Here is a 72,089-nt window from a genome sequence, read left to right as displayed (position 1 = left end):
GGTACACTTTGAGCATTCTTTATAGTTTAATTTCAGTTCCTAACTAGGTTAGCACTGCTACATGCTAATATTAGGTTAATAGTCTTTCATAACATTAGTAGCCATACAAGCACAGGAACTAAATCTACTCTAGAAGTGTGCAGCTAAATGTCAATATTTTACAATGATGGCGAGTTTGTAAACTACTTTAAATTGGTGTACTGAACCACATATGTCTTAAAAGACATTTCTGTCATCCACCTCCAGTAATCTGTCGATCACCTGAGGTGGTACATGGAGTATCTAGTCAGATTGCAGAGATGGCCAGTGCCACCATGACCACAACTCTAGCCCCGCCCCTGGGTTTAGCCATGACTTCACCTGGTTATTATAGTCTGAATTCAGAAGTACTGTATTCAGGTTAGAAAACAAACAAACAAACAAAAAAAGACATCATGGTTAGGACATACCTTTATGCACTCTGTTTCTCCAAATCACATGCAGTTATTATCACAACCACTAGAGACTGCATATCCTTACAACATAATTACATGTCATATGGGCCTACATGAATGTATATCCTATAGGGATGTGTTTTGCTGAAGGGCAGTTTATTCCTTTTCCATGGTTTTACCTAATTAGATTTGGCACAGATTAGTTTTTTCTCAATATGCAAGCCAGATCAATTAGATAAAACTGTGCTTAAAGCATTTGAGGTTTAGATGAAGCTTTTGCAGTACTTTTTTTTACTACTTTCACTTGACATCCACAAAAGAACTGAGATGGTAATATTACATGATGTGACAAAACTACGACTCTAGAAAGATTTTTGCAATAAATATTGCTTGGTGTGCAGTTGAACCTTGCTCTCTCAAACTGTGAAAAATGGTAGCTCTTGAAAAAAGCTGTATGTTAATGTTTTTAGTTAAGTTTATTGACATATAAAATCATGTACTGACACACGCAGAAGGTTGTAATTTAGTAACATTCATAAAAAACTGACTTAGCGTCAGAGCCACAGACTCTTTCTGCATTTCTATAGTCGCACGGAAACTCTCAGGGTACCAGGCCCTGAAGCTTCCTTGTCATCTACACAGAATCCAGCTTCTTGATGTAAACCAAGAGAGGAAAGCAGAAGGGACGAGTGAATGTTTCCACACAGTAATGAAAATCAAATTCACCAGGGCACTTGGAAGCACTACACAGGCTGTAGCCATTAAAAGTCCATCTGGATGTCTGCTCCGTAAACAAATAGCTATGATTATTCCAACCTGCCATCCTCCGACAGCATTAAAACATCCTTCAATTAAGCAGCCTCCAAAACACAACTCAAAGCCTAAACAGAGCTCTCTCTGCACCTCTCTGTCAGTCTCAGGGCTCAGCTTCCCCCACCTCTGTGCACCTTTCACTCATCATGATGTGTCAACTGCTTGCAGGAGAGGGAGCAAAGATTGCTGTCACTTTGACCCACACCAAGATCGTAAACTAATGATGAATAAGGCACACAAGCTTCATTCTTTGTTGGCTGGATCAATCAGAAAACACCTTAGGGCCTTTTCTGAACTTTGGCCACACAAAATACTAGAGTGTCTTCTGGTATTTAGACCTATCTGATGCTTCTGATTATGTTTTGTCTTGCTTTTAGCTCCCATATTAATTTCCTAGGTTAGTGTACCAAACTTTAGTCATGAAGACAGCCATGAAATTATATGTCATTAGACTTTTGAAAAGATTTTTTTCTTTTTACTTCACTAAACTTTTGCGCATTCTCTAAATTATGTTAACCAATGACATTTACTACAGTATTTGGCATGTTATGGATGAAAGCATATGAAAGAGGTATTTTATCCTAATTTAGTCACTAGGAATACCATTAATCAAAATGAAGTCATCTTAATATTTACTTGTTCATCATTCTAATCTCTAAAGGGATTGTATTCTCTTAAAATTCTGCTTTCCCAAAACATTTACTGGAAACCAAACAGAAGCAGTTAACATTTTTCCATCTCATTACCGGAATCATCTGGAAAACTTTAATCAGGACAGCAAAGTCTCAGTTTGTATTGAAGGGCTAACAAATATTGAACTATCCTAATTAAGGCAACATGTGTGCTAATACAAAATATAAACAAATCCACAAAACATTAGAGGTGGAATATAATCGGGATTGGATTGGGTGACATCATGAAGATAATACAATATGGTTAAGTGGATTGGATTGGCACTTCAAGTGGATCTTATATTTGAGATTGAGACACCAAATAACAGCTGCTACATTCAGTCAAAGGAACAGAACAAAATTGCAGCTCTCAGCTCTGATGATACAGGCATTTAATTTGTTTTACTGTCTCTGTCACTGCATAGAGGGTACAAACTCCAAAATGTTGTGTCACAATTGAAGCCTTTCTTTCTCTTATTTCTAATACCTAATTTAATCTTGAACTGATTAAATTATTTAAGTAGATTCATATACTTTGTGAAACATGTGACAGACCCAAGAGCGATGTCAGCCTTGCCTCAAATCAGGTTTCTCAACTTCCTCAAGATCACAGACGAGGCAAATGCTAATTCAATTGATTATCATTAACTTTCCTGCCCATGTGGTTGAATTATAGTTCAAATCCAATATATGTGGTATTTTCTCAAGAAATAAGTCTGTTCAAAGTGAAAACACATCTTTAAGTGCCACCAATTCAGGGAGCAGCAATCCTGAGTTGGAGAAGCTTGTAACTTTATGTAGACCAATTTCATCTGAAGCAGAGTCACTGAGAAAGTTGCAGTCTGCTTTATTTAAGAGACACTTAGAAGGAAAATTCCAAACGCCAAGTCTTAATATGAAGCATACTGATTGAAAAACAAGCTAATTTGCTCAAAGAGGGTATGAATATAAAACGATTCCAGTCACAATTATCATCAAAAGCACCTGTTGTAACAACTAACACTGTTGTTGGCACAATGTAAATGCATTATCTACTATATAGGTTTACTTCGTCTATCTATCTATCTATCTATCTATCTATCTATCTATCTATCTATCCATCTATCCATCTATCTATCTATCTATCTATCTATCCATCTATCCATCTATCTATCTATCTATCTATCTATCTATCTATCTATCTATCTATCTATCTATCTATCTATCTATCTATCTATCCATCTATCCATCCATCCATCTATCTATCTATCTATCTATCTATCTATCTATCTATCTATCTATCTATCTATCTATCTATCTATCTATCTATCTATCTATCTATCTATCTATCTATGAGGCCTGCTTAAGTTGTGTTTGCACCAGAACATTAAGTGGTCTATTCATGGTTAAGACTTTTGTTTTGTTTTTTGTGATCACCTTGTTAGAGAACAGCATATTGTGCAATAAGTACTTAACCATTGAATAGTTGTTCACGTGCATTCAAAGGTTTAGAGAAAGTCAAATTAATTTCACTTGTAAAGGTTATATAGCACTTTAGGTACATTCTGACACCATAAAAAAGCCAATTATCCATAATTTGCTATGTATAGTATATTTAGAGTGTGCGATGGGCTGGCGACCTGTCCAGGGTGTACCCTACCTCTCGCCTGCTAATTGCTGGGATAGGCTCCAGCCTCTCACGACCCTGAATTGAACTAGGCAAGGCAAGGCAAATTTATTTGCATAGCACATTTCATGTACAAGACAAGTCAAAGTGCTTTACATAAAACTGGGAGTTTCAGCAGACCTGCAGATTTCTGGGAGTTTGTTCCACATTTGAGGAGCATAAAAGCTAAACGTTGCCACTCCATGTTGGAACAGAAAGTAGATTTGACCCTGATTACCTGAGGGATCTGGTTGGTTCATAACCAAACAGAAAATCCTGAATGTATGTTGGTCCTAAACCATTCAGTGCTTTGTAAACTAACAGCAGGATTTTGAAGGCAATTCTTTGACAGACAGGAAGCCAGTGTAAAGATCTGAGGATTGGAGTTATATGAGCTACTTTCTTGGACTTAGTGAGGACTCAAGCAGCAGTGTTCAGGACTAACTGCAACTGTCTGATGGACTTTTTAGGGAGACATGTGAACACTACAGTATTCCAGTCTACCAAAGATAAATGCATGGAGTTTTTCTAAATCCTGCTGAGTCATCAGTCCTTTAATCCTTGATATGTTCTTTGAGTGACAATCAGGTAACTTCACAATTGTATTAATATGATTATGCTAAAATTCAGGTCTGAGTACAGGACAACTGCCAGATTTCTGGCTTTGTTTTGAACTTACCTATTGATTCTTGTATTTGTATGTGTTGCTTTGTCCGTTTATGTACAGCACTTTGTTTCAGCTGTGGTTGTTTTAAAGAGCTATATAAATAAAGCTGAGTTGAGTTGAGTTGAGTTAAAGCTGAATACTGACTTTTAATCTTTCTTCCTTGGCTCCAAAAGCTATTATTTCAGTTTTGTCTTCATTTTACTGATATTATATATTTAATATATTATATATTTATGACATACTTAATTTGATCAATGCAGTTGATCAGAGTTTGGATTGGACTGTAGTCTCCTGGTGAGATGGTTATGTAGATTTGTGTGTCATCAGCATAACTGTGGTAACATATTTAGTTGTTTTTCATTTTTTTTGAGCGAGTGGTAGCATGTAGATGTTGAACAGCAGTGGCCCCAGGATGGAGCCTTGGGGAACTCTGCAGGTTATTTTTGTTTGCTCAGATTTACAGTTACCTATAGACACAAAGTAGTCCCTGTCTTTTAAATAGGACTCAAACCAATTAACTGCAGTGCCAGAAAGTCCAACTCAGTTTTTCAGCTGGTCTAGTAAGATGTTATGGTTGACCATATCAAATGCAGCACTGAGATCTAGCAGTACCAGGAAATGTTTCCGCTATCTGTGCTCAGGCAGATGTCATTAAAGACCTTAGCTAGATCAGTCTCAGTGCTGTAGTGTGGCCGAAAACCTGACTGGTAGACAGTTGAAAGAGAGCTTTTTCTATAATCTTACTAAGAAAGGGGAGATTTGATATCAGCCTGTAGCTGCTCATGAGTGACGAGTCTAGTTTTTTTTTTTTGTTTGTTTTTTTTGTTTTTTTTTTTCAGTAGTGGCTTGGTGATGGCTGTTTTTAGGGTCTGTGAGAAGACACCTGAAAACAGAGACATGTTTACAATCTGTAAGATATCTAAGACCATGCATCTGAAACATTCTTTAAAAACCTGGTTGGAAGAGCATCAAGACAGCAAGTGGTGGTTTTTAGATGGCCAGTAATCTCATTCAGGTTTTTAGACCTGACTGAAGAAAAGTGTGTCATGGTGTTCATGTCTCTGAGTGGTATAGAAAATGAATGGATGTATCTAGAACTGCTATTAAAAATAAATAAATAAATAAAAAAATTGTCTACCATACCTTTGAATAGGCAGTTAAAGGGTTTACCGAGGACTGTGAAGGCTCCTGGGACATAATTATTATAATCAATCAACTTGTCTGTATTTGTGTACTTGTGTTGGGGGATACTTCATATGGAAAACCTTCCACTGGTCAGCTGCTGGGCATTGTCCTCCACTATAACAAGAAATCATACAGGTCTACTGTGCCTACAGTTGTCTTTGTTTGCATCTCCTACATAGTATAAGTAGGCTCTTATGGTGGGACTTTGAAGATTTATATTCTCACTACTATTCATTCTATAACCTCATTACCGGCTTCATTCAAGAAAATGTGTTTTTCAATAGAATCCAAAAGCAGCTGTCAACATGAATATAAGTCACAAGAGGACTTCATTCAAACCATTAGGCCAAAGAACAGGAAAACATATATTCTAACCTAATAATAAGTCAGCTGAAATGGAAGAGGTATTTTCAGACATCGAATAAAAGCCATGTGCTTCTCATCTGTAAGCTTTCAGAGCAGATAAATAATTATAGAATAAAGTCAGTGTATATATTTTGTGGGTTATTCAGATACACACACTACTGCACTGAGAGAAATAGCTGGTAAAAACTTGTCTTCCTCTAAAAAAAATGCACCACAAAGATATGCACCAGACCACACACAACTTTGTTTCACACTTGATGCAGTATTCATCTTCAAAGTGTGTTAATCTAAACTCCACATTGACTCTAATGTGTTCACACTCGTTTTGTTTTAAAATACGAAGAAGCCAACCTCTGCCCCCTCGGCCCCCCTGGACTCACGTGCAGCTAAACCTCTTCAGATTCATTGTATCTTCTAAATAAAGTTGAACATATCTCAATAGATTAACAACACTGCCAGAATACTTAATTTAAACAGTCTTTTGGACATCAAATCACCTAGATGATACAAATGTGCAGAGACACCGGTGGTACTCAGACAAGCATACCTGTGGAGATCATGTCAAGTCACACTCTCCTCAGCACTCTCATTTTCTTTGTCTGTGCAGAAATTACAGAGAAGACAATGAAAAATGTTAGGTGTTCAGAGTAATATTAGATTAAGAAAATTATATTTGAAGAAAAATTGCAGAACATCACAGAAAAACATTTCTATTACGGAGACATATTAGCACTTAAGCTGATCAGAGGTTTTGCTCATTGATTTTCTTTCTTCTATTGTCTTAGTCTATATTTTCATCTCTGTGGTCTCAAAGATGCATACCTTAGGCTCTTAAGTTATTTTTTCTGTGCACCACAAAGAGCAGACTCTCTTCATATTCACAGTAATAACCAAAAATATTTGAAAGGTCACAGACTAGGCAGGATTTAAAATTTTACATATCTGTGCATTCTTTGTGCAAAATGGATTTCTTTATAACTCAATAAACTTGTTTTGAGGCAACAAGCCTTAACAGTAATTGAATAACTAAACAGGATGCTTCAGTGCTGCTGCAACAATCCCCACCCAACTGAGGGCAAATGGCTCATTTTGATTGGCAGCTAGGACACTCCCTGTCTATTAGTGCATTCAAGATAAGAAATGGAAAGTTTCTGACTTACAATAAATAAGTATCAACAAAGAGAGGACAGTGTTGTCAGGAATAAAAGTACAGGAAGCCAATAAAATTCACTTTGCTGCACTCCTAGTTTCCAAGACCTTGAACTCATCTTAGATCAGAAACTTTTCATGTCCTTGTTGCAATTAAAGAATCTTAACTTCTGTCAGATTGAAGCATAAGCATGCTATTTCAGGTACTTTGTGAGTGCATCTGTTGTTATGCATGTTATTTACTCAGGTTTAAGTAAGTGAAACTTTTATGCAACAGTCTGTGGTCATATTTTAACAGTGTGCTTACTTTGACATAATACAAAGAAAGGCCTTTTGGGAAATTTCTCAAATGTGAGAAACCTCAGAATAGCTGAGCACTAACACAGCAATATATTTGGAATAACAGGGAAAGTTGACTGCAAATCAGATTTGAAGGCAGGCCTCCATAAAATGGTGGAATGAGATCAAATTCGGACACCTCAGATGTGAAATGTTGCAAAAACTATTCCAAAAGGAAGACGGATGTTTGGGTGGGCAAATACTATGTAGAGATTTGGTTCAAATAGAAAGGAACATTTGTGGAATGAAGCATATTTACATTTCAATTATGGCATGTAAAACTTTTATTTTTTATGTCAGATCAGGAATACAATAAGATAAGTCATATAATTAACTGTATTTACCTTTTCTGTTTACTGTTTATCTCCAGTTACTTGTTGAGCAATTTACAATCACATTTCGCTCTGAATATCTCTTTAAACACATGACTAAGAGAAACAAAACTTCAATGTTCTTTTAACTACCTTTAAGGCAAACTGGTAATTCTTTGATTTATAGTCACTCTATTGCTAACAGGCCTTGTTCATTCAGTTTGCCTGAGCACAGTTTACAAGTGCAAACAGCTGCAGTCCCAGAAGACCATTTCAAACAGAAATTTCGAAGAAACTTGATCAACACATAAGTGGGCTCAACATTTGCAATAACACTGATAATCTATGCAAACTTTCTCCAGCCTTGTTGCAACGTTGAATGCCTGGCCGGCCATGCAAAGGCGTATGCTAAAATATACTCTGTAAAAATGAGACAAAGACTGACTTTTCTTCCGGCCTACAAAGGATTCCAAGTTTCACCATCCTGCCCAGCTGCCTAGAATAGACAACACAGACTCTTTTGTCAGGGTGAGTCAATCTGTGTGGGTGTGAATGCATTAGCCCTTCACAACAGAATTATGCCCCTGGACTCCCCCGCTTTGCTTTCAAATATTCTGTGATAGGTTCCCGCGGTCATGTTTAGATCACTTCCGGATGATGATTTGCCATAAGAGAGAATGAATGGTGACTATTGAAATGCTGAATAATTATACTTAGACCTGCAAGTTGGGGAACACACAACCCTCAGAGGGCAACATGACAAACATGTTTTTCGGGGCCTGGTGACAAAGAGTGTTTTTTAATGTGACCGAGCATTTTCCCTCAAATGAGTCATGCAGCAAGGTTATCACTGTGGTGCATGGGCCTTCAGTTGCTCTGTTTGTCCATCTCTGCACTTTGCTTTGTTCCCCCTGACTAATAGATTCATGCGTGTCTGCCAGTGCATGACCATGTATATGTATGTGTGGGTGGTAATACTGGCATGCATAGGCTCATTTATGACACTTTAGAGCCTATGTGTGTGTTTCTGTGTTTTTGTCTCATAGTGTCAGACTTCTCTGAAGTCATCATTTCCACCAGAAAGCAGACCACTGGTCATTATCACACACACGAAGCATCTGTGCAAATGCAAGTTTTCATGAAAGTCTTTTTAGTGCAAAATACAATTAATCCATTTTAGAAAGACCAGCAGGACAATAACCTTCTTTTGTTCAAACGACCACAAGATCTCTGCAGTTAGATTCACATTAAATTTATCTTCCCAATTTAGATTGAATTACATAAAAACCTGGACATTATTGTTTTGTTTAAGTGCAGTGTTTTAATCCATGCCTTAGTTGCTTTGATTCTGAACATGCAACTTGCAAAAACATAGCTGCTGATTAGGCCAAGCACTACATGTTGCCTGATACTTTCAGAAAAGCTTCAATGTACCAAAAACAGCCTAGTTTGTCTGAGTTTCCTACAAGTTACGTAGTTGTGAGAGTAATTTGTAAGGAAATAAACTTAAAGCATAATAATGCACTTCGTTCATCAAGTAAAGTGTGGATAGCTAAAAGAAAAATATGTACAACAAAACAAAGTAATTGCCTTAAATTAATCAAAAACATGCACTTTATAAAACAAACCAGACATGACGGTTTTCTGACAAACTTGACAAAATTGCATCCACCTAAACTGTGTCTCTTAACCATTATAAAAACCATAAATATAATTGAAAAACCATTAGAGAAGCTATACCTTCAGCTTTATGATGGCCTTATCTGCATCAATATTATGAAAAACAATAAGCAGTAATCAGGCTTTAAAGATGTGCAATGTCTGCAAATGCACAGGTAGGTATGGGTCTGACGAGGAGATAAACATATTTTATGGATTAATGGGTTAAAAAATTACTTTTGAAATAATACCGATATTGGGCCTAGAGTGGGTTCCACAGAAGCAAAGGAAGCACTAGCAGGCCACACAAGCTAAGAGTAAGAGCAGCAGTGTTAACTATTCTGTCACTTTATAAGCCCAGCATTTAGGATAACCCATCAAATAATACATAAGACTTTCCAGCATGACTGAAAAAAAGGAATAGATATGCTTTAGTTCAATAAAAATCTACCCATCTTAACATTTCACCTTGTTACCTTTCTGAGTGGAGCAGAAATTCACTCAAGAAAAGCAAATGGGGCGATTTTACTGGCACTGTTGATACAAACAGAATTTGTATGATTGAATTTGTGGTTATATGTGTGGTTTATTTGTGGCTTGGCTTTTAGCAAAATTTTTGTAATTGCTATTTTTTAATCTTAAGACATTTCAAGTGAAAAGAGGTTTAGCTGCTAGCTAGAAATTTATGGGTGCAGAGTTTGATTAAAAAGCAAAGAAGAGCTTTACAGTGATGCTAGCCTAGCCATGATAAACTGGCAAACTATCAGTGCTCCCATGGCCACAGCACTCACTGGACAGTATGAGAATCAGTCAACTAAGTGGAGTGGATGGATTCAGATATCTGGACCCAGGCTTGTCAGCACACTGTGATATAGTAGTTTACATTGATCAAAGCAGAGCTGGCAATCCTGATATAACCACTTGTGGTCACCGTAGTCACAGCTCCTCGAAGTGAAATGTATGCACAGCCGATCACAAGAAAATGTGCTATAGATACACTCTATTTAAACATGTAAAAGTAAAGACAGAAAACACTCCCTCTAAAAGCCCAGACCTTGGTTGACTTGAAAAAGGTATTAACTGTTGGGCACTTTGTACAATGGAAATTAAACTGAACCATTAGGAATCAAATCAAATCAAATGAAATATGTCCCATGGGAACATATGTCTTGAACAAAAATACAACAGCTGCACAACTGTAGATTGTGTAACAATAAATAAATAAATAAACAGCAAACCAGGATATATCGTTTAAGAGACAGAGCATATACATAAGATAAATATTATATCTACCCTGAATGCACTTGAAACAATAAAACACTAAAACGATAAGACACTTAAGAAACATCTGACATTAATACTGAGGAACAATGGCTCAAAATGTGCTAAATAAAGTGCAAGGGTTATTGAGTTATATAGCACCTGGAGAAAATATGGCGAGAGTATGAAGATGTGCAGATGTGCAACTGACTTAATGCCATGCGTCCTATCTCAGACAAATTTAATTTGAGCTAAGCTGCCTGTGCTCAAACGTGCCTTACCTATGCATTAACTATATATGTGTTATGGGAATCATGCTTTTTAAAATGTTGAAATTGAATGGTCAGAGATGGTGTCAACGAATCCCAATCAATGTAGTTTGTTAGTTTAGAAAATGTTAAATTTATTAAAACATTTCTGATTGCTTCTTTAGCTTAGTTTGTTCCATCTTAGAAACATACTTCTAGTTATTATATTACTGGCTGATTATTATGCCTGCAATGTGACTGTATTAGATGTTCAGCTCTGTGTTCTTCTTCTTTTAATGCATTATCATTACGGAATACATTCCAGCTGAAGCAAACATGAACAACACATATATTCATTTCCTGGCCTGCTGTACACACACACACACACACACACACACACACACACACACACACACACACACACACACACACACAAGCAGACACATGTTTCAACATGTATATTGCATGCGCACAGCTTGGCCCATTAGCTGTGACATGTAACGTTTCGACGGGGCAAATGAAGCTCAACAATTGATGTCAGAGCCTTACAAATTAAACAAATGGGGGACCGCCATGGTGTATTAGGCACCCCAAACCCCCTGATGAACACAGCCGAGGCACACGCCAGCAGGACAACATTGTCTCGCTCTCCACTCCTCCTCTAAACAAGGCTTAGCAAATAAGAGGAACAATGCCACACACACAGATATGCACAAATACACACAGTGCGGTCAGTCAATGTGCAAAATGAAACCAACTGAGCATTGATTGCCAAATAAGTCCTTTAACGGGTACATAAACAGCAGAGATTCTGGGGATCAATGTGATTGATATGTCATGCATTTGTTGATGTAGCATCTGGCTATAGTGCATATTTCCAATATTTAAGGGCACAGTGAGTCAAAAAATGGATGTCAACAGTTGAACATCACTAGCAGGTGAAGTCATCAGCAGCATTCAGCTGTTTCACATCAGCAGCCTAAAACCTATGACTTGTATTTTTGTTTTTTCATAATTAATGAAAAATACACAATAACCCATATTTCACTGGGCTTGAAACTACAACATCATTAGATAAAACACTTCTGATATCTGTTTTCCCAAACCATTTTCACACATGAATACCAGAAAGTTTCAGAAGAGCTTGGCAACAGTTTGCTTCTAACTTTTAACAGTTGTTGTTCACACATATGCCTCAAAACGCGAGATTTTCTGCCAGAGATGTCTGCTCTCAGCTATAAGTGTAGCGCATGCAAGAGGAAGGATGTGATGCAGAAATTATGTTGTGGAAATCATTGTGTTTTTACTACAACACAGTGAGAATAGCAGATGTGATTCCCTGTGTTGATATCAGTGCGCTGTGTACTAGAATGTACTGTATCTACATTAGGTAGAGTGACAGTGGAAGGAGCAAGAAAAAACATGCAGGTCAACAGAGAGGGGAACAATACTCTCACCAGCATGCAAATTCACAAATTTGCACACAAATAATAAATGTTTGCTGCTATGTTTCTAATTGCTGCTAAGTTTTTACTTGGGAGTTGGATGAAAATCTCTACAAAATGTTCAGATCAAATGCAGCTGAGATTTAAATTGGCATGCACCACCTTTCCAGAACATCTTTGGAATAGTTTAGGATTTCAGCACATATATGAGGAAATAATAGATTTAATATTTTTATCTGTGATTAGCAGCTCACATCCATAAACAGGCATTAGCCACTCTGCAAAGGAGAAGGCGGAAGCTCTTGTGCTCACGCTGAAGGAGCTAGCAAGGTTTGCCTAACAAGCTATTTTGTTAAATGCTGGGTGCTTTAATGAAACAGAAAAAAAGTTGGTACATTGGCATCAAGCTGACGAATACAGACGGAACTGCAGGGCTGCGCTGAGTGAGGAAAAGATTAAGAAAAATTTATACTGGCAGATCTACAGGGGGAACAATTAGCATCAGATTATACTGGCATAAATGGCAGCGACTGATTTGATATCTCATTTGAAAAAATATTGATAGAATTGAAAAAGTTGCTTTAATGCCCAACCCTAGCTCACAAAGAATGAGGGGAAGACATGCATTTCTAAAATGCAAGAAGTTGTATGTATTATAATTTATGATGAATTACACATTTAAATGAAGCATATAAATAATCTGATTTGACCAAAAGCACAGGATTAGCCTCTAAATGCTAACTATGGAGAGATAATTGTGTTGTCGTTGGCTGTTTCATAAAGTAAACATGCACAGAATAGTTTAGAAAAGTCTGCCTACTAGGGAAGATCCAAGGGTGTGAGGAAAATTCCTAAAAGACAAAACTGGAAGATTAATTAATCTTGTACTAAACATCTATTTGAAAAACTTTATTTTAATCAGTGTGTTGAATTTTTTTTTTTACCTTGAATCTTTAGGTACTCATCAATGATTCACATAGATACATGATGCTCTTTCACAGAAGCTTTTTGTTTTTTACCTTACATGTGTATGAGTGTGTATCTGTCCAAGAATCTGTTAATCCATATGCAAACACACTGTCCATCGACAGATCTTCTGAGGGGTGAAACGTCCTGGGAGCAGAGCAGATGAGTCACGATTAGAAACTCTACGATTCACAGCACCTGCACACACTACATGCCAGGCACAATCACATCTAATCAATCTCAAATGCACACACACAGACGCATAAACAATATACAAAGAGTAAACAGCAGTACGGGTGCACAAAAAGGTGCAATAAAACCCTCTCTAGACACACCAGTCACAGGTATAACAGCTCACAACAGACACCTGAAAAGAATACGAAGAAGTTACAGAAGCACACATCCTTCCAAACACAATCACGCATGTACACAGGTGTGGCAGGTCCATTTTGTTTTCACTAACCCCCATACCCTTTGCAAAATCCCCAGCAAATAGAACTGATGTTGCAGGGCGGATATAGGTGTTCAGCTTCTTGTTTGGCTTTGTAAAAACATGGTGTAATGGCAGTGAAAAATTGTGTTGGGAATAAATGCATCACCTCTGTTTGGGAGAAATGCCTCATCATAAGCCATCAGCCTTTGTGTTTGGTTGTGTGCCTGTGTGTCTGTGTGTAAAAGAGGAGAAGAGAGAGATGGAATATCTAAAAGGGGTTAAGTGCCAGGGTTACCCATCCAAGGAGCATTAAATGAAGGCTCTCAGTTTGATGGACACCGGCACCGGGATCCCTGATGTCCCAAAATATTAGGTTTCTCTTCTAATAATGTTGGAAATATTGCCAACTGTCATGATTAATCTGGCTGGCTGCTGGGCCTGATTGCAGGTGACGCGGTCACAGCACAGTGCCTGTGTTAGTTTCCACACACCGTCAGCTTCGCTCCACACAGAGCTGCAGCCAGGAGCAGGCCTGATAGCAGCCATCGCAGCTGCTGCTAATGATATGTGACAGCAGAGAAGGAAACCTTTATTTTAATTCAAACAACAAAAGCCAAACAGCCAAACTTATCTGCGTGCCCACCGATTTCCCTGCAACACAATGAGTTCTATTTTTTCTTTCTTCCATCAAAAGCTCTTCACTCTTTTCATTTTCTGCCTCCCTTTTTTATTGGGTGAGGTAAATCTTGTGTAAGCCAGTTGTTACTGGGTCAGTATCTGGCAAACGACAAGAAAAAGAGAAAAAAGAGAGCATTTGGGGGGGGGGAGTGGAGGTATTTGCAGATGTGGAGGAAAACACAAAAACATTTGTCAAATCAAAGGCTTGAATTATTGCACATAGTTGGGTCAGTTTCACATGTCACTTAGAGGTCCCATTGTCCTGATGTTGAACAAGACCCCCTTTATGTGACAGGCTTGAAAAACAACGTTAGCCCTCCTCATAATCAAATCTGTAGATCTCAACAGGCCAGCAGGCCCTGCCACTTGGAATTCTTTGCATTGGCCATGGTCAGGATGTGCCGTTTGGCCTCAACAATAGCAACATTGATTTTAGCGCCATGAGAATTTTGGTTGAGCTGTAAAAACTGGGACCAGGGGGAAACACCGATCTTTGCCTTTCCCAGGAGGGTGTGTATGGCACCGAGGGGGGAAGGTGAGTCACTCACAGGCTCCAGGGCTCTGACCCACTGAACCTCTGGCCTAATTCAATCAGCCCAGCATCATTAGTCCACCATTATCAGACATTATCTTTCAGGCTAAGGAGGATAGTTATCTTGTGCCAGCATTGGGAAAAAAAGAACAAGAAATGCACTTCCTGTCCTCACTTCACTTCCTTTTTGCACGCCTGTGCATCACAATTGGAGGCTGATTGTTTTGCCACAATCGGGCCTTGTTTACATGCATGATTTTGAGAGAGTGCAAGCTGGTGTCTGGGGGAACTGATGTTACATTGATGTCTTGTTGCTATGGGGCTGGAGCTAGGGCCATGGCACAAAGGCATGACCTTCCTGTTTGGCAGCCCAGTAACTTACTGAGTTGATACAAATTACCCCACTTTTCTATCTACCAATTTAGCTGCTACTTAGTGGGCAGGGGTCAAACTGAACCCTTTCATGTGGGGCATCTTTTGAAGTGGCTGCAGACTACTGTGAGACTTTAGCACCAAGGGGAGGGAATGTGAAGGGAGGAAAGCCTTGAACAATGGGGCTCCCTTAGAAAAGCCTCCAAATCTTGAAGGCTGACTTCAAAAGAGCCCACGGTGTCAACGCCTGTGTTGTGGCTGGAGCTGAACACGCTGTTTCCCTGGATATAAATGTTTTATTAGAAGGCACACCTCCTCAGGCTCACCATGTCACTGTCAGAGGTAAGAGGAACAAGGGGACACTGTGAATCCCTTAGAGCGACATCAAACAATAATCTTTGCATTCTTGCAGTCAGCAGAAATGCTGTTCATAAATACATAAATGTTACATTTTTTTTTACAGTTTTTCTTTTGGATTGTCATTGTACTCCATAAAAACAGGTTTAATTTGCAGTTTTATTCAACAAAAGATACAAATTAAAGACTTTAAATACATCCTAGTTATTTAGCTAATATGAAACAAATAAGTTGAAAGTAATCAAACCCATGTGCAATGAATGAATTTAATACTTTTCCTCACACACTCACACTGATGATTTTGGGTATGCAGCAACATGATGACAAATAAAACAATTTGCTAAAAGTATACATAATTCATCACTAGTCAATCTTGCTTCCCCATGCAGACTCTTGTGATGTACCAGAGAAGATAGATGTGGGAGAAAAGCCTTTTGAGATCCAGATGGTACATTCCTAACAATAAGGTTTGGGCTTCCACTGGAAAATGATCCTTTTCCTGTGTGTGATACTAATGTATCATCGTCAGCCAGTAATGAGACGGCACCCTCAAATGAATATCTCAAAAATACATTTTCTGTCTGCCTGCATGTCTTTAGCACTTCTTTATCTTGGCTAAAATTAAAAGCAATATTTTGCTTTTGCAGCCTTGTAAATCATGCGACAAACCATTACATGCTCATTAATGATGTTTTTTACATATCTGACAGGATGTGTGATGAATAAAAACCTCTTGGAGAGAAGCAAAATAATTTTTCATGGGAATATGACAGCACCACACTGTACAAATTTATTTCCAAGAAACCGTCAGTACATCTGAGGACCTTTGAATGCACCACTCTAGTTACCCAAACATTCATTTTTCCAGCACAAATATAATTAGCGAAGAGAGGAATGTGAAGTATTTTTTTTTTTTTTTTTTTTCATCTGCTTTGATCTCCTTAAAAACAATGTTGTCCTGTGTGTTTGCTGCATTATTGGTTAGTTGACGTTAGGAACCTTTTCAGCCATCTTTGATAACGTTAATCACAACCTCACTTAGCTTCTTTTATACATCTAAATTTTCCTTATATCAAATTATATCACATGATGATACAGCCATTCCAAAAATCTCACAAATTACTTCATCTATAGCCAGTCACACTGAGTTACGACCTTTCTTCTCTTCAGTGAAACTATTTGGAAATTCAAAATTTTCCTCTCTATTCGGAGGGCCTTTTTTGACCCCTATTATGCATTCTGGACTTAACGTCATGGAACGAGGAAGAGATTTAATTTGTTGACTATTGCCACCGATCTCCCTTAAACGGCTTTTAATTGATAACGGCAAAAGAGAGCGGTGAACTTTAAATAGACATTCTAATTATCGGCTTTAAGAAGCAGGGGCTTTTTGGGAAATGTTATGGCATTTGGAATGGGATTAATGGCCGAGTGAGGCGCTGGCCACCCCGCAGCTAAATGACATTAAAGAGGGAGATGAGTGGTGCTGTTGAAGGGAGCAAATCCACTAGTCACAGGAGCCAGGGCGCCTACTGCCTTGGGCACGCACACCGTGGGGTACCGTGCAGGGAAGGAGGGGATTACATTATATATCCCTAAAGACTCCCCCCACCCACACAGAAAAAGACATTCTGATACAGTTAGACCTCTTTACTAATGTAATACTCCAATGCAGATGAAGGAAGGTTGTTTAAAATTAGCATGATTATCAGTAGAATCCTTACTGACAAACATTAGAAATATCCAAACTGTGGTCTACTCAAGTGAATAATTGTTCTCTAAATGATACCCTCAGAAATGAAGAGAGATGATAAGGAGATGGGGAATAGCATTGGTGTTCAGATGCCCAAATCTGCAATAGCATGGCACATGTGCTGGTGAAAAATGAATGTGTTTTAATCTGTACTATTCACTTGTGGCCCGGTTTCATTAATACCAGATAGACACATGACCAATGACAGCAAACTGCCTAGCCTGTAGAGTCTCATTCCAACAGTTATTAGTTCTCCAAAAAACCTGTGTTCCTTTAAGTTGTACATTTCAAAGTTTTTGTTACAAAAAAGAAAGAAAAAAATGACTAGATGTTGGTTTAAATAGAACAACTGGACTTTTTACCACCCCCACGTTTCACATCATTCACATAGTGCAAGGTTCTACTTCTGAAAAGTTGCCTTTGGTCTGCACTAAACATGTCCACTGTTAATGTCCAGAGTGCACAAAATGGTCTTTGCTTATATGTTCAGTTCATGTTCTCTTTTGATCCCGGTGTGCCTTCTATGCAGGTTAAATTTGTCCCTGCAGGCTAATGAACTCAACAGCTATTAAGTTTCATAAAGATCCTTTAATTAAATTATATAGTTTTCAGACAGGTCTTATATAAATTGGCAGAAGTTTAAAATCTATATGATGTCTACAAGATTTGAGCTGAAGTGTCTGTGATATCCCTCGTCTCTTTAGGAATCCACAAATTTCTTTCTGGAGGCCTCAGAGAGTTCTTTAGACCTGGGCTTGATGACACCATACAAAGCACAGTAGGTCCTAAGTGTTGTCTTCTTGGAAGTTAGAGGACAGTAGTAGAGATATGATAAAAGAAAAAACAGCAAAAATAAATTTTGAACATGAAACAGTGCAGTATTATATAATATATTTCACTTTAAAATAAGGATTTATGTATTCATAAATTGATAAACATGTATCTAACAGCCATTGGGGTGACAAATGGTCTTTCGTCTGCAACCTAGCAAGAGTAGTACAAATGATGAAAGGTGTTGGGTAAGCAGCCTCAACTCAGTAATGTCTTAATGAACACCTCAAACACTTTAATAGCCCTAACTAATTCATTCTGCCTGGTCTTCAGTGGGTCTCAATGGTTTTTCTGGGCATTCCAGACAGAGATCACAGTCCCCTGTGGTTTTCAGACTGGCCACATTCTGAAAGAACTGCAGGCTGACCAGCGGCTCTGATGGATCAGCCAAGGTACTGACTGTAGGGGACTGAGCTGGAGCCTCAGGGTTAAAAATAGCGCATAATGGAGGAACTGACAGTAAGCTGAAGTGGGATCATATGTATCTCTCTTTGCACATTGTACCACATGTCATTATGAATATGTATATAGTATGTATTGAGTATGTTCGCAAAAGCTAACAGAGAACTTGGAGTTGAAGATTGTTCACCTATCTGAAGGACACATCCAGAGAAAGTTGACAGGAGCGGGTGTGTGCTGAACAGGAGTGAGACCATGGCTGTATGTGATCCCTGAGGACGGATTAGTGCCTCTCTGACTTTGAAGCACCATTATCTGCCAGTTCCCCTGTCTCCTGAAGAGTTTGGCTTTCCAACATTGGAGTGTCATGGTAGCAAAAATATTTCTTTTAATTTAAAACTATGTCAAGTTTAACAAGTAGAAAAATGGGAGGTTGTTCACATACAAAATGAATTAGATGTGTCTGTAAATTGTTCCACAACAGAAAATATACAAAACATTGAAAAAACTCATGGATATTGATTTGTGGATTTATGCTTACACACGTTTAGTATGCAATGTTATATACTCCGTACATATATTTCACTAATGATATCTTTAAAGATAGTTATATTTAATACAAAGATGCTGACATGTCGCAATGGGTGAGGACAGGGTTTAGATTTTAAAATCTCACCTTTTATGTATATTAAATGCAGCTCAACACAGACTAATCTTTTGATACTATAAAGCAGACCTGAACAGCAGGGTTCATTTCATAAAGGGCTAAACGGTGTTGAGGAGCCAGACTTGGCCTGTGGACCTTACTTTGACTGGCCCCAGGCTAGAGGATGAGACCTGGGGAGAGTTGAGATGAGGCTGTCACACTTCCTATAGATCAGTCATTATCACTAATCCAGTCACAGCACTGGGATCAGCACCAGGCCCATTCATCTAGAACCGTCATTAAAGAGCTAAATGAGAGCTGCCTCTGCTAATGAGGTAATGAGAATTTCTGTATGTGTGTGCATATAAGTGTCTGTGTGTGTGAGAGACAGAAAGAGAGAGAGAGAGACGGATAGAAAGAGACAGACAGGACAGTAATGAGAAGCTGCAAGGACAGATGCAAATTTAAAATCTGTTTAAAAAAGAGAGAGAAGCAGAAGATAAGCTGATATATAGACACAGATGACACGCAGATCTGAACCATCTTTTGTATGTGAATAAGTGTGTGCCTGTCCCATCAGAGACATTATCATTCTGCCTGTTCTGTTTACTGCTCTCCGTCACCGCACGTAAACAGAAACCAGAGTTTTACTTGTCCACGATTGCTCTTTAATTCAAGACAGCCTTGGATGCATGTATGCAACTGTTTTCTTCTGTTAATTGCAATACCACCAAGGTAAACATTATTGTCCTCTCAGTTATATTCCAGCCCAAAACAAAGCACAGCTGAAGCTGTGTGAAGTGGGGATTCGTGCTCTGCTGTGTGACATAAATCAATTATTTATGCCTATGAAGCTTCAAAATGTTTATCTTGCTTCACGGTATACGAGGCCGAGGCCTCGGAAAACAAATAGACGTCTGTATCAAAGGAGCATGGGTGTAAACAGTAGAGTGGAAAGACGATGTACGACCACCCGAGGGAGGTGGGGACATTCGGTCAGAGAACTTTGAGGGAAGGCTTGTCACTGATTGGCAAATGCACATCAAACAAACTGAACATTACCCAATCTCTCATAGGGCCATTTGACATTTCTGGCACTGACATTACACAGAGGCAGGAGAAAGCTATGGGGTTGATGGGTAACTGTCTATATTAAATATGAGCACCTATTATTGTGATCAAGCCATAATTACATTACACAGAAACTCATAAAGTTGAAACATATACAAATTTGAGGACCTAAAACAGGACTGGGTGGTCTGACACACACATGGGCACATTACAACAAAAAAAGTTAAATATTCTTCATATCCATGTGGATCAACAATGTAAACAGTAATAATTCTTCGTAAATATCCAGTTATGGAACATAGATCAAATTCTTTACAAGGTGCCTAAACAGTAACACTATGAGCAACAATGGATTTAAAATTTATTTTGGGAAAATGTGTGTATGGGAGTGTCATTCTCTTGGCAGCCAAAGTGACTGGTTAAACTCATGAAGATCGACAAATTAGCCGAACTAAGTTGTAATTGTCTGTTAACCTTTAAATGCCCACTGTTTGTGTCACAACTTTCCCTTGTTAGAAATGATGTAAAAAAAAAAAAAAAAAAAATATGTCGAAAAAAAACAATCTATAAATACATTAGACTTTCTGCAGTTCTTTTAGAAGCAGTCAGTGGATTTAAGTAATTAAGAACTTGTCTTTTAAATACCATTATTCCTGTAATGTTCTTTTCTTGTTTTTATTTACAGTAGTAAATTACAGTTACACAAGTACGAATAATAGTATACTCTGCCAATATTAAAAGTCAAAAGTCTGTTTTAAACCTTTGCGTTACTTAAAGATGCACTGCAGAACTTTTGATGATTTCTCATTATTAGTATCGACGGCTAATTCAGCATTTGTCTTGCATCCTACCTATACTGTGAGGTGTTTACAGCCAGCAAAAGACTCTCATCTTTTAACTTGCTCCTTCTCTTTTTCTCTTTCTTTTCCTTTCTTTATCCGATAATGTTTTCTTGTGTTTCTTCGTTGAATCAGCCAAAGCATGCATTCAAAAGTGACACGGTGTTCTGGAAGAAAAAGTTGTCGTGAAGTTTCTCAGCCATTACTCAGCATTTCAGGGAAAATATAAAATTTTGAGGTAGTCTTCTAGGTTAGTTTCTCAGCCTCGAGATACATCGGCTCCAGAAATGTGCATAACAAATGTCACTGTGCCATCAAACGAGTCAGGAATGTGAAATTTTAAGGTTTGCATCTATCAAAAGAGTTGCTTTCAGACTTTACCTCAGGGTCAACTCTCAAAATATGCTGACATCGTCATCTTTTGATTATCTAAATATGTAAACCAGTCTTATCCAAGAAGCAGCCTTATCATGCCACTATGTTTTTCAGGTAAGGAATCCCACTGCAAAGTTTACATTATTTCAGTGGGTGCATTATGTTTTAGGGATTTGCAAGAGCATGGGTTTTTATTGTCTCTAAATGTTTCATATATTATTTATATGTTTGAGCATTATTTGGTATTTAAATTATATTTGCATTGCTTACTGTCTGAAAGGACCCATGAACACTCAAGAAACCAGTTCTTACTAGTCAACCCTAGCAATCTAAGTGGACACTGATAACCATTCTACATCTGCTCAAATATGAGATAGTGTTTCAATAGATATTTTTAATGAAAAATCTGAAAATAGCCCATTCTGGATTACCTCAAACAACACCTGCTTTGAAATTTTTAATTGCTGGATGTGATAATGACATATAAGTGAAGCAGGAAAGGCATATGAAAACTAAATTAGACATGAAATTTGATTTCACAGACACTTTATAGGAAGATTGTATTATTTCAAACCTGACTATATCATGAATAAATTCAATTATTTCAGTTTTATTGGGTGGAATTAATGAAGAACTCCATCAGACTCCAGAAACGGGCTCCATCAAAACAACTCTTTTCAAGGTTAGCTTCCTAAATGAACTTTCTCAAGTTAATTTTTTTCATAATAATTCATCTTTTCATTGCACCCCTGAATTGGATAGAGCAGGTTTGAAAAATGGCTGGCTGGATGGATAGATAGATTTATTTTTGAAAATCAGTTGAATCATTTACATTACTCAACGTTTCAGGGAAAATGTAAAATTTTGAGGTAGTCTTCTAGGTTAGTTTTTTTTATGTTAATTTTCAAATATGTTTAACTATTATTAAAACTATCAGTATGTAATCTTTAATAACCCATGTTACATTATGTGCTAAATTCATTTAAATTGATCATGCAAACACATGCCTTAGTGATAAAGCTACACTTATGTCATCTCACATATCAGCCAAGACCAAAAAAAAAAAAAAAAAAAAACAGGATGTAACCTGCTTCATCACTATGCTAAGTGTTTACAAATTGTTTTGGTCCCACTTGTGGGGGTTGTGGGGAGGCAGCAAGCAGTCAAAGTAGGCTGCCATACAAATTCTGTTGATCCCTGCATGACACACCACCCTTATGGTGTTGCACATGGCCCTCCATTAATAAACAAATGAAGGGCTCACCCTGGAGGTCAGGAGAGCTCAGCTGGCCCATTTGCTACAGCGATGTCTCGGCTCATGGGGATCCAAAATGGCCACCCGCCGCGTCTCCCTGTCAGACGGCTGCTAACCTTGTCTTTGGTGACGGGCAGGAGGCATGGAGAGGGGCGATGGGCGGAGGAGGTTTGGGAAGAAACACACAAAAGGGCCAGGAGTTGCCCCCCTTCCTTCCCCAACACTGATTAGTGTGAGTGACAAAGTGGTGCAGAGAGTCCACTCAGGCCTTCATAATAAATCTATCAGGGAGTAATAGAATTCCATCAATCCTTGCTCCTCAGTCTTTCTGCCCTCCCTTCTGCTCCCCACCCCTTGAGGGGTCACCATGTCTGTGTGGTGGTGTCGGGAATGTGAGGAGGGGGGTACAATCCTCTGGGATTGTACAACTGTTATTATTCAATTACGCTCCCTTTTCTTCTCAGTTAAAAGACCATGATATCATTATCACTTAATGAATATATATAATTGGATCTTGGCTGCCGCTTCCACCCGCTCTGATGAATACCACTCGCTATTCATTCGGCCCCTGCTCATCCTCCTTTACCCGGCCTCCATTACAGCAGGCGGTGGAGCTAAAGATGATGATGACAGTGATCATCATGCTGTCAACACAGGGAGATTGAAATTATTCTTGTGTTCTTTCAATTTTTAAACATTTAAATGGAAAGAGCATTACAAATGAAACTTGGGATTGTCTAAAAAAGTTGTACAGTTCATTGTTAATCATTTATGTTTCTCAACAATCTGAACATTGTGAAAAAATAGATCAAACGTACAAAAATCCATTGTTTTATTTATCAAAATAAATTAATTGAGGCTTCCTTGCTCCCTGTGAGTCGACTAACTAATTTCAACTTAATGAACAAGGCCTTATTGCTCAAGCAATATCTGCTTTCCACATTGGATAATTGCAATTTCCATGTTTTGCTTAATAACCTCATGATCATTCGTAGAGCATTTGTGCGCAGAAACTCATTAAGTCCACATGCAGTGTCAAGATTTCATCTCCATAAGTGCACATGAAGAAATTGTTAAGGAAATCTGCAACAATAACACAAAGCAGGTGGAAGGTGGACATGCTTCTACAATTCCTACAACATTATAGGTTGATCTAAAAGTGTGTCTCCTGGATGGTGAGTGTGGACACACTCCCAGAGGACATAGAGAAAGAAGAGGAACTTTGATAGCTGCAGTCCTGACAGTCATGGTCATCAATATCTTTTCAATCTGCTAGAAAACAATGAAAGAAGGGGGATAAAGATTTTGATGAGCAACATTAAAAACATTGATTTAGCATTTGTCTACTTCATTTGAAGAGAGACAAGAGGGCAACAGAGAGTGAAAGGCTGGGGGTCTTTGAAGAGGCAAAATTGGGAGTGTTTAGCCTCCTCCCATTCAGATGTCACCCTCTTGTTGGAAACCAAAAGCAACCAGCCCTCCCCTTTGTATTGTTGAAGGTAAATGTGGCATGGCAGGGGCTAAGGATGTCTGTGTAAATCAGACACAGAGAGCATGCAAGGCGATGGGAGTGTGTGCATGTGTGTGCTGTTGTGCTCAAACATAATGGAGCCCTGCACATTTATCGTCATTAATCCTGCTTAAACTAGACAGTGTTGGCAGAGTGGCAGCGCCCCAATCCAGCTGCTCCCCCTACTGAGACGCTTCAGACACCCTACATGACTCCCCCTAAAACACTCTCCCATCTTTCCACCCGTCACCAGCTCATTCAACCCACCACCTCAACTCTCCATCTCCTCTACTTTGTCCACCTTAGTGCACAAGCCCCCTTTCTTCCTATCATTTTCCACCCTCGCATTGCCCAAAACCCTGTACCTCGCTCTCCCTCAGTCACCCATCCCTGCCATACATCACTCCAAATTAAATTTACATTAGGCCCTCCTCTATCAAAGAAGCCAAAAGAGAGGCAGAGAGGGAATGAGATCGAGGGGCTGACATCATTACCCGGCAGCAGAGCACATGACCGTCATCTATTAAATCCTTTTATACACATGTCTCTGGATTTTATCAAAGTTCATGCATACCTAAGTGCAAGTTTGTGTTAAAAATTAAACGCTCTTTTAGGAGGACAAAGGACTTTCTGAACTGTTGACTTTGAGAAGGGCTTTATTACCCCTAACCATGGATGTCTGGTATTGCTATAGACAGCCCCCCCCATCCCTTCCTCTCTTCTCTCACTTTCTTTTTTCCACCCATCTCTGGCTCGTGGTACTTCTTCCATGATTAGTGTTGGGCTAACCGCTGGTGTTTTGCAAGAATTTTCTCTCTGTTGTAAAATATTCACAATGCAACAACATCTTTCAAACTTTGGAGATGTTGTTTTTCATGTTGCAATATTTTATTTACTTAAAATATTTATTTATTTATTTTGGGTTTGTTTTGGCATTGGGATGAAATACCAGTACCAGATATTGCAAACACAACCATTAAGCCATTATGGGTTAAGATGGTAAAAGACAGAACCATTTTTCAGAGAAAATGAAAGGAAGATTTAGACACCACCAATGTTTTTGCTTGGAGAGTTTGCTAAAGTTAATAAAATTCTTGTGTAAGTCTATAAGTAGTTTTACAAATGTGACTTTCCGTTTGCTTAAACTGATGAAGTTTCTAAACCAACTCATTGGGTGCTAAAACTATTTGGTTATGATTGGGAAAATATCATGACTCTTTAAAACTGAAATCTTCACTTTCCAGTTTAATGCATGATGAGCCTCGCCTCATCTGTAAAAGACTCAGACTTGGTGCAAACACAAAAAAAAAGTCTCCCATTGAAATGCTCTTACAGTTTTATAAGGTATCATGAAGATAGTGCACCTTTTGTAAAAACCATTGCAAATATATTTGGTTTTCTTTGGTGCCTGTTTCATGATTTCAAATGCAAGTAAATTAGTTTTGGGAGTTTTGTTATAAATGGAACCAATGCACTTGGTCATATTGGGATGGTTTAAGTAATGAAGGCATTTAAACAAGCCAATATGTTGTTGGTTTCTCAATTCTGGTAAAGATCACTACTACAAAAGCACTTCAACACTGTGAGAAGAGAATTACGGGCTTTCTTAGATTCAGATAGAAGACTGACTATAGTCTAGTAGCTGTTGGGATAGGCTCTAGCCAACCTGCATTGGAATAAGTTGGTATAGAAAATGGATGGATAAATGGATGGAGTTTTCAAGGTATTTTGTACTATATTTAATTTCCTTTTGCCATTTTGCCTTACTGTACCCCCTTGTGTTGTATTGTACAGTGTCATGCCATGTTGCCTGTCCTGCCATGCCCTAATGTGTCACATTGTGTGGTATTTTGTCACATTACATTACACTGCAGCATGTCATGTTATGCTCTCTCATCTCAGTCGATACTGATGATGCATTAGGAAGGAGTGTTACATCCTCTTACCGTTGGGGATATATTTGCATTGGAGCGTCTGAAAGCAGCTGGAGTGAACCAGCGCAGTAAAGGCACCTGAGTGCTGGGCGCTTACTCTTTAATTGCTTCATTATCGTCTGTGCTAATCCCTCTCCAATTTCGACACTCTCATTTTCCACATTAATTTGTCCCAGTCCCTCTCCAGCTCTATCCTTTCACAGTCTGCAGAGCTATGGCACCTATTTGCTTTCCAAGGCAATGATAACAATTAATGCAGCAGTTGGCGGCGCTTGCTTCATATAAACCTGTTTTAGCCGACTAAACAAGAGGCTGCTGATAAACAGACTCTAGAGCCAAGGCGCAGAGCTTCACAGCACCATTTGTCTCTCTAATTATGCTTTAATTACAAGTGTGTATGCTAATACACTAAACATTTGCATAGAACATTCACACAACTTTCTATTTCCTCTTCAGGAGTGCTGCAGAAGAAAGAGAGAACAACAGCACCGGTGCTTATTGAAAGAGGCCTGCACTATGTTAAATTACATATGGGAATTGTTGAGAATTAAAAACAATGCCATAGTTCTCTCTGACAAACTGTTTATGTTATATTGTTAGGAAACAACAAACAAAGTCTGAGTGATTACGAAATTTGGTAACAATTAATTTCTTAACTGCAAAACATTGAATTACCCTTTGCAGTATGAAATGCAGTGGGATGCTATCATGCTTCATCTTTATATATATATATATATATTTGGGAGAAAATCGGGCTGTATTTCACAGCAAGAAAGTTCCTGGTCTGGGCTTCAGCTGGGGCTAGGGGTTCAAACTGGGTCCTTGTGTATGGAGTTTGCATGTTCTCTCAAAGTACTCTGGCTTCCTACCACAGTACAAAGACATGCATGTTAGGTTAAGTTCTCACTAAGAGTGAGTGTGACATTGAGTGGTTGTTTGTCTCTTTGTGCTGGACTGGTGACAAGTTCAGGGTGTATCCTGTTGGGATAAATGTTGGGATAGGCCCCTGCCCCTATTACTCTGCATTGTAATAAGTGGGTATAGAAAATGAATCAATGGAAGGATATTTGGGAAAATATTTGTAAAGTATATTTAAACTTAATTTTTTTAACTAATGGCTAAAGTGTAATTCCCCCCACAGTGGAATTGAGTACACCTTTTGGTGCTACTTGGCCACCTTATCAGTGAAGGACCCGGGGTCCAAAGGGTGTTTAGGGTCTTTAATCTTCATACACCCTGGCCCAGGCGACCCAGACAAGTGGCATGTTGTTCCATGAAATTCCCCCTATGAATCCACAGCCACCTTGAGGCCCTCTCTGCAGCCTCAAGAGTGTTTTTGATGGCTCCCCAAGATTGCAATCCACTGATTCCAAGAAGTTTGAGCATTCACAGCAGCGAAGCCTTGACACCCAACCATGACTGGCTCACAGCAGGATTTCCAGCCATTACACCGGCACTCTGTAACGATCTCAGCGTATTTAGCTCTCTTACGCTCATTGGCCTTGTCCATTCGGTCTTTCCAAGGCACAATCAGTTCCAGAGTAGACTCTGATTTTAATACCATGTCTGGGCAGAGAGATGTAGATGTGATATTGACTGGAAATTTTAGCTGTTTTCTGAGGTTGATTTGAAGCTGCTAGTCCCAAGTGGTGGCGAAATATAGAAAAGTTTCATGCAGTCAGAAAGTCACTAAATATTTGACATTTTGATCCAGCTGGTGGAGTATTATCTCTAAAAGCTCATTTGTTAATAACCGGAGGATTGCTTTTAACTGGTAGGTTAGTTAGTTTACTATTATAGTTAAGGTTTTTGTGTTTGTGGAATACTAAGCTTTAACTTTGATCAAGATGATTTTTCTCTTGGTCACTTTCTTCAAAAATGTTTTTTCCTTCAAAAACTACTTTAACAAATGTTTAGCTAATTAAAGACACCATGTTTGTTTGCTAGCAGACGAGCTTGCATAGAGACTTCATCAACACACAGATTTGTAGTGGCGAATTATACTCAGATATATTGTTTGCTGCCCAATATAATCATTATGAGAATAAAATTAACAGTCTTTTTACATTAACATGTCCATAAGTTAAATGAAATTTCCCCAGGAGCACTCTAATCAGTCTAGGGACAGTTCACCTTCTCAGACTAAGCAGAGACTATAACATCAGGTGTGAAAAAAAACTGTATATATTTAATGTCTAGTCAAATTATCCCTTTAAAAATTCCCTAAAAAATTAACTATAAGATGCAGTCATATGATAGGGCGAAAAAGTATATAATTTAAAGAGTTCTCAAGCAACTTTGAGTTGCTCCACTGGCAGATTTAATTTTCTTATTACAAGTAACAACATAGTGTAGTAAGAGTTTTATATTAATGTTTGCCCATACTAGCCACTCCAGTGTGTCATTCAGCTAAACACCTAACTTAACTTCATGTCATGGAGTCATTAACATACAAATGACCTGCAGTTATCTTGTGGACGGGCCCCCCAAATGCCACCAAATGCTAAGGAACTACCATTTATAGATAAGTAACCCAGCCTGCCCTGGTAAGTAATTCCTCACTGTGCCATTTTGGCTAAAATCAAGGCATTAATTTGATCATAAGGAAAATGGGCCTCTGACAGTAAAGGTCAGCAGTAGAGGTGAAGATAATGAAGATGGTAGATGAGTGTCAAACAAGGTCTAATGCTAACAGGAAACATATATGAAATTGCTGTGTTGGTCAATACATAGCCAACACAAAGTCTATTCATTTGTAATTGGTGTGTATTGGATGATCTCATAGGCAGTCGCATGACTGTTTCTGGGGAAAAAAAAGCTATACAGCTAAGACACCTCATCAGAAACTGTTGATGATTTTATTCTCAACCATTCCATTTTTTCATGTATTCAGAGTGTAAATCTTCATAGGATGGAAAAACAGCTTCATCCACAGATACTCCACAAAAACATAAACGAAAATATCACAAAAATATCACAAAAAGACTTCCTGCTATCGCATGTTTTTTGCTGTCACGTATCAGATAAGATTAAGCTTTTTTTAAACATACACATTCATTTTTGTAGTTAACCGTTTCTATTAAACTGAGAAGAAGGAGTTTTTGTTTGTTTGGGTTTTTATTAGTCTCTTGGCTGTATAAACAGGACTCATTTAAAGTGTTGTCCATTTTGGCTTTTTATCCACATGCAAATGCAGTTTATGTTTTTTCTGTTATGTGAATGACATTCACAACTATCACATGCTGCCTATCACACACTTCTTGTTCACAAAGGCATTTGTATGTGTGGAGTGTCAAAAAGCTTGCTTGGAAAGTGATACAGTTTGTCCTCTTACAAATGTAGTTTTAAAGAGAAAGGGTTAAAGTACATTTTGAGGAAAAAGTAAAAAAAACCTCATTTCTTTTTCTTAAAGCACAAAACAACTTTATTTATACAAAATATTTTCACATCAAATAGGCTGTAAAGAATTAAACAGCACCGTACTGCAGCTTTGAATTACACACCAACATGTAAAACCATTAAGAAACAAGAAAAAAAAAGGCAACAAATCTCTTATGTCAAAGCTGATCGGTTGTATATCTCAGCCAATATCTTCAACCAGTTTTGCTTAAGTTTGTGACTTTAAATGTCCCTACCACAGCAAATAGCTCAGGTACTGAGATTCCTTACCCAGTCTCAGTACCTTGCTAGAGTTGTCTCATAATACATTTGATGACACAGCCTCTATACCTGTCTAAGCAGGAATAGCAACAATGGAGCACTTCATCTGGACTGAGCCATGACCTCTGACCCTGCAGCTTAAGACTACACAATCCGCAGAGCAGCAAACACCTATTGAAAGTTTTTGCTCACTTACCATGTTGGTAGTAATGGGCACCTCTTTGTGTGTGTCTTGTCTTTCTCACTACACTGTGAGAAACACATTGTATGCATCATGTATAGTCCAGTCATGTGTAGAGACTGGGGCTTCAGTTTCAGCTAATTTAAAGTGAAAAAAGACAGAAAATGATAATAAAATACACAAGCTTCATCGACTGGCTGTTTAGATAAGTCTGTTTTGTATTCCATAATGTCATTGATTTGTTAGATGTGTATGATAAAACCTAAAACTTTAGATTATTAACTCTCTTGGGCGAAAGGACTATAACTACGCATATATAGGTAAGGTTTATAGTTAAAGAGAACAATCAACGTAATTAAACTGTGCTTTTAAAGTAACCTTTATTTAACATATATGCTATTACAAATTGATTAAGCAGTCAGTTGTATGTTTGTAGAATTAAACTTCTTTAATACAGTCAAATTATTACTTTATACATACAGAGCTGTACTAGTACAACAATGATTTCAGGAGATCCTCAATTTTGGCTTTTTTTCTTCATCCTGTCATGAAAATTGAGACAGCAACAGCGAGGAGGACAAGAAAATCAGCAGTGAAAACAGAACAGATAATGTTTCCCACTCACATCATCTATCTGACAGAAAGCAGGAAAAGAAAGAGAGAAAAAAAGAGGAAAAATCTTGACCTGCCCGCCAATCTTTCATTCGCTCTGCACTCATCCATCTTGGATGCACCTCTTAATTTGGTCCTGCTACAGACTGGGCAACAGAGACCTTCAGCCATTGGAAACAAATGATCTGACCAGAGAGGGGCAACAACTCACAGCCACCAGCGCAACACAATTCAACAGCTTGGGTTTACCTTGTGTTAAAGATCATGTCTGAACCCTTTGGGCAAGTAATTCACAATTAGTTTTCTGCAACAATGTACAATACAACAAAAGTAACATTAAGCAAAATGTTTACAGACCACACCAGCCTAACATGGTTGTGCTCAGTGCACTGGAAGATTAAATGCTACAGTCTCATATTGTCTCACTCAGGAACTGTGTCTGCTGTATATGAATAGTAATATTTCACTTATTGGCCACATATGAATAATACAATTTTCCTATTTTGGTGTTGCATAAAGGATATTCATATTACTTTTTACATGTTAAGGAGCGTAGTCTGATTAATGACTTATGTCCACACTATGTTCCCCTAAGGCATTGCATTGCATGTACCAGTTCAAAGCCTTAATTTCATCTCTTGGCAACAAAATATTAAGGTTTGCCAGGTGAGAGCAGCAGCAGAAATATCTGAATGGCAAAAACCCTCTCAAATACGCTTTGTCAAACTATTAAAATGCATGAGTGAATTCAAATAATAATTTCATTGTGCCAAATCCCACATGTTTAGGCTGGTGACAGAGAAAGGCAGATGCACAATGAAGAGAGGAGAAAGGCTGTGGTCAAGTCTCTTTACAGTACTTCTGTGTATTGTAGTGAAGAGCAAAGTGGCCACATGGTGACATTTGTGACTCTGTTGACCTAATTTTACTGTGAAACCAGAAGCTCCGTGTCATCTTCATGTGAGAGTTGAGTAAGAGGCCTAGAATACACTGGGGAGATGATACCACCCGCACACACACACACACACACACCCACACACACACACACACACACACACACACAAATGTGCACATAAGATGCAAAAAGCTAGATAAAATCAGTACATGTCATGAAAGAAAAGCCATTTTGCATGAGGTGCATAGGACTACATGTTTTATATAAACACATGGTGACAGATATTTCTCCTGGGATTACAGTAGAGTAGATCATAACAAACACCAGACGGACACAAGCACAGAGGGGACTTTGTGGCTTTGAAGGATCATGGCACAGATGCCAGCTGAATGGACCGTGTCAGTGTAAGTAGTGTGATATGAGTCCTCAGTGGACAATGTGCATGAACACAAGGTGACACAAGGAGGCAGAGAGCTATTGTGGGAGTTGCTAAGGTCTGATGCCGCAGTACAGCTAAGCTATAAAATTCTGATAGTAAGGATGATTCGTCTAGTAGCTTGTTGACTTTGGTTTCTCTCTCAGTAGCCTATTTTTGTCAGCTTCATTAGTTCCATGGCAACAGTAAGTCACTTAGCAGGTTAGCAACTGCTTTAATATCACAAAGTGATAGATTTAAATGGCTTTGGATTGCTTTAAAACTTTTGCAGATATTAATAGAACCAAATAATTTTTTAAGTATTTTATATTTTATTGCTAATTTAAAAAAAAATAACATCCAATAAACATAGTATACCTGCTATGTGGCACTTCTGTTGCCTAACCTGAAGCAAGAACCAAAATTAAACCAAATGAATGAACTGTGACTTGCACTATTCATCTCCTCTCTTGCCATCCTATATGAATGTTAGTATTTTAAACAAGAGACCACCATGCAAATGGTGCTTGATCTCAGAATTAAGCGTTTCTATGGCCTGTATATCAGTTCTCCCACACCAAAGGTCAAACATCTTTTGCTTTTGTTAGAGATTGATGCAGCTTTCCAAACAGCAATAATGACCAACATGTTTGTTCGCATACTGTCTCAAGAACGCTGGATGGCTGTTTCACATGATTTCTCAAAGATTTAGAATAGCTGTTTGTTTTTTCCAGTAGGAGACATTTGTATTCCTTTATGAGTTATAAATGTGTGGATTTTAGATATACTCTATAAATAGAAGTCTTTGGCTATATTAACATCCATGGGTGAGTCCATGTGTCATGCATAAACATCCACAGTCAAGTCCACATTAACCCTTACTGACTTGAACCAAAAATTTCATTAACTTCAGACTGACCATTTCAGACACAGAAAGCATGAATTGGTCAAACAAAGAGGCCGTGCCTCTACTTTTCTTCTTACCAATCAATGTACATTTAAGTCTAAAGAGGAAATGTTAAACGGTTTCATTGAATTTACTTGGACTTCAACTGACATTTAGACAAGCAACAAAAATGTTATTGGTCTAAAACAGGCCCTGAACGAAGCCTTTGAAAATGTGGGCTTTTGTAGTCATTTAGCTCTTATTTGATTCGTCTAAGTTTAGCCTCGACTAGTGTAATTACATTTATTTTCCTGCTTGGCCAGTGATAAATAAGTTAGGTCTCAGATGTAAAGTATTGTAAAATGCTACTTATCTGCAAACACAACAGGCTGCTCTTCATGTGGGATGATAATGGTCAACCACAGCAGCTCACCTCTCAGATGTTATGTTGCTGCAGCTAACATAATTAGATTGTATTAGAGTTGTATCAGCATATAGAGGAATTACTATCAGATGACTTTGGTTTGAGGCAAATACAATTAAAGATAACTGGTAACATCTTTGAAATAAATCAAATGTTTACAGAGCAATTAATGTAATAAATTGGGGTGAATCCTGGGAAAATGACTAAAGTCATGGAAATGTAGGCATACTGGTTTACTGTATACACTACTGTGAGGATTAAGATGTAGAGCCATGATGGTTGCAGTCATGATTTTCAGTTGACTTGATAAATTAACAGACTTTGAGTCTCACTGTTACCATTTTCCTGTGTTGTAACAGAAGGTGTGTACTTTGTGTTCAATCTATAAGCATTTTAGTCATTTATTGCACCTAATTATCCAAGCTCAACCTTGACAAGTTTAACAATTCACCTGCAAACTGAAACTAAATACATGCACTGATAAACAACGTCAGGAGTCGTGGACGTGAGGACCCAAGTGCAGGCTTGAAGAGGCAAGAGGCAGACTGGGGCAGGTAAAAGGTTATAATAACAAAAACTAAAACTTACAAAATGGTGGCAAAACTGTGACATGACATGGAATAAATATAACAGAAACAAACATACAGAAGCAAAGAGAAAGCAATGAACTAGCAAAGGAGGAACTGAAAATCTATGGCTTAAATACACTGAAGGATAAACAAAGCACAGGTCAAGATCAAGATCAAGAAGCTTTATTGTCATTGTACAAAAATACAACGAAATTCTGTTTGGCATCCTCTCTGTTATAGCAGCTATGGTGTTAAAAGAGAAAAAGGTGAGGTGAGGTGAATGAGCTAATCAGACCAGGTGAACTAATGAGTAGGAAACAAAAAGCAACACAGAACACACAGGGAAGGAGCTACCAAAACAAAACCGGAAACAGAACTAAATATGACAAAACAACATATCCAAGTAAGAAGAAGTGCTAAAGAAGAAGAAGTGTTAAGATAAACAGACATTGCTTCAAGGATATCTCAACTATTACCTTTTTTTTCCTTTAAGACTTAAAATTTCTGTCATTTATCAGCTCTGTTATGATGTCTGCTGCCCTCACACAGTTCTGAGAAACATTTATCCAGTAGTTTAGTGCAGGAATTATGCAGCAATAAAAGTAAAACCTCTAATTTTTCAGTCAACGCTGAAAAATTATCCTTCAAAATCCCTTCTGATGTCTATTACTTGCAATAATATTGTCAAAGTACATTTTTTTTATCCTCTTGGATGGTATTAACACAGGCTAGTACATGTTTCCATCATTGCATCATTCCATCATCCAGTTTGATTCCTTGCAGCGTAGGCTGGGTCATCCCCTACTTAACCTTAGAACAGTAATGTTGGGTAAATAGTTACCCAATTTTTTCCAGTTTTCATGTGAAGGTGAACTAAGAATTTAAACTAACTTTCTGTTTAAAATGTCTAAATATAGTTGTGTCACTGCAGTCTTCAGGCCAGTACTGATTGTAATATCTACACTATCACTGTTTCTTTTGCCTTTTTGTGTAAAGAAGTCATGGTCACTAAGTGCTAAACAGAGAGCAGCTAGACTAAGAAAATATGTTAATTGCCTACATTACATAGGGCTGATTCTATTATAACTGTGATTCCCTTAAGTCAGACATCAGAAGCCTAGTAATGTGGAAATGCTGACAGCTTATTTTTAAAGAAATATAGCAAAGTATTCTTACATGTCATTGATTATATACAAGGTTTTTACTACTTTAAAAAAAAACAGGGCAAAAGGTAAGAATTTAGCCATCTCACCAAACACCAATACAACTTTGTCTAATTATAGTCCTGGCTCCTGGTAGCAGAGTACCAGTGCAGCAAGGCCACCAAAGACACCTTATATAAAAGTCTGACAGAATGGCTTAATCCGCATTGTGGGAAGCATTTTATCCAGGCTTAAATTTAAAAGTCTTTCATCTATAGACAAAACGTTGCACACTCACACTACATGTTGCTGTGCAATGCAGGCCAAACAGCATAATTGTGGTTTAGATTGGAGATATGTAAAAAAAAAAATCAAATATTGATCTAGCTGAAAGTTAGCAGAAAGATGTATACACTATTTTATTAACATAACTTCTTTAATTGAAGACAATGAGTCACTTTTGTGTTTAGTAAAATAACTTTTCTCCTCGTTTATAAGGCTAATGCATTCATACATTTTGATTGCAGCAATGACAAGTTGAGCAATGTAAATCATTATTGTGGTTATAAAATTTAAGTGATACTGTGCTGACGTAGAGATGAATAACAGATATTAATTGATAAACATATTCACAAGAATAATGTACAAAAATAATGAATGCATCATGAACTATTTCAAATCAGAACTGGTGCATTACATACAAGACCACTGGTTGTCCACAATCAGATTTTTCTGTTTATAATTCATTGTTAATTGTTAACTGTGGATAGAGAGGCTCTCTTAGCTTCCTTCTCTTTCTATTCAATTGGCATTCCTGGGGGAAATCCAGAATTCCTAATGAAGTGCAAAACATTACATATGCAAAGAGAAATTTTGGATTGCTCGCAGCAACAGTTTTACAGTGTTCCCGCTGCATGGATCTGCACTGACAACTAATGCCAAAAGAGCATGAAACAAAAATGACTTGTGCTCCAAAATGTGAAATGTATGCTACTTCCTCAATATTATCCTTGACTAGCCTGCTTTGTTTCAAATGTGTGTCCAAACCATGTACACAGATGAATGATCCAGCAAAGGAATTCCTGCTGCAGCTCAATGAAATGGCTTATGCAGGGCAAATTTAATATGTGGTTTTGCCCTAACAATACGGGGGTTTGAGCAGATCTGTTTTGCCCTGGAGCTGGGGGATGAAGAAGAGCAACAATGAGGAGAAAGGGGTCTTTGTGACCCTCTGAAGGTTTTGAAGGCTCCTTGCAGAATCCAGCAAAACCTGACCCAGGAGGACAAGTCCCTGTAGGGGGGGAAAATGGGTAATCATTACATAAGTGCCACAAATTCCCAATAGCAAATAGGCAAAAGAAATGCAAACTCAACTGCATGGCTTAATAGAAAGAATGTATGTGTTGGTTCTTGGGAAGCTGATCATGTCAGTAAACAAAAAGAGTTGATAGGGTACATATTTGATATTTCAATTGTTGTCACACCACATCTGTTCCCTGTCTACTAAAGACTTAAAATGACAAAGAATAGCATGAAAAGTAAAATTAACCTTTCATTGTAAATAAGCTAATTAACTTTTTTTTTATTTAGGTTCTTTTACTTGATGTTTGTTACTCATAAAACATTATTTAGCCAATCTAGGAAATCACTGCTCGATGTCAATTCCAGCACAGAATGACCAGGCGATTCCCTGATTGCATTTTAACACATTAAGCTCTTTTGTAAACATTTGATAACATTCAAAGAAGGCGTTAGGCTTTTCCAAATGACATTAGACTCTGCTAACATGAGTCATCTGACAGGAATACCTCTAATTTCTAGAATAGATTGTTTTTGTGCAGAATTCTAACATGATAATTGAATTTGCTGTTCTGAGCTACTTTTTCAAGTCCAGTCACATGGCCCCATTATTCATTTAACTTTGCCTTTGGTTCTTGAGTTAGGACATTACAGACCAAGAAGAAGTTGGCCAAATAACTATTTACCGCAGCACTTTGATTCTAACATGTTTAAATGGGACAATTGACTTGATTCTCCACAAGTTACTTCACCGAGCCAGAAGCTGCAGGCTGGAGAAAAGCCAGAAACCAAGGGCCATTTTCATAAAGCTTCCTGTTTTAAAGACCTACTTCTAGTGATGAAATTCTAACAATAATATATTATCTAAGAACTTAATTTTATAATTGGAAGAAATTTTACTTCATAAATTTCAGAATAAATCCTGGGTTAGATTAAATAATCATAGGTCTTCATATGGATTTTAAAAAATATTTGTAAGTAGGGTGTAAGGAGGGTCACTGCAATACTTTGTACCATACAGGGATAATTGCAGTGGATGATAATATCCTTACACCTTCCAGTCAATATAAAAATGCTTTAACACACTATATGAAACTGACCAAACACTTCAGTCCAGTAGAGTGAATCAACATTTTTGCTGTCCTGTTAGGGTTGACAAAAGTAAATTCAGTTCACTATATGCTAAAATCATGACAAACAGATCAAATATTGGGGTGTATACTGTATCAATCAATCTAGACAAACATGCTTTGTAAATTTCCTCTCCTCTCTGTCAAACGACAAGTGGGATGTACATTAGCTGCTACCTAATATAATTTTTTCATAGATCTTTACTAATACAGGCCAAACCGACCTTCGTTTAGGTTTGAAGAAAAGGAAACGTTCATTGCAACATGCAATTGCAGTCAGCAAAATGGCGTCTGTGAGGATGATGTTGGCATTTTAAAATGTATTATATGCTTAACCATGATTGGTTTCCAATCCTAACCAAGTAGTTTCAATTTGTAATGTTATTCTCCTGTTACAAAAGCTAAAAAATACATTTTAGTAAAATGTTGCCCTGTGATTAACTGAATGTAGCCCGGGCATGAAAAAGTTGCATAGAATCTAACCACCCCTCCTCTCACTTTATCAGAAGAGATGTTATATAGGAATATTTAATACTACTCAAAATTACATTAATGGAGAAGAAATTCTGTGATTAGGCCATATGTATAATTATGGATGCAGCCATCTTGGTATCATATATTGCTAGGGGCGGTATGGCTCATTAGGTATAGTGGTTGTCCTGTAACCCAAGAGTTGCCGGTTTGATCCTCAGTCTGTCGAGTTCACACTGACGTGACCCTGAGCAAGACACCAAACCCCTAATTGCTCCTGATGGGTCGTGGTTGAGCGCCTTGCGTGGCAGCTTTTGCCTTCAATGGGTGAATGTGACATATATTGTAAAAGCATGTATATAGATACAGATCATTTGCTTTGTGGACTAACATTTTGAAGGCTACAGTTTGTATTTGGTTTTCACCTTTTTGGAGTTTTTGGAGCCAGAGGTGGGCATATTTGGAAGAGAGGGTGAAACACAGAGGTATCAGCTTATCCTAGGTCTAGTTTAATTCACATTAACCTCAATATAAATGGAAATGATCTCCCTCCAAATAAAAATATTCATAACTCCACACATGGGGTTCACTGTAGCAACATTAACAAACATTTATCATGAATTAAAAACAAATTCAAACAGTCCAACAAAGGAAAAACTCTGTGGTAATGGGTTGTTAGTTTGACATAAAAATGGCAAGAAGATCCATCCTCCCCATATCTATACCCACTTATCCCAATGCAGGGTCGCTTTTCTGCTGTGAGGCAACAGTGCTAACCGCCACACCAGCCTGGTAATCATAATAATCATAAATCATCACAGTATATTGGCTTCTAGGTATGTCAATTAAGCCACTCATTCCTCCCAAAATACAGATCTTTGGAGCCTAACATCTACTTGAAACTGAAATTGATTTTCAGAGAAACCACCGACTCAACAACATAATGAACTGTGGCTATTTATGTTGACTTAATATGCAATGAAAGAAGACATTTAAGATCTTTCAGAGACAGAAAGTTCTTGGAACCAGCGCTTAGTGGGCATTATTGCATTGGACAAGGTCCCTGGTACCTCTGAAATAAACTACTGTACTCTGGCATCAGCGCCCTGTAAATGAATAAAAATATCACAGTTGAGAGTTAATTCATGATCAAGCAACAAAGGTCCTCAAAATGCATTTTGGAGTAGGTGAGAAACTTGAGATGAACCGGAACTATTGCTTTTAGTTGCCCTGTATATTGATATTCCCTCTCTTTCTAGTTCTGGTTTCACTTGCAGTTTTAAGATAAGTTTAGACAGTTTTTGGCTGCATTGGGTATTGATGCCAGCAGTTTATCTCCAGTTCTATAGAAAACTGCTGCTAAAAGTACCTTCTGCATTGATTTATAACATGAGACATTCTGACTTAAAGACAGTAATCAGAGTGACAAACATTGAAAGACATATTGATTTTACTTTTCATTTTATTAGATCAGTTTATCAGAAAAAAATCATGAATAATTGAGGTGTTGCAAAACAAGTTATAAGCTGCATACACACTGTGTTATTATTACATGTTTATGTATTTTCAAGGGTAATCAAGGTTAAATCAACTGAAACCTGCAGCCCTATGTGTCTACTGAAGTCTGCATGGTTCACTAGTGTTGAGTTGACCAAGTGACCAGAAAATGATATCAGTGAGAGGCTGCTGCCAGGTGTCATTATGCTTCCCCCTTCAGCGGACACAAGCAGCCATCTGCTTCCAGGATGCCCACATAAGCTCACAGCAGCATCTTCTTTACTTAATGTTGCCATCATAATTGAGAAGCTGTTGTGTGTATGTTAAATTTAATCGTCTTCACCGTGCTGTGAACACTGTTTGCACTGTGCTTGTGCAACCCAGTCTGGTCCATGTTTATTTCCACAGAAGCTTGTCACTAACAACCACAAAATGATGACAAAACTGTGGCGCTGACAAAAAGCCAGTGAGAACAAATGCACATCTAACATTCAGGCTACTACATTCAGATGTCTAAAGAGGCTATAGCAGTGTTTTTCAGGGCACAGTAGCTCAACTGTGCATGCAGAAGGTTGATGGTACATTTTGACACCTATTCATATGCAAAGAACGGATGGATTTTATTTTAACATCCCACAACACTCTGAGCATTGTGGTCACTGTGAAACATATTCCAAACAACCACCCACAACACTTTTCATGCCAGTTTGGACTGAGTCATCTTTACATACAAGCAACAAAACTCCCCCTCCGTTTCCTCTGACAACAGTATCTGCTTATGATCTGTCTGGTGGACAAGCACACAGCCCCCAAACAGTCACATAGCATGAGTTGCAATGCAGTCTCAGTGTGTGGCAGTGGGTAAAGCCACCCTATTGTGCAGCAGTGTGTTGGACCAGGCTGGATGTCCTCTCTGTCACATCAAAAGCACTTCCTCCAGCACAGTGGCAGAACTCACTGCCTCTGGACCTGCTCATTATTACATGCGAGGAGGGACTTGTGATCTTTTTAATTATTCTGCACTTCATTTCTATCCCACCATTCAAAACGCAACACGAGAATTGATTGCCTCAAAGATCCATCTTTATAATCTCCCACAAGCCCATAAATTATCCAACTTTGGGACAGGATAGACGAGCTATGCAGGCACAAGCAGATTCCTTTCACAGACAGGGCTGAGCCACATCACTGCAGTGTGTTGGGGGGAGCAAAACTGAATGGGACTGCTCTTTCATTCTCGAGGGAAAAAAAGTACACTTGTTATCTTGTGAACCCTCAAACATGTAAGATAGGAATCTCTTGAATGTCAGCGACAGAAATGGAATTAACAAGAGATCTTTTTATTGTCACAGAAGGTCATTAGGCTGCCAATCGGGGTAATTATGGAAATGATCTCCCCAGCTCTTTGGAATGTTTTCCTGCTTCCATAAGGACTTGAAAGTGTTCAATCAGCCTCTCTCATGGGAAAGTTCAGCCATAACTGCAAGTGTACCAGCAAAATCAAATTAAGCAAAGAGATTTCATTAGTATTTATAGCCCCGAGGCATTTGTAAAAGTATGGAGCAGCAGTGTAATGTGGAACTTTGGAGGGGAGAATTATTGCTTAATGACAAAGGCCATACCTAGAAGACATACACATGGATAATGAATAGGAGGCATTGATTGCATCTGTAAAAAGAATTCTTGAAGGATTGTAAAACATTGATGCCTGTGTGGCTGACTTTGGACTCCCGGCATGGCTATGAGGGTGTTAACTTTGTTTCAGTTTTAACACTGTTTAGCTTGTTAACTTGATCATTTAAAGATATTTGATCTTGTAAAAGAATGAGTTAATACTGTGAAACAAGCAAAAGTGACTTACTACAACAACAATGGCGCACCAACAGCAGTTTTAAGCAGTTATTCTTTTTTGTACATTGTTCTTGCAGTTTTTAACACGATGTGTTAAGGCTTCTTTTTCTGGTAGAGTTAAACGTTAGATTTTTTACTCTGTTTATCTGAAAGTTATAGTTACTTTAATAAGAATTTGCCTACATAACAATTAAGAATTTCACAAATATAATGCATTGTTATAGATTAAACTATCCAAGACTGTCACAATTTCTAAATGACTGACTGGGAAATTTATTAAAGTTTAATAACTTGTTAAAAGCAACTGTTAATGCTAAATTTTAGGGATTTCACACCAACACAATCTCAGATTATTCAGATTATTTAGTCATTTCAGGGACAATCCATATAAACTACTGGAAAAAAGATGCACTACAACAGATGTTGCTGTTTTATACCTAATGTCATTGAGCAGATGGGCACACAAGACATCTCAGAAACACAAAAAGACTAGCAAACATAGCCCTAATGCTTTCACTCAAATCACAACACATGAAAATCAGAGGACATAAACATACATTGCCCGTTTGATTGATGGTGAAAACATTGTTTTGTTTTTGACTTTTAATATTTTAGCTTACATGAAAAAAAAATATATGCACATTTTCAAATAGTGAAAAAGCTTGTCCATACTATGAAAATACACATCTTTCTTCTGTTGTAGAAACCCAATCATTTTTATTAATTTTCCATTTGATCAGAATAACAAGCAATGCTCCTAAGAGAAGAGATAGTTATGTAATCATAACGATCACAACCAACCCCTTTTGTTCCTGTTTCAGACATTTTAAACATCACTGCTGAACTCCAATTAGTGATGGAGTACTTCAGGATCTCGATAAGACATAACATTATATTCACCCTGAAATTAGCACATATTGTGTATAGCGTTGCATGAGGTAACGGTGAGCCAGTAACACTAATACTAAGAAACATTCAAACAAATTCATATTTGGCAAATCAAACTGACCTAAAGTGACATCACTGGGTGGTAAATGAAAAGATCACCACTTAAAAATGATCATGTAAACTTAAGTAAGTTTTAATTAAAAAAATAAAACTGTTTTTAATTCATATGCCATTTAGCAATATCAGAGCATATTAACATATTTATCTGGATAAACACCGCAAATGTAATAACATTGGTTCAAAACAATCTGTTGGCAAATGCTTGTTGGTTTGATACTGTGATGACCCACAAACTGGTCACTGTTGAACTGGTGCAGTCTGGTGTGCAGCTGATCATCTTTTTGAATAAAACAAATGAATGTATGCATTTGAAATAAAACTGATGACATTTATGTGTAAAAGACTAATTTCATAGTCTGGGCAGTAAATTGTAGCACCTGATTTGAATCATTGAGTCTATTCTGTGTAGCTAACCTCATAGTAATTGACAACCTAAAAGTGTGGTCCTTAATTTCAAGAGACATCACCATGACTTTGATTAGGATGTGTGTTGGTACTTTCTCACCAAAATAACAGACAAGGACACATTTTATAAGTAAAAAAAAAAGCGACGGAGTGTAAATGCATGCCTTAGGTGAGAAGTATTAAGTTTGACTGAGGTGTGTATGAGAGTAAGCATACTTCATTGATTTACTTATTGATTTTTTAAGGAATTAGTCTATACCACTTCAAACATATCATCATAAAACATGTTTTAGTAAAACACTGATTCAAAACGTCATCCTTTGACAAAACTTTTGCCTCTCCCTCATCTTCAACTATAATTATTTATATATAGCCTACATATGCAGCAAGGGGGTATTGAGTTCAGGGTTCAAATATCAATATGTGTGCTTTAAGATCTTCATTAGTTTCAATCCCCCCCCCCCCCCCCTTTTTTTTTTTTTTTTTTTTTTTTTTTTTTTTTTTGACTATATGCTATAAATTGTACATTTTCTCTGGGTCTCATCTGTTACAATTGGCCACCTGGTCATTCAGATGCTACATGATAAGACTTTTTTGATTAATGTGTGAGTTTTATATTACCTTTATTAATAAGCAGCTATAGTTTAATTAGATTTTCTAAAAGTAATTTTCATATAATTTTGTAATCTTTTCTTTTCTTGGTTATTTTTTAACCGCAACGTTTGACCCCGTTGAATAGTTTACGGTCCTTTCATGCACACAATGGTTTGGTGGGATAAAAAAAAATGAGCTTGGCTGCATGTGTTTTGACTTTGTACTAAACACCAGCTACAACACCAATTTGTATCGTTTACACCCGAATCACCTCATGCGTGCACTCGCACAAAGAGGCGATATTCCGACTCTCAACCTTAATCTGAATGACAAAACGTTTACAAACTGAATGTCATTGCACGTATACATTGGCATGGTAATCCAGCTGCACTTAGCTGGAGGTGTCACTTTCCCACTTGCAGTAGCAGCAGCTCCCAGGACTTTCTTGCAGCCTTAACGCTTCCCTCCTCTCGGCAATCCAACCCCTGGGGGCTCCTCGGACCACCAGAGCAACAGTGGATGGACAGGGGAGATTCTGAGGGCACGATCAGTGTCGAAACATTTTTATTCAAATTTAGTTGAATGAATAATGAAAATAAGCCAATGAAATGAACAAAAACGTCAGTATTTTAAAAATCATTTGAGGATGTATTCAAAGATCTTTCTTTAAATAACCTAATTTGAATAAAAAATGCTTTAAAACTTTGCATGGATATTATCTCTCTTTATTTGATCGTTACTTTCTTTCCAAAATGATAATAAAGTTAACATAGACATGTTGAGCTGTTTTAATAATGCGTTTCACTACACACACAATCACCAAACTAAAACCCAGATGAAATCTCTCTTAGACAAATCATTATTTCTTGCTTCGTGTGCGTGTGTGTGTGAATTTATAAATCAGTGAAGGAAACTTCGTCAAAAAATATATAGTTATTAAAGAAATGAGACATTTGTCCTCTGCTTTAGCCTATATCTCACATATTCACAATCTAGATTCATGAAAAAAAGAAAAAAAAAACATTATATAAGCCTAAAAGTGTTGTTGTTTTTTTTTTTTAGATGAAAACGGAATAATAAAAAAAAACATTCTTCATGATTTGGTAAAAGGTTTCAGCCCCAACATTTATTTATGGATAAGAGGACAGGACGGAAAGAAAGAAGTAAACTCAAGGGAAGAATCAATGGGATGACGTTGATTGGTTTTTGTATTTATTTATTTATTTATTTATTTACTTACTTATTTGATTATTTATATTAAGTAAACATTATTATATAGCACGTCTGCATATCGAGTTGAAGAAACGTGAATAAAGACAGCGTTTCATGTAAAGATTGCTTTCACTGTATAGTCTGACCTGTTGAAAACGAAGCCATTAAATAAATTGTACACCCAACAAACGTAAAAACAAGCGCACAGACACGCGCATGGTGTATACGCGTGGATCATAGTCTACTGTGTTGGGCCCTCGGCGCTTTGATGTGACACCGAGATGTGGCTGCGGCGGATCCACCAGGGGGCTGGGTTGAAGATGAGCTCCATCATATTGTTTGACAGAAACTCGCAGCTTGATAGAGTGGATGCTTGGACAGAAGCTGAAAATGGTGATTTCCAAAAATAAAGGGAAAAGAAGAGGGTGGGGGGAGAGAAACAAAGGCTGTCTGCCCCTCTCCCCTCCATTCCGGGGATTTGCAGAATTTACACTGATGAAAAGATTTCTATTTAGTGAGGGGAGCTATGATGTTTCTTTTCTTGTGTCGTTGTGTTGTGCAGCTTATGATTCGTGTTTTTATTAAATCTGACAAGATGAAGACTTGGCTAGTTGTAGATAATGATTAATATAATCCTCGTAATTACGCACGCGCTAACAATGCATTAATTTATCATATCGGTGTAATATCTGCTGCCCCCAACTGCACTCTCACCTGATTAATCGAAAGAATTTCCTCTGAAAAAAGAAAAGAAAAACAGCTGGCAGCAATGTAGGATGTGAGAAAACTGTCAGGCAATTAAATTGCTACATAAAAAAACTCATAAAATCAAGTGTTTGATATTCAATGTTAAGTTTGAGTGGACAAACTGGAAATCTGTGAAAAAACTAATATGTTTTTACGGGAACAAACGTGGAATCAGGATTGATTAGGAAGATGTAGATTCCTATAACGTGTGAGCATGGATGTATTTCAGAAGGCCTTGAGCTGCCGATTACAATGAAACATTATGCTCCTCTAACTTTGGATGTCAGGTTTTTGAGTCAACCTTTCCATTAAGCTGCCTATGTTTGTCCAAACCATTTTAGAAACAAGTACAAACTGCCTTTAAAAATCCTGCGGGTTTGAAATCAGACTGAGTTTTACTAATATTTTCATGTTCAGTCTTATTTCTCTCTATTCAAAAGAAATGTGCAATACAAGTTGTTTTTGTTGTTTGTTGTTTTCTTTTAGAACTGACATGAAATCTTGTCTTAAAACATTTTTACTTTCCATTTTTATAGACATAATCCTTTTCCGTCTTAATTTATTTAGACAAACCATGTTTGAAATGTCTCTGAGCAAACATTGACCCCTGTCCAGCTTCTGCAGGTGACCCTGACCTATGACCCCCAACCAAATAGTCAACACCTGAAATAAGCTGCCAAAAAATCAAAACAAATCTAGCCATTAAAACTCAGAGTATTACACCAGCATTGTCATAATTTTTACTTCGGCGACCTTGCTGGTAGTTATTCACACGTGTTTCCATCACCTGAGTTGCTGCTGCTGCTGCTGCTCCGCCATCTCTTCAGTCTATCCCCCCCTAATGGTTTTATGCAGGAGCGAGATGGCTTATTATACTAAAAGGTTTTGTCGCGCTAAGCCGTGCATGTGTGCTTAAAACGTACATTTCATTAACAAACTGCGGAGGTATAAAAGCGGATTTATGAGGCTTCAAAAGATCACAGGAAGGACGGGTTTGAAACCCCCTCTCGGTGCTGCTGCAACCAGGTTATATCAGCAGTTACGCCGCCTTTCACACAACACTGCAACTGGGATTTTTTAAATTGAGGCTGGGTGCACCTGTCTCTCACAAAACACACATGTACACACAGGGGCACGCACAGAAGAAGAAAGAAAGAAACGGTGGTGTTGGTTAGGTTTACACTGTGAAATAGGAAGAAAAAAATGTATAAAGCTCTATTACCGCCTGTTTCACAAGATGAAAAAAAAGTAATTTTTCTTGAGAAAAAGTAAAAAATAAAAGCATCTAATTAACAGAAAATGTGTAGTACAAAGAGGACATAAGATTTGAAAGAAAATCTCACATCTGGTAGTCGTTTAAGGAGCTCATGCAAACAACATTTTGTTTAAAAAAAATATTTCGATTGATGCTCTGAGAAAACCAAAGAAAATAGACCTTAAACACGCATGCACGCCGCGTTCAAGCAGGATAAAAGTTGATGCGGACTCTGGTTTCATCTACTAAGTAGTCCGTATTGACGGACCTTTGGATCACACAGGTCACCGAGAGATTAACACGAGGCGAGTCTAATCGGAAGCCATGTTTCCGTCCTTTGACCCATATGCGCATTATTAATGATAGCGTTTGATTAATCCAACTTCTAACCCGGACGGGAACAGAGGGGATGTTGGATAAGGAGCGCCCCTGTGCACTGCTACCGGCAATTAAAGGATCAAACGTGGGGTTTGCTACACTCAAATTTAAAGATAGCAACTAAACACTAATGGGATATTTCTAAAACTTTGAAATACTTGAAAATCTGATTCTCATTTTGCGAAGTTAAATTAAGAAATCAGTGCAAAATATCGAATCACCTGCACCAAACTTAACATAATAATAAACTAAAATCCTGAATTTAAAAAGCCTATTTTGTGTCTTTAATTGATGCAAGTCGAATATTGATTTTCAAACAGCTATTAAAAATATTCCATCATATTTCTGTTTTCATTTATTCAAAATTAACATCAGCTGATTATAGATATTCTCATTAACCTATTTAGAGACTTCCGCTGAAAATCAATCCCTTTTTTTAAGTCGCCTTTCACACAGAAAAAAGCTCCTGTTTTTAGCCATTTGATTTAAATAATTTTGCTTCTATACAAACTCAATATTTTCGTTCGCTTTGAACATTAGCCTTAATACAAAATAGTCCTCTTTTTCTACCCCTCTCCCAAATATTTTCACACGACGCGCTAAACCACCTGACATCCCCTCACCGAGCTGCAGCTTTCACCGCTCACCTTCATGCTTGTGAATAAATGCTCTCTTTGCATTCACCCGCTGCCTGCATTTCCTACTTTTTTTCAAATGCAAAAACGATGCAATGATCAGGGTCGTTAGCACCTCTTCCAAACTCTTAAGGAAATTCTTTATTCTCTCCATTCATTGTCGCTCCTGCCGTTGCAACTGCTGCTTCTTCTCACCTTCGGCTTTAATCCTGCGGGGAATAAATAGATTTGAATCCATATTTTTGCATTCGCAAACTGGATTTAGACGGATGGCTCTAAAAAAAAAAAGAAATATCAAGGCATGCATCTGCATTAAATAAAGTAAATCAGCGTTAAAAATCTTACAAAGTAACATGCATGGACACTGATTTGTAGCAACTTAACAAATCCTCCGCATGCACAATCTAACATTTTTAAGGATAAAGTAGTTAAAGAATTTAAAGGAAGAGTCCATGAACTTAGCTGTCGTCGTTTCGTTTTGCAGCTGCCAGCAGACTTCGCATTTGCAAAGTTAAAAGGTTCTGGTTGTTTTTACGCGGCCACATTAAAGCGCATCAGATCTTTCAATCACGGAGGCCAATTACACCCCCCACCCCCACTCCTCCCTCCCTCTCTCCCTCTGCCGCCGTTAAACGGTCTATGACGGACGAACGCAGAAATCAGCGGAAAGCAGCACTGCTGATGTCCCATTGTTGACAAATCCATGAAACAACTCCAGTTTGCATGGTTTAACAGTGAGGAGAGGAAGGTGGAGGGGAGGAGAAGCGGAGAGAGGGAGCGTGTGTCGTCACTGAACCACGTGTCCAGCGCTGATAGTATATCTTATACTGGAAAAAGTAATCTATCAGACGCTCCTGTTAGAAGCTCCGGCCTTTAAAAGCAGCATGTGTCATCGCGACTTGGCTCTCCAAATATCACTCGTTTAGGAATTACGCGCACCGAAAAGGGACGTCGGCGCGCAAAAGTCGGGCTTTCTCCAAACAACTTTGGGGCTAAACGTACCACTTCGCGGGCCCGCTCACTTATTGAGTGGGAAATATTTGTAGAAGTTGAAATATCTTGTTGGCAGGACAGGTTGGCTCCCGATTCAGTCATATTTAGATTTTGGAAGACATCCGATCTCTTCACAAGGACGACCAGACGTCCAACAGACTCACCGTGGCGTGCGCACTAACAGCGCTGGTCTCACCTACACAGCAACACCCGGCTTGACGCTTGTTTTGGCTCCGGTAGAGTTGTTTTTATATAAAAGTGCGAGTAAGCCGTGAGATGACCCTTTCTGGAGGCAGTGAACGAGCCAGTGACATGTCCGGCCAAACTGTACTCACAGCGGAGGACGTGGATATCGACGTGGTTGGTGAAGGCGACGACGAGGGCATGGAGAGGGTGGACAGCGACTGCGACAGCCCGGGAGGAGGCATCTTGCACGATCTCCGAGGAGAAACAGGAGACGATGACTTGGAGGATGAGATCGAGGTTGAAAAGGAGGAGATGAGGTCTGGTGGAGGGAGTCCGTGCTGTGAGAGCTCGGGGGAGGGAGAGCCGGGTACTGGGAAGGGAGAGGGTCACGACCAGAGCGCAGCGGCAGGAGGTGGGATCCAGAAGCCAAAAAGCAGTCTGGTAAAACCGCCTTATTCATATATCGCTCTTATTACAATGGCTATCCTCCAGAGCCCACAGAAAAAACTTACTCTCAGTGGGATCTGTGAGTTCATCAGCAACCGCTTCCCGTATTACCGGGAGAAGTTCCCGGCTTGGCAAAACTCCATCCGCCACAACTTGTCTCTCAATGACTGCTTCGTAAAAATCCCCCGGGAACCTGGCAACCCTGGAAAGGGCAACTACTGGACCTTGGACCCCGCTTCGGAGGACATGTTTGACAACGGCAGTTTCCTTAGAAGAAGGAAACGGTTCAAGAGAGTTCAGCCGGATGTGCTCAGGGATCAGACTGCGCTCATGATGCAAAGTTTCGGGGCGTACAGCCTCGGAGGGCCCTACGGGAGACACTACGGAATTCATCCAGCTTACTCCCATCCAGCTGCTTTGCCATACCCGTATATTCCCCCTGTGGGTCCCATGCTGCCCCCGGGGGTACCGCTATTGCCCTCAGCGGAGCTGAACAGAAAAGCTTTCAATTCTCAGCTCAGTCCGAGCCTTCAACTTCAGCTCAACAATCTAAGCACGGCGTCCCTGATAAAATCAGAGCCATCAAACAGACCGTCTTTCAGTATAGAGAATATCATCGGAGTCTCTAGTGCTTCCTCGTCTTCACCGGGCGCCGCTCAGGCTTTCCTGCGGCCTCCCGTGACTGTTCAGTCGGCCCTGCTGAGCGCGCAGTCTCTCTCTCTGACCCGGACCTCAGCCGCTATCGCTCCCATCCTCAGCGTACCTTCAAATATTATTTCTGGACACGTTTTACCATCGGCGGCGGCGGTGTCCAAATGGCCTTCACAGTGACTTCAAAAAGAGAGAAAAAAAAGAAACTCTTATTTTTATATAGAGACGTTATCACTGGGAAGTGTGAAGAGCACAAATCAATAGGCAGCACTGGACTGTAAACTTATGTAAAGACTGTTGAAATACAGAGAAAAAAAGGAAGACATTTCTGTACAGGTAACATTTGTAAATATTTGTAAAGATCAGAATGATTTTACCTGTTTGACTTTTATTTGTCTTTTTTTCTTTTATTCCAGTTTGAGATCTGTGATATTAATTTACAATTTCTTTTTGTATTGGAAGCTCAACAATTTGGTTCCTTTTTTTATAGGAAACACAAAAAGCTCTGAAAATAGACTGTTTATAAAAATAAATATATGTAATTCTGTGTAGCTATATTGTGTTGTAAACTGAATTTATTTGTAAATAAAAAGACAAAACATTTTTAAAAATCTATTTTGATTGTTATGTTCCATACAAGTAGCCAAAATACACCAAAGAAGACATAGGCTAAAGTTATTTTGACAAACAAATGCTAAAAAGTATTGAAATAATTTAGTCTCACCTTAATTTTAGGCTACTAATAATTTTTAATATTACCAGATTCGAAAAGAATATAGGGTACATGTTTTAAATAAATAGACTTTATAATTATTTTTTCATTAATTAATATTATTGCAGTTAGATAATGCAATTGCTTGATGGGAAATATATTTTTTTTTAATGTATATTTTCACAGCACCGCCGACATTCATTAATTATATTCATTAGTCGATTAAATTACCTGTATTTCAGCTTTAAGTCTGAGGTACGAAAACATGGTATCTGAAAAAAAAAAAAAAAAAAAACTGATTTAAAACTATGTTTTAAATTTTGCCGCATAAAAATAGGTTTTTATCTCTTATATAAAAGGCACGAATGTCCCGAGATTTTATGCCTTGATTATTTACACTTTTTTAAATATCAACTTTAATTTTTATTTTATAGAAAAATACTCTCAGTTGTATCGAATTTTCGAAGTAAAAGAAACTTCTGGAAAATCTTTGAACATTTATGTGGCAACAAAACGTCGACATCGTGTTTTCCTGTTTTCTATTGATGATGATGGGGGTCGTGGTTAAGCCGCATTTTAATTTACCATCACCTCACTGCTGTATCGTTTTACATGCTATTCTGCAGCTTGGCAACTATAAAGGTAACAGTTTCGCAGTTGTGTCTGGCTAATCACTTTTACACAAACAGCAAATGGCGAGTGTGTGTGAAAGTGTGTGAGAGGGGTTTTAGGCGCTATATTTATCTGATCCCCATGGGAAAGAGAAAGGACCGCTCTCTCTGCCTCAATTCACTCTTAGACATCGAAGAAGGTGCTGATGATGCAAAAAGCTACTCCGGTGTTACCGTGGCATTTTTTACTAACTTAATTCATTTTGATTATTGAGCTATTATTGCTGAAGCTACTAATAATCTTAGCGAGTTGTGCATGCAATACTATTAATTGTTTTTATTAATAGTTATTCGCAAATGTTTCTTGCTTGCACACCAGTGGAGATCAGCGTTTGTAAATTTTAAACGTAAAATAAGAAAGAATATCAATTTTGACATTTCTACATGATCTTACAGTTCATTCCACATTTTAATTGTTTATATAATTCGATCAATAATTCATGAATGTGTGAGTATGTACACCTTTACTCACCCAGAACAAAAACGTTTCAAATATTTTTGAAAGAGACATTCAGGCACCTGTTGGGGTTAGTTTTAGAATTCATTAATTCAAAATAGTTTTGATAATAGGTGAATGTGCACAAATAAATAGGCTAGATGGGAAGTAAAATGATTAAACATTCTCAGATTTGATAACGCATGAAATCACAACAACAGCAAAAGTCAAGCTTTTCAGTTACAGCCAGCAGCTTTTTTAATATCTGATTTAAAGACTCTTGTAGGAAGTTCAGCCTCCATACAGGCATATTAAGAAAAAGTGGGACACGGGGAAATAATGTTTACAGTATAAGCATAGACTTTCTTTGTGATGCTGGACCGATGATGCTGCAGGGTGACAAGATTTTAGCCGCTAGGAGGCGTTGGTTGACACCTCCGGCTTTCCGTCGGGGGATCAAAAGAAATATGTCGAAAAACATTTACTGAAGAATAAATATTTTTAAAAAGGAGTTAACATCTTTCTATTGTCAATTTATTAATTATAAATCTGAAAACAAAACTGTGTTTCTTTACCTAATACGATCAGAGAGCCCTAAACACTTGATATTTTGTGTTTAGTCAATATGGATGCAAAATCGGTATAGTCTGCAGTTTAGTTTATCTGAAAGACGGTGATGTGTGAAAGGGGTGAATGTTTCATCTCAATACCATATTAATTAAAGGTTCCCCTTCGCTTTAGTTACTACTTTAAGGTTCTGATTGGCCTTATTAGATCAGGAAAAGAAATTTTGTATTTATTTCCAATTATTCTAATTCAAGGTTTCTGTTGCACACAATTTTCATAAGTAAGCATAACAATTAATTGAATTACTGATCAAAAATAGTACCGATAAAGGCTACTGACGTCCAAGGTGATATTTTAGCGTCTTGTATCAGTTGTCCTGCGTTTGATCCGAGCTAGGATTTTAATTTGTTACTGGAAACTTTATCACGATCAAACGCCTTTAAAATTAAATGATCATGTTCTTGTTTTTTTTAACTGCCTGGACGAATGGTAAAGCAGTGAGCGAATGTTTGAGTCACGCGGGCGTACAACACAGATGCGCGCGATAACAACCGATAGAGCTGCACGTGCTGGACTTGCACTCATTTATGTGTAAAAAACTTATAAAAGATATCCAAGCATCTGATTGGTAGAAATCTAATTTAATTAAAATGGAAATTTTCATTCAAATTCTTATTAAATTAATCGCCTACTTTACTTCAAAGTCAGTCAATGGAATTTTAGGGGGTAATTGCTAAATGTAAGAAGAAGGCAGTTTAGCTTTTATATTCTAAATGTTTGTTTACATCTGTCTTGTGTGAATGATAATATATGACACGTGAACAGTGGAGCAGATAGGACTATATGTTCTGGATTCTGTGTTAGACCTTTTCATAAAACTAAAACTAAGTAAGGAAATATCCCATAATAGTAGTTTGTACATTTATTAAACCACAAGTAAACAATTCTACTGTAGACAGTGCTGCTACAGTACGGCTCATCAGTGACTCTTTCTTATATTGCATCACAATTATAAGCAATCACTTCTGCCAAATACGATCTGAAAGTTAAAATTGACCTTCAATTTAGTTTACATTTAGTTTTGACCAACCATATCAGCTATCAGCATTTTGTTAGTCCATTAGAGTTAATTGTTTGGTTTATCATATGAAGATGAATGGACCTGTTGTGTATACTTCAAGGTCATGAACTATATGAACTGTAACCTTTGGATCAGAGGAGGTATGTTCAATGTCACTGAGTAAGACTGGATGAAAACAGTGTTGTGCTTTGAAACCTCTGGGGAACAGCTTGGGCTTTCAAAGCCTCAGAGTTAAAAATCTTTTAAATGCAGAAGATTGGATTCTCCAAACAATTAATTGATGAGGCAATTAAGAAATGGCAGGACTTCTTTGTCATCAGAATTCATAAATTATGCATTCTAACCTGTAGACTTTGAAAGTCGTCATAGAAGAAAAAAACAAGCAGCTAGACCCAGACCTCATGCTAAACCACAAGCCCTCTCTTGGACAGAGAACACAGACAGTAAATGTAGGTACAGCAGTTACTGAATATTTAAAAAGGCATAGAGATGAAGCAATAAATGACAAAGTAAAGCTGGTGTGGTCGGGCATTAATAACTAATGTGTAGCAGTGAGTTATAGGCTGCTGCCTTTGTAATGAAAGTGTCATTGCAAATCAGCAGTTGTCCGAGGTTATTATTATTTATGCATAATTGATGGCAGAACCACAAGGAACATGTCTCACCCAACAAATCCCAACACCTTGGGAACAAAGATGACGATGTCAACAGAAGAAAAGGTCACAGAGGAGACAATGGCCTTGGGCTGAGATTTACATTGTGAGAGTAAGACGTACCCGCATCGTTGTACAGAGATCTACAACTAGTTAGGATTCACAGGGGACTGTTGGCCTTTCATTGCTGATTATACCTCACGGATGGTGTTGATGTGTGTCAATGTAACTTGCCATAAAGTATACAGATGAGATAAAGTAAACTGTTTCCAAATCTGAGATACAGCTGCTATTTGTGTGGAGATTTAATGATAAATTTGTATAGCCTATTGCTAATGTGGCATAAAAATATTTGATTTCACAGGACTTCTAACTTATTAAAATGTTTAGTTATATGCTCCATATGTACTGGTTGCATTAAATAGTTCCATTTGTTTTGGTTTAATATTCTTGTGTTTTTTTAATGTTTATTTCTAACACTTTGCATATTTAAAATATGCTGCATCATTGTATTCATCAACAATTTAAGGCATGTTGTACATAAATAAATATACCTTTACTAAAAATACCAAAAAGCAGACACATAGGCCTGCTTAATCAGAGATTTACTGAGGTGAAAGTGATCAAGTATTTTAAGTAATGAGGCCATATTGGAATAGATTCACTATAAGTTATTTCCAACCTGTAAACTCAACACCAGCTGCAAAAAATGTGTTAATAAATTATTATAATTCATAAATTATGGCCAATATTCGTCTATTAATATTAAATTGAACTTTAATTCACATTAGCCCAATCATTCTTAGTTTGCCATATATCTTATTTGAATCCATGATGCATTCAAAAGATCTGGGTTTTTATGCGACTTTGTGCTCGTTGTAACTACAAACCAGTGCCGGTGGTTTTCGTATCACAAGACATTTCACATTAATCTAAAACCACTTTATAGTCTGTTTACCAAATATGTGTGGAAACATATTTGAGAGCGTTTTCATTGTATCGTTATTTAAACAGCCGTTTCATAAAAGCAAAAGATACTTTTAATTTTTCCGTTGACATGAAACGCCTCATGGCTCCAACCAGAAACGCAACAACCTACTGACCAATGAGCATGTGAAACGAAGCCTTGGTGGGTGACGTACACAGGAAATGCAAAAGAAGTTCAAAATCGTCTCAATGAGCTGATTTTTGTGGTTTGTTTCTGATTCAAACGCTTTTTTTACCGGTCAGAATTATGCATACGTGGAGTCTTGTATCAATTTGCGTTTTACTTGGTGTTGTTGTGAGATGGGGAGTTTCGTTAAATTCATATTCAGGTAGGAAGCGTGCGGAACTGCACGTCATTATGCTACACCATCAGTCCTCTTTGCTGATTATTTGCAACTCCTTTAATTTTCCAAAAAGTGTTAATAGATACCATTCTAACGCGTATCAAAGCGTGCTTCTACCTGCTATTCCACTCACTGGCTTAACATACTGCTGAGAAACTGGTTTTCTGCTTTCATTCGTGTAACAGCTTAGAGTTCATTATACTGACAGCTGAATGGTATCCCCCCAGGGGCGGGGAAACCTCCCATGTTTGGCGACTATGAAGCCCAGAGGCACTGGCAAGAAGTAACCTACAACCTCCCACTTCAGGAATGGTCAGTCTGATATGATTTTGGTGATCACTCACTGGAAAGTACTGCTGAAACACGATTTAATTCAAGATCCATTTGACAAAGCAAGACTCCTACAAACAAATGCCGTCATGGATTTTTGTAGTTGTGAGAATATGCAACAAAAAACGATAAGAACCAATTTATGAAACCCTATAATCAACATTATCTACCTCTAAAGTCTGGTTTCCTCCGTGTAATGAGACTTCCACTGTTTCATTTTAAACATACCTTTTACTCCTCCAGGTACTTCAACACCACTGACAATGATTTGAACTACTGGGGTCTTGACTACCCTCCTCTTACTGCCTACCACAGCTGGCTCTGTGGTTATATGTACGTCATTTTGTTTCTCTAGCAAAATTTATTTATGTGCAATGTGAAATTTTATCTTGGCAAGGGACAAAGACGAGTATAATGAAAGGTCGGTTCAGCACAGATTACAACCCACTTAAATAAAACTGTTGAGATTTAATGTTGTCAGATTAGAAAGAGTACAGTGCTGTACATAAATATGCAAATTATTATATTTACAATGCATTTGAGTGTTTTTGAACAAAAAAGTAAGTATTAGCAATTAAAGAAAAAAACACATAACTAAAAAATGTCATTATTTGCAGAGCCAAGAATCTAAACCCTGAATGGGTGGAGCTTCACAAATCCAGAGGTTATGAGGGTCCAATGCACAAGTTGTTCATGAGAACGACAGGTATGGTAATTATGGCAAATATATATGTGTGTATATTAAATCATGATGTTATGGTTTTTCATTAAAACCCTAATTAAGAGATGTCCTCTTACAGGGATTTATTTAGTAATATTTATAGTTTTTAGGTTTGTTCTTGTTTTCTATTGTTTCTAAAGTTTTTTTTTTGTTTTTTCCCCCTTTTTTAATAAATGTTTGCATTCTTCTTTTCAAGCTTCCAGAAAGGTACTAATGATGATATTGCTTAGTAACTTTGGTTTTTCTGTTTCAGTCTTGATAGCAGATGTGTTGATATTCATTCCTGCAGTGGTTTTGTACTGCTTATACCTGACTGATGGATCCTCTAAGAAAAGGGTAAGAAGCATGTTCAGTTTGACATCTAACAGTTTCCAACTAAGACCCAAATTCCACCTCAGTTTAATAATAATAATAATGGATTAGATTTATATTACGTTTTATTGCTGACGGCACTCAAAGCTCCTATGTTGGATCCATAACTCATCCACTTCTCATTCATACTTGGTGATGATAAGCTACATGTGTTGCTACAGCTGCCCTGGGGCAGACTAACAGAAATGTGGCAGCCAATGTGCTCAAACAAAACATTCATACTCATTCATTAACCAGCAATGCAGATACTGGAGGCAAGGAGGGTGAAGTGTCTTGCCCAAGGACACAATGACAGAAGATAAACTTCCAACCTTCCGGTCACTGGACAACCTGCTCTACCACCTGAGCCACTGCCGCCCCAAACCCACATTTGCATGACCAACCTTGTTATAACAGATTTAAATACTGCCTATCCAAAATAGGGATGTCTTGATTGCACATTGCTTATTTATATTACATTTCCAAGAATTTATAAAAGCTTGCATCTTTTCAATACCAGTTTGAATGACCCACCCCAGTTCTGTACATACTTTATCTTACATACTCTATAATATATTTTGTCTAAAGTCAATAAATATTGTACATTATTCACATCCACATTGAGAAGCATCAAGCACAAGAATCAATTAACTGAAATTACTTCTCTGAGATAATTTTGTGTTTTCTTTTCTTTTCAGGTTTCCACACTCTTGTGTATTCTTCTTTACCCTGGGCTAATTCTCATTGACCATGGCCATTTCCAGTATCCTTCATGTACTTATGTAGTTCTTCTAAAAATCAGTTGCGGTATTATTATCAAATTTATATGTAATTTGGTAAACAACTCTGCTGCAGCATAACTTGCTATAGTATACCATGTAAATGTTTTTTGTGTAGATATATTTCTACAAGCCTTTTGTAGAAATGTTTGTTGAATTCTTAAGCTTGAAAAGCTGAAATTTTAGTATTTGGCCCAGTTATGTGGCAAAAACAGTCTTCTAAATGGTGTCAATGGGGGAACGTGTGAATGCCAAGTATTTGTCACCTTGCAGCAACCTTATAAATAGTTGTTCAGTTCGGAATTGTGTTTGCCCACATTGCATACTTAAACGTGAAATTATTCTTTAGAGATTGTTGGAAAAAGATGTGCTGATTTCAGACGCAGTTATGGTATTTAATTTATAGTGTCTACTTTGTTTCTGTCATATCATGATACAATAACAAAATTGGTTGTTAAAAAGTCATAAAATGTCCACGAGTTTTCCCCTACCTCTGGTTTTTTACACATTATTAAATACAGCCATTGAAAAAGTAACTGGTATAAACCTTGACAGTTTCAGGTATAATGGAGTGAGTCTGGGCTTTACCCTGTGGGGAGTTCTGGGTCTGGGTCTGGGCTGGGATGCAATGGGCTCCATGGCTTTCTCCCTGGCTCTCAACTACAAGCAGATGGAGCTGTACCATGCTCTGCCCTTCTTCTGCTACTTATTGGGGAAGTGTCTCAAAGCTGGCCTGGCAGGACGTGGGTAAGCAGTTTTACTTTTTATTTTTGTATTGTCTTCTATGTTATGCGTCTCTTATTTCTCCCGTCATAGTTTTACATGCATTCATCCTTGACATTGATGTCATGGTGATATAAGACTTTTGAGCAAAAGGATTGTCCAACATATACCCATCAGTAGCTATAGATTACTTTGGGCTTTATTAGCAGAGAGGGAATTTGTAAATATAAAAGGTGTAAAGTAGACTGAAACTTAGATCAGTCGCTGCAAGAAGTTGCAGTCAGGTTTGTGTAATCTCAGTCAACATAATGACCAACACACGGTACTCGAAGAAAATCCAAGAAGCTCAGTAAAGATCTGGGAAATAGAGTAATCAATTTAAAGCAGTGAAATATCTCTTCTGGAGCATTTTCCAAAATCATCAGTCCTAATCAATGTTCAAAATTCTTGCTATTCTCAGCAAAGACAGTTCAAGAGATGGACTTAAAAGCCTGTGTCCCTGCTTCATATTAAATATTCTCAAGATTAGCTAGTTTACAGCTAATAACATCTTAGATGGAGAATGTTAAGGCACGATACAACAAACATTTAAGCTACAGTGACCACACATTTGTTCTTGTTTTGTTCAATCATTTGTCTTGCTTCTGAGGGCCACCCCCATAAGCCAACCTACAAAATGACAACTCCATTTCTGTAACATCATAATTACTCATAATAATATTTGTCAGTTACATTGTTTTGTCACTGGATGAATGTGCCAGCTTCATGCTCACGCTTGTAAAGTCAATCTGTAAGTGAGCAGTGTCCTCATGAGAGTCACAGAATGACTGAGGTAATCAGATTGGATGCTGTTACCAGTGTGTCCAGTGTCTGTTTATCTAGTAACAATGTACCAAGGGCATTTAGTAGCAAATGGAGAGCTGGATTAGGCCCCGGGGGGAGATATGTCCAGATGACACTCTCACCATGCCCAAACTCCTCAGCTATGCATGTGTGTGCAACTTAACCAGCAGCTTCATAGTTACAGCTGATAAGATACCCTGACCTACACTGAAGACTTTCAGCTGATGCATGGCTTTCACTGCATTCCCCAGTACAAGGGTCAAATCCCAAATTTAGGACTTTAAGACAGTACACTCTAATTGTCTGAAAACATCTCATCAGAAACTGACATGTATAAGCTATAGGCTTCATTTTCACATTTGTATTTAGGTAACAATTATTAAATATGTTTTTATTTATAGTATAACTTACTTCCCGTGCCAATATATTGCTTGTGTGTTCTTGTGTAGGCTTTTTCTGTTGGTGAGGATTGGTGCAACGGTGGTGGTGACTTTTGCCCTCTGCTGGTTGCCCTTCCTGTCTGACCCCAGCCAGGCCGTGCAGGTGATCAGGAGGATCTTTCCCGTGGCCCGTGGCCTGTTTGAGGTACATTACAGATTTTTAAATCAAAACTCTGCCAGAAAACCACATCAGAGAGACTTCTTATTCCTTTTTATCAAGCGTATATCATGAAAATATCCTGTCATGCAAATATATAAAAACTTTCATATTGCAATTTCACTTAGTCCTTTAAAAGCTCATTTTATTTTAATTATTACCAAGAAATGTGAAGCTGCAGTACTCTAATCGGTTTCCATAAATTTGTAGATTTATAATCGGTCCCTCATAATTTCATCATATCATAGAATACCGGATCTATCAGTCAGTTCATTTGTCATTAATTAATTGCTTTTTAATGCCCATGTGTTTTTGGCAAGCTCCAGTTGTACCATATGTAATATTATGTGGCTGCAAAAGACACTGAAAAATAATTCTTAACTGGGATCCACTTTAAAAAAACAATGTTTAATATCTAGGATTTCACAGTGGAAGGAGTTTTTGTGTATTCCTGTCTATGAAAGATCTGTAGGGAGTCACTTTTTTCCAAGGAGTGACATTTGAGTTTAAAGTCTCATTTTATGGTTTTCAACAATTTATAGCATGAAGCTGTGACAGATGCTGTTATTGACGTCACACACTGCCCACAAGACACTCCTCGTTCTCTACACACTGTTCCTTACTCACAGCATAGTGAGTACTCGTCCACCCCTCAGTGGTTAGCCGTCTGGAAACAGATACCCTGCTGGATCAAAGAAAACAGTGGAATAAAATGGTGAAAGGTCAGGAGATCAGTTTCACCCTATCTCTGGAAGGTGTTGGGGTCCATGATGTACAGTAGTAGGATACAAATAAATCTCATTAATTTACGACCGTCTTGTTTTCAGCACTTCATTGCACAACCATATGGACTGATGAGTTGAGCTAGTGATACACTTTAAGGCATATCAGAGCACATCCAACAACTGTTGCCTGTTACTGAACAATTTTCTGGAAAAGTGTGCAAAGACTGTTTAATATATAAATTTTTTGCACTGTGGGTGGTCAGTTATAGACCGATCATTGGAATATGATGCTAATAAAAAAATAAAGTATTAGTAATTATCAAGAAATCTTGAAACATCTCCACAGTGTTGAAAGCTGTCATGGAAGAAGCAGAGGTAAAGTAACAGTGTGTTTCTGCTTGAATGTGTGAGTGACAGCTCAGAGACCAAGCTTTGGAGCTTCTATTTCTGAAACCTTGTAACCCTGAAACTTCTTGTCCCAGAGGTGGCACTCGCCACAGGGTGTCATGGATCTGAGAACTAATTAAAAATTCTACCAGGGGAGCGGATGGCAGCGCGCACTAAGGCAGTATTTGTTCAGGGAAATTATTCAAACATAATACACAGGGTGTGGGAGATACTATACTCCGCTATGACGACAGCATGGAAGGCTTCTTGGGCAAATAGTCCTCAGCTGAAATTGTGCATGTAAGCAAACGCTTTGGACAAGGGGACAGGGTGAGAGGGGGTGGTGGGGAAGAAGAGGGCTGCTGACTGGTGGTCCTGGCAGCTTCTGGGAGGGAGCTGTTGTAAGTTTACCCACTGAGCTGCATTCTGCCGTCTCACATTGCTGCCTGCTCACAAAAATGGCACCAAATGCTTCTCCCTGTGAAATTCCATTCTGGCTTCTAGGTGAAGGAGCCGCACTGCCTTACATTTGCCGATGGGCAACCCCCTCCCTTGTTGGAGTGTTGCCTTCAGGTGGCGTCTAGCAACATTCTCATAGTGGTTATTTGGAGTGAGGAAAGTAAAGAGGAAAGAGAAAAGGATGGGGGCTGAGATAACACAACACTGGACAGTCCAGTGCTGCTGACTAGGCTGCCATTAGGGTCTACACAGCTGTGCAGTGAGCAGCTGTAGCAGAGAGAGAGAGGCCAGAAATAGATTTTCTAGATGGGGTCACACATGAAACATCCACAGAGGAAACATAAAGCTGATCTAGACAAGTGTGATGTGTGATATCATGGGCACACTGGTGGCTTTGGTCTTAATATATAAAGTGATCCCTGCACAACCGCTTAAGCACTCGACCTCCTCATTTGATCTCAGCTGTTATTAAAGTTGCAGCATGCAGTATTCTGCATACCATCTGTGAGCTTTGAAAAGCAAAATACAGCTGACATGGTTTAACATGAAAGATTAAGTTTTCTATGATGACTGTAGTTTATTTTGATGAATGAAAGTGCAATATTATGAAGACATAGCTGTGATTTTAGTTGAGAAAAATGACATTATCTGGATTTTGGTTCCCAGATTTAAGAATTTCCTGCTTTCCTTTTACAAGATTGAATTGTAATATAAATTGTTTCAACTAATTCAGTGAACAGTATTAATACGTTACCTTTCAGTAACGTCATCTTGCTTTCCAGTTGGCCCAAGCATCAAGCACAAAGGGATTCTTTTATACTTGAGAAGAGCAGCTCTGCATAAAGATCTTGGTGTTTTTAAATACTGCAGTCATCTTCATGTACCACTGCCAAATAAAATGAACTTCCAGAGCTGACAGCAGGTTTTAGGGTTTGTTTCATCCCACCTTCAAGAAGGTCCAACTTTCTAATTCCTAATGATAAGAGCTGAAATCAGCACCCATTTTCCATTCTGTTGGGCTTGACTTTAAATTGTGTTTTGGATCCATAAGATATCTAGAGCACGCTCATTAATTTGATTTACTGCTCATTAGTCTCTCCAAACCCTGAAAAATAAATCTGTCCTGAGGTAGCCAGATCTTGATGCTCTTATTTAACAGATGTGCTCAAACTTTGGCCGAACTTTCCATCTTCTCATCATCACTTCTCAGTCAAGTGCTACTGTAGAAAATGCATGTTTATTAACAATCTCTGTGTGTGTTTGTGTGTGTGAATAGGATAAGGTGGCCAACACATGGTGCAGTCTGAACACCCTGATAAAGATCAGATCCATTCTGTCAGGCGACTCTCAGCTCTACCTCAGGTAATCATTTTGTTATCAAGTTTAGTCTATTCTTTCCTGTTATTCATTTATTATTTTTCTCCTTTTCTGCATGATGCTGTCTTTCTTTTTCACTGTTGTACACTGAGTCAAAATAAGAACATCCGGTAAGGACAGGTCTTGTGAGGAAATTCTGAACGTGAACTTATTTTAGTTTTTGAAAACACAACAGCAAATCATTAAATTGTCATATTGAGAAAAATGTGAATTAATCTGGCAGCAAAAAAATAACAATAATACTTCTCATGGATTTATAGGATGAGCTGATAGAGTGAATGAAAGAGAAAATTCAGTTTCTCCAATGATCATGCAGTTGCAGTAAAAAAAAACAAACAAAAAAACTCAAAGCAGCAGTTGTGCCATGGTGGACCCTGCTTAAATAACCCAGCTCGCTAAATTTAGGAGCCCTATGTTCACAGCATGGACACGTTTCTGCCAGACTGTTAAGTCCAGGGATCAAGTTGGACTTCTTTTACTGTAGTGTATTTCAAACAAATAAAAAACGCTCTTGTGTTTCTGGCGCATGGATTGCTAAATGCTTTAGTGTGGGTGTACAGTGTACAATCAGCTGTGAAAAGTGATCCACGTCCTTCCAAGCCACAAAACCCTGCCCTATGCACAACACACTCATAGCACACTCATCATGCATGCAGCCCATACCCATTTACTGGTCCCTCTTTAATTTTTTTTTTCTCAGACTCTTAATATAGCTTTTGCTGTTTCTAAGTCACCTTTCCTTTTTGCAGCACAAACACACTGAAGCCCTCTCACACAGCAAGCTCCTGACATGCTACACATATTCACCAATAAATAGACAGTCTCGTGCCTCAACCCTCAGTAGGTGACAATTGAGGGGTTAAACTAATGCCTGGTAACCTTAAAAAGAGTTATTGTTTGTTCAGTTCCCACACAGAGAGGGATCTTAACTGGGGCATCTAAAACAGAATGACATGGGTTCAGGTTTGATTTTATTGACTGATGATGAAAAATCTTGCTTTGTTTATAATATTATAAGTCAGTATAAGTTTTCCCATGTTGAAATGTCAGGATGATATAAAGATTTAAAAGTGAAATGCAAACGGGTTTTGCTCAGTTTTCCCATCTTTTGCAGTCTCTTAATTTTCTGTTTTCATTTGTTTCAGTTTTGCCTTCACTCTTTTGGCAGTTCTACCATCTTCTGTCAGACTGCTGACAAGGCCCACCTTTTGGCACTTTAAACTGGCTTTGGTGAGTGTTTTTTTTTTGGGCACCCATCATGTGTCAAAACAGATGTTTTCTGACCAAGATTAGTCCAGTTTTGCAGTCAGACACGTTTTGAGCCAAAGATTTAGCTTTTGATACACTGGGTGAAAAACAAACAAAAAAAAAATATCCAAACATGTTTTATGTTTTCTTTTGTACCCAGTTTTTCTTTTCCTTCCCTTGTAAATATTTGGTTGACAAGTGTGGCTCTTTCACTAACTCTTTGCTCTTAGGTCAATTCATCTCTGGCCTTTTTTCTCTTCTCCTATCAAGTCCACGAGAAGTCCATCCTGCTGGCTACACTGTAAGTTCAAGTAGATAGTAGGTAATAACTCCTTAAGGTTTATCTCTCTGCATGACGAATGCCCTACATCAGAAATATTCATCATTATAGATTTCATTTCTACTCACAAAGGAGCCATTTGGCTTGTCCCCACGGCAACTTTTCAAGTTATGCTTTGCAGATGGTTGATGATTTGAATATGTGAGCACTTTATAACAGTGACGTCACCCCCCCTGCTGTTCTTTTAGAGCTGCAAAGTAAAAGTTCTATTTAAGTCCAGACTTGCTAACGGAGAGGTTATTCACCCCTGTCATCGCACGCAGTGCTGCACAGACAGAGGCCATTGTCATGATATGCACTGTGGTATGTGAAAGTTGGGTCATATTTAACTGGGTAAATACAGCGCTTTCACACATGCTCATAAAGACGTGCATGTGTGTGGCTCATTACTTTTTTTTCTTCCGTATGTATAAAGCTGCAGGAAGAGATTGAAGCCCGGGATAGACTTGACAGCAAGGGATTTGGTTCCTAGATCTGGGCTCATCTATTAATCTAGATTAGGGTAGATTGTTGCTTTATTAACTATTGAGTTATATCTCCCACCTGTCCTCCTAAATCAATCAGTAATGCATGTCCAGGGATTAGGAAAGAATGGTAGGCGGCAGCTTGGGGTGTTGTTTGCGCAGGATCAATTATTGGGCTGTAACAGGATCGCCGAAGAGCACTGCCTGTAATTACGGGCTCGGGGACTGATGGAAAGTGCCCCTCTCAAAGCAGAGTATAGAACTAGCATTGATGCCAGCAGCCTGGCCAAATTAACACTGGGCTTATACACAAACGTGCACAGACACACACACATTTGATTCTTTAACTTCCAGAAAAAATATTTTTGGTCCTAATATTAAAGTTGATAACTAAGCCTGGGTTTACAGTCATGTATGTCAGGGGCTGTCAGAAAAAGTATAAACTGACAGTCTTGTAACATTTTACATAAATCCAACATGACTTAATTTCTAGTCTGGGTGTAAAATTGAGCTTAATATTGCTCACTGAGGAATGTGTTTAAGAATGACTTTATCCAACTTTTTTTTTTTTTTTTTCAGGCCAGTTTGTCTCCTCCTAAGTGACCTCCCATTTATGAGTATTTGGTTCCTGCAGGCTTCTACATTCAGGTGAGAACACTGCCTGATCCGAACAGTAGACCACAAACTCAACACCAAAGGTTGAAGAGATAAAAGCAGGCTAAAAATCGCTTTTTATTGTTGTTTAAGTCAAAGCTTCCGTAACTTTTCAGCACAGAGTCTAAGTTTGTTTGTGCGTCAACCCTTTTCATGACTATTTTTTGCAGTTGTCACGCAGGAAACAAATAGTCATTCTTGGCGTTAACCTTTAGTTAACCACTTTAGTTGTGATGCTATTAGATTTATTTACTGCAGTTGGAACAATGGTTTGTTTACTATGAATGATTGTGAGCATGAACAAATCAGTTTAAGAAAATCCAACTTTATCATTAGACAAGAAAACAGAACACGTTTGATTTTCTCTAGTTTAAAGCACAAGACTCTTTTTATTAAATTTTTTTTCAAACTGGCATTACCCTCCAAGGCATGACGCACAATAACATAATTAAAACAAGAAATGAATAGACAAACAAACAAATAAATAAAAGCCACACAAATTAAAGTTGATATGCAACAGTAAGTCATTAAAGACTGCTGACCATTGCATAAGTCTACAAAAGATCCCATCTTGTACAACCCTTTAAAAAAAAATTGGGACACTGTGTACAGATTGAGGGACAGCCATTCTAGTCTGATGTAGGGTTCCAGCTATATAGCTATATGACAGCTTCACTGTCATATTTTGCACCTTTATATACAGTACCTTTCAGAATTGATGGTGCCTCTCCAGATGCAAAAGATACCATTTCTATTGACACTAATGCACCTTCATACCATCAAAGATGCAGATTTTTTTTATTATTATTATTTTCATGCTTCTGGTCACAGAACATTTCCATTTTGACTCAGTCCAATCAAACAAGCATTGGCCCAGAGAAAATGGGATTTCTGTAATCACATATGGCTCCTTCTTTGCATGACAGAACTTTAACCTGCATTTAGGGATGTCACTGCAAACTTTGCTCACGGACAAAGATTTCTGGAAACATCTACCCATCTTCCATATATATATATATATATATATATATATATATATATATATATATATATATATATATACATATATATATATATATATGTATGTTAGGACTGTCAAATGATTAAAATTAAATAATCAGATTAATCACAGCTTACAAATTAATCATAATTAATTATGATTAATCACCATTCGCGACTATGCCTGAAATCTGTCCATTTTTATTGTATCAACAGAGGGAGCCAAAGCTTGCTTGGGTTTTTCTTTGCATTTTTACATTAGATGATCACTTTAGTTGTAATAAGCAGATCATTATTACATAAAATACATTACATAAAATAAAATATATCTCCTATGTGCCAACCTTTCCTGGCCAGTACCCCTGCCTGGCCCCCATCAAAACTTTTCTAGATCCGCCCCTGCATAGCTGAACTACTTTGGTAGAGAAGGGTTCTGCTCTGATTTGTATTTTAAAGCCTGTTCATAATTTTTTTCATCACATTTATGGCCCATAAATGATCAGACCTGTGTCTCCAACATCACACAGCAGCAATGATTTAGAGAAGATGGCTCCTTGCTTCTTTTGCTGTTTCACCAGATATCTGAACCCGATCTATCTTTATAGATGTGTTCATGGCTGTCTGATGACTAGTAGATTTTACAGCTGTGTCACTAGCAAACCTCATTAATACTGAAAAGTTATATAAAATAAAGACAAGCAATATCTAACTAAAATAGACTGTTATCAACATTTTTCATTCTTCAGCTTCACGTGACAGTGACATGAGTCTGATTGACATGAGTCTGATAGATGTAGCTTACTATTGGTGTGAGCAATGTACCACTAGTTTCCTTCTTTGAGAAATGTTGGTGCAATCAAATGAGCTGATATTTTTCATAAAAAATATTACTGTTACTAACGTTTGAGTTTTTTGTGTTTTATTATAAATAGAATATTAGCAAATGAGATTTTAAATTTGTTGCACTAGCTGTATTTACATTGTACAACCTGTCCCAGTGCTTTGGAAATGTAGTTCCACATTGCATTTTATTTGACCAAAGTAATTGTAATCTTTGTGGTTACATGGTCTTTTATCTTTGAAGGTTTAGTCAGTTTCCAGTGTCTCATAACAATTTTGGACCTGTGGTCAACAAACCCATTAAAACAAACAAAAAAAAAAAAAGCCATTTTGATACATCCTGGGTTTTTGGAATTTTTAGACATTGAACAGGACTCAATGGAATTATGAAATTTTATCAGTCATTTGGGAAAATGTGATTTCTTTGCTGTTGAATGTAGAAGTAATACAATTTTCGTTTTTCACAACAAAGATTCAAATATATGAAGTAAAATATTTAAATTTAGTACATGGAGAGGTTTTGTGACTGCTGCCTTACACGGTCTGATATCACCTGTCATATACTGTTAAGTAGCTAATATTAGTTAGCAGAATTAAGCTTAAGAATTGATACCACTTTTATTTGTGGGCACAGTGTAAAGCAGAAGTTACAAACTCTTCGAGATGTCCTGCTGGTACATAAAGCTTACACATAAATCTTGCTACTACCAGCTATTAAATGACAAAAAAACCTCAAAAATAATCCCTAAAACTCTACATCATTTGGGTTGAGCTGAGCACCATCAATGGAAAAAAACAAGTAGTGCTGCAAATGCTGCATCTAACTTTAACCAGCTGTTGTTAAATTCTTCCGGCAGCACTAATTGTTGTGTGTGTGGTTTAGTATAAGGATATCTGCGGATTACACTGCATAGTCTGCGTGCCTGCTGTCTAAGTGTGTTGTGTAGGGACAGGAGGTCATTCTGTAGCCGCTTCCCTGTACAGTCTGACTCGGACTGTCACATTATCTGCAGCCTCCATAGACATTGTCATTTAAAAAAAATACATCTTTTGTTTGCATAATTGACTGAATGAATGTTCGAGCAATGTCCATTCTACGGGTGAATGAAACCAGTTTGCTTAAATAAAGGACGTATGTATTTATAAAATGTTAAACATTTATCTAGTGAATGGGACTTTTTTTTGTTTGAGTAAGTAGTTTGCTGTGAGGGGAACGGTTTTCATAAGTGGGGGTGTTGTGTGATTTTACTATGAGTCAACTGTTGTTCTTGGTCGTGTCCCTCTGCTAAACTAAGAAAAGCTTTGCATGAGTGTCACAGTTATACTCTCCTCAGGGGATGAACCACTCGCACAAGTCAGCAGGATAAAAAATGTCTTGTTTTCTTTTGCTCTTCTCTCAACAAACATGACACTGAACTAAACTGTGTACTGTTGAAAATATGTTAAAAAGCCTTTTATGCATGTGTTCTCAAACAGCAGTGTTATGCTACTGATTTATTTTTATTACATGCCCTGAATCATAAAAATGATGCTGTGCATTATATTTTGTATAGCAAATCTCTTAGCCGATCATTGTACAATTTAACAAGAATACTGAAATGCCAAACTCGATAAAAATGGCATAATTCTAAATTGTAAATGCATTATTTGTTCTGACCCTCTGCAGCATGCTGCCTCTGTTCCTGAAGGATGGCCTGTTGATGCCCTATGTTGTGACCTCAGTGGCCTTCCTGTTCCTCACTGTCTACCTCCTGTCTGCACTGGATCACTGCTCAGAGGACGAGTTGAGACTGAGCAACTACAACAAGCTGTTTTTCTTTCTCCCCAGATTGGAGCTGGCCTGTATAGTGAGATGGAAGGTAAGTGCAGCAGCAAAACTTCTATTTTAACCGCAGAAACTTTTCCACAGAGACAGTCCTGGTCCTTGAACCCCTGCATATAAACTGCAGGGACCAGGGGCTAAAAATGTACCAGGGACTTATTTTACTCCAAAAAGGGACTGGTAAGGAGGTAAAACTGTATCTGATGTTTTCAAGGTGCAAGGATGCAGCATCTTTTTCTGTCTCTGTCATGTCACAGTGAGTCTTTACCAAAGTCTACAGAAGAAACAAAATTCCTCCTTTTCACTGCAGCTTCACTGCTGTGATGGTTAACTGTATTTCAGAGCTAATCAGCAGAATAATCTGTCTCATCTACCCTTTACTTCAGGGCTTCTATTCACCAGAATGACATTAGGAACCAGCAGCAGCAATAGGGATCCCTACCTGGGTCACCAACATCACATGTGTCTAGAGTTAGTTCTGGCTCCTAATGATGCTGATTTATTTATAATATATTGTTTTTAATAATAATTATTAATAACTAATATTAGGTGGTAAGAGGAGTTTCAAAGCACCATGGGTCCTTGTTTCAGTCTCAAAGAGGCCTGTATCAAAACATTAGTTCTGTTTATGGATGTGCTTACATCTTGTGGTGGTAGCATAGCTGTTATGTGAAGGGTGCTGATTTCAAGATCCCAGGTTACCCTGTATTTTTCAAAGTGGCACTAGACCTAAACTGCAGCTGTGTCAGAAGATATACTCAACTGTATAAATAAATATCATGTGCTGCTGTAAGCTGTGTAAGCTGTCCGAGGATGAACGCCGCTGCCAGCCAAAGAATTATTTATCACTTATTCAAGTTTCCACAGCGTCTGAAGTGGCTTCACTGCCAGCCCCTTAGCGACAGGGGCACCGGTAGGGTGTCAGAGATTAAGAGAAGGTGTCTTTTTATAGCGCGTGTCATTAACACAGGTTTGCCTAGATATATTTATTTACACAAGCAGCATAAATAACGAGTCCCGGTGATGGTGATAAGGTTTCATGGGTTTTAGGTGGCAGGATGGGTGTGGGCACGAGGTGTTTCCTCCATCATACCCGCAGACTTATCTTCGGGGTCATAAAGCACAAACAGGCACACAAATGATCTCACTCTTACTATCGCATCTGTTAGTAACTCAATAACACGATTAAAAAATTGTAACATGGGCCAAAACATTTTAATTGGTAGTAATATGATATTGCAAGGCTGACTCGTTTCTTTATAGCATCTCTGAAATGACCATTCTGATGTCAGTGATAAATTTTCTATAGGCTTCGACAGCTTTCCTTTTCTTTCTTTATTTCTTTCTGTTAAATCATTCACTGATTTAAAATTATGGTTACAATGAAAATGAAAGGAAAAGTCAACAGTTTGTTCATAGTCTGAAGTGCTTAGCTTTTTAATTGTTTTACTAAATGAAGTCCCTGAAGCAGAATATAAAGTTAATCATCATAAAAGTGGTTTTGGCAAAGAGAAGTCCACATAAAGAACTGTGGGGCACTGGGGTTGTTTGCAGTTGAATAGTATAGCAAGGTCCAACTTTTTAAGCCTCTTTTCACCTTCCTCACCTGTTTTGACACTAATGTTACAGACCTAAAAACATTAAAAATACTAATGATAACATTATAACGATTTAAATACTAATAAAAATTCAGACTAAGATGTTTCATCCCCTCTGTCAGGTCCAACATTATATGTTAATTTAGCAAAAAAAAACTAATTTGAAAATAAAAATAATAAAATAATACTAAAAGATCAAGAGGAGCCTTATATCCATCAAGCTTCTCTTGGCAAAGCAAATTTGTTCAGCACAACACGGCAACCAGACCATCGTTCTGTTTACTATGATGTTGGACAGGACAGGTTAAAAAACACAAAAAACAAAAACTGGAGATGTTTTCAAACAGAGGCCTTTCTGTGTGGAGTTTGCATGTTCTCCCCATGTATGCGTGGGTTCTCTCCAGATGCTCCGGCTTCCTCCCACCATTCAAAGACAAGCATGTTTCGGTGAATTGGTTACTCTAAATTCTCCCTGGGAGTGAGCGTGAATGGTTGTTTGTGTCTCTGTGTTGACACTGCGATGGACTGGTGATCTGTTCAGGGTGCACCCTGATTCTTGGATGGAAAGAAAATGTAAACTGTGTTCTTAGACCTGAAAAAGGCCTAAGATGGTGCCAAAATTATATAAACATTGCAACAGTTTCATTTTCTGAAATGTAACAATTTGTTAACTTATTGTTTCTGTCAAATAAATAAAAAACTTGATTGATAATTTAATAATTTGGCAATGTAATCCTAACTCAAGGTATGATTACCAGTGCTTTGCAAAGACTTCAGTCATTCCTATATTCTGATGTTACTGAACTTGCGTACTAGATCACATTGTTACAGCAAAGAAAACTGCATCTGTTCATATTTTCTTAATTCAACTATTGTCTTTATCTGTTATAGTTCTACATCAGCATTGCAGCCATGGCTGGTTTCAGCATCCTGAGTGTAGTTGTGGACCCCCCACCACATCTACCCGACTTGTTTCCTGTGTTGGTTTCTACGACTGCTTTCCTGCACTTCTTGGGAACATTTGTACATTTCAACATTGTTCAGTTCAGTGGGCCAACTAGCAGAAAGAGCCATAAGAAAAATAACTAAGATGTGTTTTTACTCCAGCTAAGTCTGTAGAGTATGTTTGATCTTATAGCTGATGTTTTGTATCAAAAACAGAATTGTGAAAGTGCTTGTTAAAGGAATCTTTAAAATGCTTAATCAGTGGAAATGTGAATTCAAATGAAAGAAAGAGAAATTGTAGGGACCAACAAATATTGTGCAATTCCAACATGGTTTTTCTTTGTTATTGAAACTCAAAGTGATTTGAGCTTTGGATCGGGAGCCTTTTAAGTCATGTAAAAAAAAATGTTTCATTTTGCCTGTTTTTGTGCAGGCCATTAATATTTTGTAGTTTTGGCTCATCATAAAGATACATGTAAGCATTGTGCAGCCTACAGATATCCACCTATAGATCACTCTAAACATGTATGCCAATTGCAGGAGGTGGCCATAATGTTCACGCTTGTTATAATGTTATTGTTGGAACCAAAGAGGCTTTAATTTAATTTTGCAGTTACTCTTAAGCCCATATTTGGCATAGGTGAAGGTATTTCTCTTTTATTTTTTTTTTATATCTTCCCTCAGTATATGTGGAGTTGGATACAGCTGTCGGACAGGGCTCAAGTAACAGCGTTGACTGTTTTCTATCCA

The 72,089-nt window shown here is 37.9% G+C and overlaps 2 protein-coding genes across 2 annotated transcripts; both read left to right on the top strand.

The window, feature by feature from the left end:
- Nucleotides 1–48,271: 48,271 nt before the first annotated feature.
- foxd3 (forkhead box D3) lies at nucleotides 48,272–50,254 on the top strand. The gene has a single exon (XM_042006575.1). It carries the CDS (start codon nucleotides 48,679–48,681, stop codon nucleotides 49,864–49,866), a length of 1,188 nt encoding a protein of 395 aa, XP_041862509.1. The 5' UTR covers nucleotides 48,272–48,678; the 3' UTR covers nucleotides 49,867–50,254.
- Nucleotides 50,255–54,943: 4,689 nt separating this feature from the next.
- Nucleotides 54,944–71,552, top strand: alg6 (ALG6 alpha-1,3-glucosyltransferase). Its single transcript, XM_042005285.1, has 14 exons — nucleotides 54,944–55,122; nucleotides 55,365–55,449; nucleotides 55,711–55,800; nucleotides 56,085–56,173; nucleotides 56,442–56,524; nucleotides 57,238–57,302; nucleotides 57,880–58,065; nucleotides 59,334–59,469; nucleotides 62,329–62,414; nucleotides 63,575–63,659; nucleotides 63,908–63,978; nucleotides 65,061–65,129; nucleotides 68,641–68,833; nucleotides 71,286–71,552. The coding sequence occupies exons 1-14, from the start codon at nucleotides 55,041–55,043 to the stop codon at nucleotides 71,481–71,483; spliced, it is 1,518 nt and encodes a 505-aa protein (XP_041861219.1). The 5' UTR covers nucleotides 54,944–55,040; the 3' UTR covers nucleotides 71,484–71,552.
- Nucleotides 71,553–72,089: the final 537 nt, after the last annotated feature.

This window comes from Melanotaenia boesemani, chromosome 14 (assembly GCF_017639745.1).
Source record: "Melanotaenia boesemani isolate fMelBoe1 chromosome 14, fMelBoe1.pri, whole genome shotgun sequence".
NCBI classification, from domain to species: domain Eukaryota; kingdom Metazoa; phylum Chordata; class Actinopteri; order Atheriniformes; family Melanotaeniidae; genus Melanotaenia; species Melanotaenia boesemani.
The sequence above is the reverse complement of the archived record's forward strand: the minus strand, read 5'-3'. Positions and strand labels throughout refer to the sequence as shown.

Excerpts from the sequence above, each read along its gene's own strand:
- foxd3 (XM_042006575.1), top strand. The coding sequence starts at position 48,679 with ATGACCCTTTCTGGAGGCAGTGAACGAGCCAGTGACATGTCCGGCCAA.
- alg6 (XM_042005285.1), top strand. The coding sequence starts at position 55,041 with ATGCATACGTGGAGTCTTGTATCAATTTGCGTTTTACTTGGTGTTGTT. Across the intron at positions 58,066-59,333 it reads GCTGGCCTGGCAGGACGTGG|GCTTTTTCTGTTGGTGAGGA; the intron begins GTAAGCAGTTTT and ends GTTCTTGTGTAG. Across the intron at positions 62,415-63,574 it reads GACTCTCAGCTCTACCTCAG|TTTTGCCTTCACTCTTTTGG; the intron begins GTAATCATTTTG and ends CATTTGTTTCAG.